The sequence below is a fragment of the Prosopis cineraria genome, unplaced genomic scaffold (genome assembly GCF_029017545.1).
Source record: "Prosopis cineraria cultivar Desert tree isolate PC_DT_omini unplaced genomic scaffold, ASM2901754v1 PC1, whole genome shotgun sequence".
Lineage (NCBI taxonomy): Eukaryota > Viridiplantae > Streptophyta > Magnoliopsida > Fabales > Fabaceae > Prosopis > Prosopis cineraria.
The window spans coordinates 55,656,359-55,728,447 of record NW_026555332.1 but is presented as its reverse complement, the minus strand read 5'-3'; the positions used below and the strand labels follow the sequence as shown (position 1 = coordinate 55,728,447).

Below are 72,089 nucleotides of genomic sequence, written 5' to 3'. Positions count from 1 at the left end.
AGTCAGAGGTGCCGCCGCGAGCGAACTAAAAGATCACCGCCTGTGAAACAATTGAGTTGAAGGAACAGAAGAGTGAGGCTGTTAGGATGTGAGAGGCGAGTGAAAAATGAAGAAGAAAGAAGACTAGAAGAGTATGCGTTCGTACTTGGAAGAAGAAACTAGAAAGAAGAGGACTAGTGAGTTTCTATATCTGAAGGAGAACAATGATCTGAACGAAGCTTGAAGCAGAACAATATAAACGATCTGGAAAAGGGAAGGTAGGGGGAGCAAAAAAGAAGGAAGAACAACGCTTCGAGCTCGGTTCTTTTTTATTTTTTGGGCAGAAAATAACAATAAAATAAATGGGTAATAGGGCTAATTTTTTTCGAGTTTGCTTGAGTAAATATGTTCAAAGTAAAGGATTTTTTTTTTTCTCTTATAAAAAAAGAAGGTAAAGGATTTTTCTTCAATTCCTTGACCTGCTCCTAAAGCCATCGGATTTAGCCTAAACTAGTGGCTCTAACGGCAAGAAGGCATGGGATGGCCTTGGCAGCTGCTTTTTAGGGGCTTAAAGCCGGACGGTGCTTGCTTCTGCCTGCCCATCAGGACCAAAAAAAAGTTGGTCGGCCCACAGAGCTTTCCTATTTATGATTAATGATTCATCCCATGTTCTTTCAAAGGTTCGATTTTAATTAGAGCTCGGGCGGAGCGAGATTATTCATATCAAGCTTAATTTAAATTAAATTTATTTAAAGTCAGGTTAAAATGTCATGCTTTACTTAAAAAGCTCATGTAATAAAGTTTGACCCTGACACTTTCGGACTTTGAATTTATTCAGGTCGATAGGAATATTCAAAATTTTTTTAAAAATATTTTTATTTTTTAAATCAATTATAATTTTTAAATAATCCTATTAAGTATGAGATATTATTTTAAGTTTACAAGAGTAAAAAAATAATAATTTATCAATTTTATCCTTATGTAATTTTGCCATCGTGTTGTCGTATTATATGTAATTTATTCATAAATATTTTTTTACTTGTAAATTAATATTTTAATTGTTTAAATATTGCTCTTATCATAGTCATATATAAATATTTTATATATTTTAATTAAATTAAATTATTTTAATTATGATTAAGTTAATTTCAATTTAATTTTGGTTAGACTACAAATTTAAAATCATTATTTTGAGTAGTTCAAAGTTTTTAATAATTTTTAAGTAAACTATACTTTTTTATTTTTAAGAATATGAAAAAAATAGTCATCATTATATTATATAAAATAATTGCATTTAATTATAAATAAAATATTATATTTTTAAATTATTTTTTCACCTTTTATATTGTTTAACCCCAACATACAAGGAATATTCACTTCAATTTATTATTAATTTTTGACTAAGTCTAACTTAAACAATAACCAAATAATTATTTAAAAATATTATTTTATTCATTATATTTATCTAATAGTATAATTGAGAATTTATAGACGTTTGAAATTTATTTTTAAAATTATTTTTAATTTAATTTTTATTTTAAAATTAATTATCTTATTTTATAAAAATATAAAATATATTTTTTAGATACTCAAATGATGTATAGGACTCAAAACTTTTTTTAACAGATAATTGAGTCTTGAAATATAAAAATAAATATTAAAATATATTTCAAATATTATTTTGATATATTTTATTGATTATGAATAATAAAATATGAAAATATAAAAATTTTTATTTTTTTAAAAAATAACTATAGTACCGCACTCAAATATATAATATTTTAGTGTAAAATGATATAAAATTTAAAAAATTAATTGATATTTGTTATGTTTTATATATTTTTAAAGATTTTTTTTTTGGGTATTTAAGCTAAGCTCTAATCCAATGAGGCTTGGCCCAATTTTTTTGAATTTATTCAAGCTAGCCTAAATGGAATCAATCACTAAAAATTTTATATTTTTGGGGGCTGGCACTGAATTTTTTGAGTGAATCCATTATGCTTGGTATGAATTATCAACTTTAGTTTTAATACAATCTAAAATGATGAATAAAGTGTTTAGATTAAACCTTTATGGGTTTGACTCATTTTTTTAAAAAAATTGAATAAATTATTTTTAAAAATCATCCATAGGTTTGACAACAAAATGTTTTTTCGGTGAATTTCATTATCCCATGTCTTTGATTTTGAAGTTGAGACTTCTTGTTAAGTATCAACTCTTTTAGCAATTGTCCTTGGCACTTGGTGATAATGTTTTTTAATAAATAAAACTGTTTATTTTATGTAGTTGTAATTCTGAATTTTTTATATGGTGGCAATAATTTTAATTTAAAATTATCAGATTTTACACATTTGTGTTGAGTTTTGTTTTTATTTATCTTTTAAAGAATAATAATTTTTACAAAATTTATTTTTTTAAAAAATAAAGACAAGAATGCAGATGCAGTTCTAAGCGCTAATAATGGAAGAGGAGTTCCTCCATTTCTTTTCTCTCATTTTTCCTCCTTTTTTCAATCCCTACCATTCATCAAATTTATAATTAAAATAAATTTATTTAATAAAATGAAATGAAAATAAATGGTGAAGATCAGGATAGGGAGGGAAAAAAAAAAAAAGAAAGGGAGGAACCTCTTTTCACTAATAATATGGGCTGACTTTTCAAAGAAAGATTCTGGCTTCTGTGAAAAATAGGACTTGCAGGCCAGAGCCATTGTGCCCATGACGACTTATCCTCTCATTATTTTTATTTTTTCTTTTTACCAGGGAAAAAGAAAAAGAAAGATAACCAGACCAATTTTCCAACCCCAGCACTCTTCAGGTGATATAAAGGAAAACAGAAATAATGACCAAAGAACAGAAATAGTTGCCAAAAATATTGAAAACAAAGACGAGAACAAAGAAAAATAACGAAACACGTGATATCAATGCCAATACACTGTCGTGGTTATAAAGTTATAATCTGGTTCATCTATCACCTCATTTTGTCTAGAAAATAATGCATTTATTTTTTAAAAAATATAACTATAATGCACCAAAAATACCAAATTAAACGTGTTTGTTTGCGTGAGAGAGAGAGAGAGAGAGAGAGGGAGGGTATACAAGTGCTTCAATGTTCCATTTGTCCGGGATGCAGCAGTAGTATCGTAATCATGTTACATATCCATGAAGTTTGAACCATTTATTATTTTGCTCCGGAAAAATCACTAATTCATAAAACCAGGCATCCTGCTTTTTAGTGTCATGGGTATTTCTAGTTAACTCTTAGCATGGAATATATGGAGTCACCAAATCTTAATTTTTTAATTAAAAGACAATTCTTGCGTATTCAACACGATAAAAACAGTGACGGATCTAGGAATTTTCTGGGGGGATTTTTTTTTTTTTTACCCCCTCCGAAAGGAAATGTAGGTGTGTGCACTGTAACGATGTAGCGCGAGAGGCCGGCGTGTCTCTTTCAGCTGTTGTTCTCCTTCTCGCTCCCTTCGCCTTCATCCTCGTCACCGTTCTCATGCCCTCTCTCACTCTGCTAGCAGCACAGGCACAACCCCGCCCTCATCGCCACCCCGTCACGATCAAGACAGCGTCGGGTGAGCCGCTAGCACTCGCAAAGGTCAGAATTTAAGGGACTCACGCAAGGCTTTTGTATTTGAAATATCGATTAACCAAGTGAATGAGCTGCTAATCAACATATAGAATGACTCCTCAAACTTTAATCTGTACATTGATAATCTTGTTAAAATTTTTAAAATAAATCTCCCGTCTTGTCGTGTTATTTTAACGAAATAAACACACTGACATATAGAGAATTAATTTCAATCATTCATTCACAAAAAAAAAAAAACTAGGATAGATATAAAGTATGATATCACAATTTAAACAATGAACCAACCTCCAGTCTACTCTGTAGTGTGTATTTGCTTAACATTAGAAACTAGTCTCCATCCTAACTTATAAACCAGATAAAAAGTCAAATGTATCTATAAATTTTATTAAACATATTTTATAAGTTTATTTCTTAAAATAAAAATAAAAATCAAAACTTTTCCAAATGTTCTTCGTTAAATATCTTATTTATAAAAAATATTAAAAAAGTAGCATACAATATGATTTTTTTATATTGGAATATAGATTATTAATAAAATATTTTTTAATTAAAAGTATTGAAAAAAATTAATTTTTTAATTCTTAAATCTTCATGAATTGTTGTAACTTAATTCTTCAACTTTTAATTTTGCTATGACTCAATCTCTTAATTTTTATTAGCTCTTATTTTTATGTTAGTTTAGATCTCACGTTAAAGAATAAGAGGATGATATTTTAAAATAAAATATGAATATTTTTTTATCTTCCTGTTTGATAAGGATAGTTTTTAAAAAAATAAAAAAATAAAAAATAAATTATAAATAAATTAAAAGTTAAAAAATTAAATTATAATTAAAAAATTAAATTATTATAAATTATAATTGAGGGAATGAATTATAAATGACTTAAAAATTAATTAATTAAAAAATTAATTTTTTAAAAAAGTGTTTTATATTTTGATGCAAGCAAATCTGGGTTTACTGCGCTTGTTAAGCCTATTCTTTCGGTGTGGGGATTCGTGCACCCGACGGCCTTGTCCTCCTCAGATTGCTCGCATCGTCTAGTGGCTCCTCTATGATTATGCTCGTCTTCTTCATCACCTCCGGTGGCTGTCTAGGACACCTAATCGCTAGAGGAAGATCCAAGCAACAAACAAATTTATCCCTGGAAACAGAGGCTTGTTTCAAAGTTTGCGACGGCTCAGCCAGGGATCGACACACTGGGCAGATGGAGTGAGAACGAAACCACGTATCAATACAGTGAGAGTGAAAGCTGTGGCTGCAATTTGGGAGGGTGCGAACTTCATCTCCTTCTTGCAACTCCGACAAGCAGATGGCACAATCATTCAGTGGAAGGTGAATGGTGGACGAGTAGGTGAATGTGGGAAGGAACTTGAAAAGAGAAGGATCTAGACGACCCTTGCTCTGGGCGGTGGCTGAGATGGTCGAGGAAATATGAAGGGGGAGACGCCGTTGGCCTCCGCCATGACGATGACGGCTCCGACACAAGGAGGAGTAAGCTTGGTGAAGGCAGATGAGGACGATTAGCATCAAGAAGAGAAAGCGACCGCCGGAGGCAAGCGTTTTCATGCCATAGTCGACATCCTCTGCGTGATCGGTGTGGGCTTCCATTTGTCAGGCAACACACAGCCAGTGAAACACTTGGATAGGACTGTGTTATCTTGGGAGAAGATATGGATTATTATAGGAATTGGGAAGGCTTGTTTTATCGAAGGAAACAAATCAACTCAGTTATGGCTCGCTTATAGGTTATTGATGTCTGGATGTCCGGACTTATGCGCAACACCAGTTAAGGCTTCAATATATAATTATATATACGAGAGAATCTAGCATTAATTAACGAAAACATCTGACAAAAATTCTTTGCATGGTCTCCGTTGTGGGTGCGTGCGTGGTCTTATTTTCCTGCCCTATCAGGACTTATTTTCCTCCACACCCTCCACGTTTCAAAGTCCCCAGTTATTTCTTCAATCTCTAATTTCACCAACATTTAATGCTCTCCCCTGTCCTGGATCGATGCAGGAACAATTTAAGAGGTTTATTTTAGTTTTAAAAGTAAAATCTTAATTTATTACAGGGGATTTCCATCAATAACTCCACACGGATGAGGCTCGCTACATTCCACTCAATCTTTATAAACAACCGGTCTTCAATGCATTAATATGTCATAATATAAAATTTATATAGAAATAAAAACCGCCCATTTATAATTATAAATATGGCTCCTCTAAAAATTTATATTATAAATGGCAATGCCATGTTAGGCAACAAATTTAATGAATTTAAAGTTCAAAATGTTGGGCGAGGGGAGAGAAAGGATGTGTTAGTTAAAGGGTTCATATCAGAGAGAGATGATAGCTGAGTACACCGCAGAGTATGTACTTTTTTGTATGGACAAAACTGAGAAATGACCAAGGTCGACATATGAGGCTTGGCATCCTGAAGTTCCCGTCAATTCTGTGGCCGTCAAGAATCATTTCTATTGCCTTCTGACATAAGAGGCATCTAGTGGGATATTTACACATGAACGGACAAGAGGACTTGCTAATTAAGCAGAGATGGCGGATTCAGGGCTTTGATCACGGCTGGATTCAGTTCCAAAACGTTGAATCAGGAATGAGAAGATCGAGATTGCTATAGATTTCAAAACAGTCTTACCTGATTGAGATTGCTATAGATTTCAAAACAGTCTTACCTGTGATCAAGATTGCATTGATGTGGCAAGCGTAGTGATCGGCAACAAAAGTAACTTGGCAGTAGGACTGTTTCTTGAGTGGAGAAAGGCAAGCTAAGCTTGTACAGTAGCTGTACAAGTGTTGATCAAGCTGAACACAAGCCCTCCAGCTATCAGGGGTTTCAGAAAAAATTCTGAGAAAGCTATCCTGACTACGAGCAGTCTTGATCGACATGCCTGCACATTTGATAGTGTTCCTCTCTCATCTCAGTATCTCCACCTTCATAGAGATAGGCACGTTTGGTGGTGTTGAATCTCATTGTTCAGAGGATGAAGCCCTCGGTAATCGCAATTGATGATTAGATACGCACAATAGCATCCTCTGACTTTTGATTAGGGATCCTCCCCAATTTGCATAGCCACATATCAGAGACCACATCGCTGTTGAAACTACTCGTAATTTGTAGATTGTCTGTTTTTCTTGGCTAAAATCAACAATGAGCTTTAATTTTCTTCTTGGTTGGTTTTAGTCTCGATATTCTTTATGTCACCTGGAATTTTAGACGTGTACAATTAGATATACACGCGCATGCACACATTTTTTATTTTTTGTTTATTCAGTCACGATCAATGAGCTGTAAATATCTTGGCAGATTTCGTAAAAGAGTCCCTGACTTTAAGAATAAGAATAAGAATATATATATATATATATATATATATATATAATCTTTAAAATATTTAATTTAATTCAAAATTTAGTTATAGTTATATCGACGTTATAATATATGAGAATATGCATACGAGTAAATCAAGCAGTTTCATTTTTTTTTTATTATTCATGCATAATATAACGTTTACGCTAATTCAGGTGATCCTGGTGTTATAAATTCATTTTATTATATATATATATATATATATATATATAACTGGTTATTGGCTCACCTAGATTCCATGTTTTGGAGATGCTTGGCCACAATTTTGCATCCCATTAACTTAAATCAATACACATGTATCTTTTATATATTACTTATTATATAATTAATTATCTGTCTTTGATATAAGTTAAATTTTGAATTTTTTTTATAGCGTGGGGTTAAAGTATATTTTTATCAATTTTATCCATAATTTATTTGTTGTCATTTAAATTTTTAGATAATAATTTTTTATGACTATTAATTATAAAAAAATAAAATTTAAAAGTTACATACTTTTAACAATTTTATGAGTATAACTAAGCTTTCTTAATAAATATGAAATTGATTTAATTTATTTTATATTAAAATCCAGAGAAAATATGTGATATTCAAATAAGCATTTTTATAAATTATAGGAAAATTAATTTTTTTGGCCCTTAAAGTTCTAACTAACTTAAAATTTGGTTTCTTAATTATAACTCAATACAATTCAACCTTTAAACTTTTAACTTGTATATAACTTAGTTCCTAATTTTTTTATCATTTATGATTTTATCTTTATCATTCATATATAATTCATCACGAGTCAACATTGATTCATCCTCATTGGCAAAAAAAAATATAAATTACACTGTTAAAAAATTGCTTATATGGTTTCCCACAATAAGTATGATCGGGTTCATCAACGTTGGGCGAGAGCTTACCATCGTGGTCAAGAAACCCGACTATTAGCTTTCCTCAGGAGACAACGATGATTTGCTCAAACATATCTAATGCATATGGGTGACGAAGCTGCTAGATCAAACACACGTATTTAGATTCATAAGATGACTTGAGAGATAAAAACGGAGAGAGAGATCAGGAGCTCACAATCCCTGTGTTGTGTGCCTGGGTTTGAAGCCAAGTTGAATGAGTTGGAAACGGCATAGCAGTGAAAGCCAACTTATTCCCTGAATTTCTAGTGTGTCTGTCCTTCGTTTACGTGCTCGTCAAGGGGGAAAAAAACATCTAGCTATACTAGACCATTAAATAATGAGCTCTTTCTCGTGGTATTAACCAAGTTTGGTTGTCAGCGTTATCAAAATTGAATCGTTTAGATGTGCGAGATTCAGTAGTGCAATGATAATGCTTCCACGTGCACTAACAATCCATTAGAAGCAGAGTAACTGAGGACGAGAATGCAATATAGCCAAGCACTGCTTGCAGAAAAAGAGAACTAAAGGCCTCTTAAGCTTCCATGCTTGGCCCCTCGCCTTCTTAGCCTCTTCAGCTTCTGAACTCACCTGTTAGCTTTTCATGCCCTGCTCATTCTTTCATGTCCGATGCCGAACCATATAAGCTTGAAAGTGTTCTTTTACATTTTTTGCGAGGTAGGATGACTAAGTGCTGATAACTTATAATAAATGTTGAGTAATAAAGATAAAATTATAAATAATAAAAAATTTAGGAAATAAATTATATATGAAGTTAAAAATTTAAAGATTAAATTATATTGAATTATAATGGCGGGATCAAATTTTAAAAGTAAAAAATTAATTTTTTTCAAAAATATAAAATAGATAAGTCTCAACTCCCAAGCCCAAACTTCAAACCCTTGCTTTGTCTTTTCTGTGCCACGTGCGTCCATGTGCAACTGTCAACACTACATAGCACCAAACTGTCAACACGGGGTCTACCAGAATCATCCTTGCGGAAACGATGACGTTTGGGTTCATCCGTTGGACAAAACGATGTCAGCTTCCAGCAGTTGCACGACGTTGCAAACCCTTTTTCTTCCTCTTTTCTGCCGTGCAACGCCAAAATAAATAATCTTCGATCAATCGCATCACGCCTAATACGCACCGGAATTGAAGCTTTCAAGTTCTCATGTCTACCACCACCGTTCTCTTCGTCTCCACTTTTCTCTTTCTATCGCCTTTGCTTTCTTCATCGACCGCCACCGGTGATGGGGTTCCCAGTGCCTACGAAGTCCTCGGCGACTATCACTTTCCCGAGGGTATTCTCCCAAAAGGAGTTGTTGGTTACGAATTAGACAGATCTACCGGTAAATTCCGCGCCTATTTGAACGGTTCCTGCAGTTTCTCTCTCGAGGGATCGTACCAGCTTAGTTATAAATCAACCATCAGTGGTTATATTTCCAAAGACAGGCTCGCGAACCTCTCTGGAGTTAGCGTGAAGGTTCTGTTGTTCTGGCTCAATATCGTGGAGGTATCTCGGAGTGGTGACGAGCTTGGCTTCTCGGTCGGCATCACCTCCGCCTCTTTTCCGTTAGATAACTTCTTCGTATGCCCACAGTGTGGCTGTGGATTGGATTGCGATAATCTGCAAGCAAGGAAGCTGAAGTTGAGCCCTTCTGTTTCCTCTATGTAGAACTACTTCACTGTGTATGCATTTAAATTTCCTTTTTATTTTTACCCTTCTTTATCCTTTCTTACTGCCAGTCCACTTTTATTGGCGCGACTTGAATGGTAATTATCATATGAACTGCGTTTCTTGTACATTATCTCGCTTCATCGTTTGAAAAATAGGTTATTAATTTAATCGAGATGCAAATTATGTTGCTATTACGTTGATTTGAGTCTTCTGCGCATATGTTTGTTTGATTCCGCCAAGAGAGGAACGCGGTTCAGGCTGTGGCCTATCTTTCTTCCCGTCTGCAGCGAGGGCTTTCACATGTTTGCTACAATGCTCTTTATATGTTGGGGATAACGGAGTAGAATCTTTCAATCTGGTGAGGGATTTGTGCATTTGGGAGGCTTATTTAAAAGGCTTTTACAAAACCTGGGTAGCTTTTTCTCTCTTTTATAATAGTGCTAGAGGGAGTGAGGATTGATTATATCAAGCTACCTAAAACAGCATATTTCTTTTGCTATGAGATTTTTAAGGATAGCCGACTTCATTGTACATTTTGATGGAGTTCTTTGTAACTTTATTTCGTAGTGCGTGATAGAGAAGGGCCTTTGTGCTTTTATACATCGTATAATGATTCCCTGTCCTTGTTTCTTTCTTTCTTTTTTTGGTAGAACCCTGTCCTGGTTTCTCTTGTTTCTTTTCATTTGCGTCAATTATTCTTCAGGGTGCTTGAGTTAGCCAGGAAAGCATTGTGGAACACTAGTCGCATTTCCAGTTTCCACATCCTACTACTACCTTGTAGAAGAGGCTAAACATGCTGGGAATTCTGATTGCTTTATGAATATTCATTTTGTTTATATGGAATCCAATAGGAGTACGGTACCAATTGCACATGGGATATATACAGAATTTTTGGCCCTAGAGAATCGTCCCCCATGTTGTGCTAAGGAAATGAGGAGGATAGAATAGGATTTTCTATCTTGAGGCATATGTTATGCTGTTGGTGTCTTGTTATCCTGGTAGGATAAGACTCATCGTTGTTGATATTTATCCTGACGCCCCTATTCATTCAACACAAACAGACCTTAAGGAAAGATCTTTATGCACGACTGTACTGGCCATGTACTGATTATCCTGAGAGTCATTTGGTTTTTGGGCTATGATCAATTAGCAATCATGTCTTACCGTTGAGTTGGAATATTGAAGCCGTTTTGAATTATATTGAATTTGAAGCATTGTGGTTGGTCGTATTGGGATTAAAGATCAGGGAGGTATTTAGTTGTGGACTGATGGATTATCATATAACTCTAATCTGCGCGAGATGAATAAATTGGGCGTGTGTGACTAAAACCACCAATAAGCCGCAATACGCCCCACCCCCCTTGGAAAGAATGGCGTGAAAACAGGGAACGGGGCCATGTATTTGTGTCTGCAAATACTGCTAGCTTACGCCTCACAGGAGAGTTAAACTTGGTTTCTTTAGATGGACGTAAATTCTTCATAACCCAGTAACACGTGAGTATACCTGTATTTGCTTGTGCATCTATAGAGTAAAAAAAAAAAACATGGGATTGGAATTATCCCATGAGAACATGCAGCTTCATAGCAAATGTTAGTAGAAGAGAAGATATAGTATTATAGCCAATTTGAATGAAATTTTCTCAAGTGTGTTCATTGTTATAGGGTTATTACTCTCTCCTCAAAAGGCTTGCTTAGTGGGGTGTGTAGTGCACCGGTTTGTATGACCAAGATCCCTTGAAATCCTTCCAATGTGAGACATAACATCTCTCCCGATTAATTTGTGATGCCCATGTCATGGGTAACCCACTGGAAGGCTCACTAACTAGGTGAATTTAACTTTAGCTTAGATATCACTTTGTTTTTGAATCATTATTCTCTCCTCAAAATCTACTAGGGTGTGTAGTGCACTTATTTATATGGGTAGAGACCTTTCCAAAGTTCTTTGGACTTGGGACGTAACACTGCTTCTTTTCACAATTGTAAGAATATGTATTATTGAGAGAAGGGAGGGGTTTGTTGAAAGAAAGTTGAGTCTTTCTTGAGTATGTCAGCCTTGAGGAAGCCTTGGAATGAGGCAAGGTGTGACTTAAAAACTACACTTCGACTGTTTGAGGATGGCTATTTATTTAACTTTAATAAACAATTAGTAAAAGGAATACATGCCATGTAATCCATAGCCGAATCCTGATGATCTGGCAGTGCTTTAAATAAATTATACTTATAAAAAAAATTATACTTGTTGAAGATGAAATTTGTATGCAAATAATGCTCACGAACATGAATGATTGCTTTAAAAGGAATAAAACATGAATTTAAAAGGAATAAAACATGAAAATGGTTGTTGGTTCTCGTCCTCCCAGACCAATCTGATGGAACTAGCATTGATACTATTAAGACTTGGGCTTTAAAAGCACTTGGAGTGCATGCAAGCCAGGCAATTTAGTTGCATTTTTTAAAAAAACTTTGTCTCGTGTGTGTTGTGGGGTGGGGTGCAATGAAAATTGTGGGGACGATTTGCTGCCCTCTGGAAAGTTTGATGGTGTTGTCCCCCTTCCATTCTCTCCAATTTTTTTTTAAATAAAATTTTGCAGTAGTTTCTTACTTTGTCTTCCAAGTTTTTAACACGTGTCCGGGATTTTAGTTTTAGCAAAACGCGGTATTGGATGGTAGAACGCCGACTGCCCAACCCCACGCTATTAATTAATTTGGGAACAATATAATTTTTAATTTATATATTTTGCTCGTGTTTTGTTTTTTATTCTTATATTTTGTTAATATTTTAAATTTTTAAATTTTTATTTTTTATTATTTTAGATCCTTTTATCAATAAAGTGTAGGAATTTAAAACAATAAAAAAAAATATAAAAATCTAGAATATTAAAAAAAGTGTAAGAATAGCAAAACGTAAACAAGTTGCAAAGATTAGAAGTTATATTTTTCTATTAAATTACTCTTTATTTTTAAATATGAGTGAAATTTTTGTATGATTTTTTATTTTTAATAAACAAAAAAATCAAGAGACATTTATGACATTTTTTTCATTGTTCTTCATAAAATGATAATATTATTAAATTAAGAAAAAATGAATGATTAATTACAATAATATTGTAGTCCAGACCTTTCAATATCAGGCATTTATTAAGATTGTCTTTTTTTTTTTTCACTATGCTAGTTGTTAAACTTTTTTTATATTTAGAGAATGACCAGAATGTGCATGAAGATTCCTTGCACATGTGTAAAAGCAAGATCCAAGTGCCGTGCTAGAGATATGTATCTCCGTGGCAGGCCTTTCAAATGTCTTGTCTTGGTTCCTTTCTTCACGATTCAGGCTTGAGAATCATCTTTTTATTGGAATTCCATTTCAGATCAAGCCAACAGGATGGTCGTAGGGTAGGCTAAATCGCGCGCGCGATGTTAAATTTTAATTCACAGCCGCCTAGGTTGAAATTCCCACTTCTTCCTACTTCCTTATTGCTTTTCCCTTCCTCGTGAATTGTCCTTCCCTGCCTGTCACCATCCTTACATGCTTAGCCTTTTTTCCCTCGTTATCCATTTGTTTAAATCCACGCTGAATTTTACTTTGATATTATAACATCCTAATTTTAAATTAAAAAATCAATCGAGATAAATATGTGTGTGATTGAAGATTTATTTGTGAAATTATATTTTATTGAGATTTATAAGTTATTTAGATATTTAATTATGGTGTAATTGAGTTTAAGAACTTGTATGAGGGTTGTTTGGGAATCTAAAATAGATTTTAGGCTGAGCTGGGCCCAACAGAATTTGGGTTTGACTGAGACTTACCAACCCTATTGATGGTCGCACATAGACATGAACTGAACAAGGGTTCTTCACTTGCAGATGCCAATAGAGAAGGTGAGAGTGCCTTAAGTGGCAACAACCGCACGCTGACATACAACGTGAAGGCTCGACCACATACAAGCAAATGTGTCTATAACAATTCTTTGTCTAGAAATCAAATTAGTTTGAGCGAGAGAAACAACACTGCTCTGCTAAGGCACAAAGATCCAGTGGTTTCAAGTCTAGAAATTACTTGATGTAAGTTTCTAGCTCCCTCTTCTGCTATTCCACTTAGCTTTTTGTTTGATTTTGGAAAGTTTCTCATTTGGGGTTTCCTAAGGGAGTGGGAAATCTGAATTTTTCAAGAAGGAAAATGGTCGTTGAGGTTAATGAGAGTGTAACACATGCTCTAGAATATTAGTTGGGGATTGAAATTCGAATTTGATGGTTATAGGCAAAATCCTAGAATGTCATGGTTAAGATTTTGTTAGATTCAAATCTTAAAGGTGACTTTGGAGTGATTAAAAGTTTATTTGAGTTTACAAATGTTTTGGAACAATGAGAGGATGGGATCTAACTCTAGATTTTTGAGATTTAATTAATGAGAAATTTAAGATTTCCAAAGGATTAATTATGGTAATTAAAGGTTAAGTGAATGTATTGAAAGTGGATTCACGATATGAATGATTGAGTTGAAAATTCAAATGTAAGGAAAGGTATTGGATTGATGAAATTAACCTAATTTTAGGACTAGGGTGTGATCAATTTTTTGTCACAAATATTAATTATATCTGGTAATACAGACACACATTGTATATTGAGGTGTTAGTATTATTGGAGGTGAGGGCACACTTGCAAGCTAAAGTTTGCTATCAAGTCATGGTAACATAACATTATGTCATGGTATGTGTGGTGCAGCTGATTATGTAATTTTTGTACAATAATTTGTTGTTGAAAAATATATATACGTATATTGTTCATCAAGAACCGAATTATTGTTCAGAAGTATAATTAAATTGTTAGGATTTGCATTGTTTGAAAGTATAGTATGCATATGCTTGGAAAAATATATAATTATTGCTTGGAAAAAATGTATTATTAGTGGGATGAAAAATTGTATATAATTACATTCAATATGAAATTATGATTATAGTAAAAACATGGTTAATTATTAGCAATTGTATCTTGTTTGGAAATTCTATATGCATGATGCGTAAGGGTTTTGTTAAGAGGGCAGTTATTAATGAGATTTGAACTAGAATCATGTGATATGCCTCCTCATTTAGATAGGAGGGCAGTTATTAATGAGATTTGAACTAGAATCATGTGATATGCCTCCTCATTTAGACATAATAAGTGGTAAGTAGCTTAGGCTAACTTACATTAGCCAAGTAGTTGAACATCAAACATGGACATCGGTCCATGGAGTAAGAAAAGCTAAGTAGCAGCAAGCTTCTATGTGCACATTTTTTGCTGTTTTTTTTGTTTTGGTGAACATCTATCTTTGCTATGCTATCCTCAAAGACAGCAAGGTCCGCACCATCCATGTATTTGCAAGTTTAAAGGGCCAGCCCAAGTGACAATGAAGCAAAAAGAAGCAAAGTGAAGAAAATTTGTGAGGCAAAAGAAAAACAAAAAAGGACAAGAACCCAACCAAATGGAAGGAATCAATCAAAAGAATAAAATGAAGAGCTAGAATGTCAAAATTAATCTTGTTCCACACAAGCAAAATATGGTGGCTTATTGCTTGGCGAAAAATGGTATTTCCAACTCTTTGCTTTTTGCTTTAGTTCCTTTATTTTTGAAACACTTGGGTGCTCTAAGATTATATGGGTTTTAAATGCCCAAACTTTGATTAATTTTGCTGTATATGGGCTTTGCCCTCTTTTTTATAAAAAACAAAAAACAAAATGAATATAAAAAATACGTGAAGAGAATGGAAGGGAATGAACAATTTTTCAAAATAGACTCAAATAAAAAATGAGTGTGTTTGAATTTCAATTGAATATAATTGATTATGAAATAATGAATTAATATAATTAATTTTGATTATAATTGATCATGTCATAACACAATTATGTTTGGATAATATTTTATAAAATTTATTTTGATAAAATTAAAGATGTTTGGATGTTTTTAATCAAAATTAATTTTGAATGTATAAATTACAATAAAGGACATTATCTTTTATAATGTCAATATTGAAAAAGCTACATACAATATTATTAAATTTATTAAATTCTATTCAACAACTAATATTATATATAATAGTATTGAATTTAATAGTGACTCATTAAAATTTACATAATTAGTTAACTCACATATATGCTTATTGATACTAGCAATTTAAATTAAATTATATTGTAATGTTAACAGTTTAATCTATATAAAAATAAATGAATATATCTGAGTATAATTAAATTTCAAAAAGGAGAGAAATAAAATTCTTCATGTTGCTTTGACAGTAATCAAGCCGCGAAGGGCCTCTAAATCACTAGCGTGAACCTGAAGAATGCTTCCTCTAAATCCAAAATGTAATTTTCCCAGTTTTCTTCTTCAGCTGCACCCGACAGATTCTTCATTTGCAAGGATTGATGTGACTACTTTTGTCATGGAAGACACAATAAAATATGATATTCTTATTGTGTGCTTTCTCCAAACCTCAACCCTTTCTCATTTTGATTCTATTGAAGCTAAATAGCTGCCCTCTAAGCCAAATTTCTTTCTTATAGTGAAAAAGCATCCTCACTATTCTTTCTGGATATAGCATGCGTAATTTCTCAAAATGCATTTATCTTAACCTCACAATAATCATAAAAATATAAAATGAGCTAGTACTTTGAAAAATAAATGATCCTGACTACGTTTTGTTCATATAAGTTGCAGCACAATCAAATATAAAAGCCTCGTTGAGCTTTCACTTAAACTGTTAAAGAGACCTCAACCGGCCAATACTTATAAACTTCTGCCAGGATATCATAGGGATCAGAGTTGACCCTATATACATTAGCACTTCAGTGCTTTGACTGGCTTCAAAGCTGGTTGCCATTGACGCACTTTCTCACACACATGGGTGATGGATATCCAGGCTCATAAGCCAGAACCAGGGCGAGAACAACCAATCTGATCAAAGTACGGGTCACACTGCCAAGCTTAAAACATTTCAGATTGTAGGAGGGTGCAAAATCAGGAATGTAAGGCCAAGTTGGAAAGAAAAGTCTTCTATAAAACATTAACATCAGCAATAGAAAAGATCGAAATGAGACGGATCCTCGTATTTCCATTCATAGAATTTTAATACAAACAAGAGAACCGCATCTCATTTACTCGGGATGTGAGTCGTGAAGGGTAGCACATAATTTAAGAAAGATTAAAAAAGTACCCACTAATTTAGCAATAACAATATGATCCAGATTTATTTATATATGTTATCTATATATATATATATATATATATTCACTCAGAGAGGAACTATCAAGGTTAAATGAAGGCTTGTTACCTCTTCAGTGGCAGCGCCCTGGCGAATAAGGTATTGCCATGCATCGAGGGGATAACCTCCATCACAGCCACATCCACACAAAAATCCATAGCACGAGAGAAGGTCATTATTAGAGAGTGATACATTCTGCCAAATGAGCATGTAGGTTATCAATTTTCCTTTCAAGCTCCTAATCTAGGAACCATGGACAGAGACGATATTACAGATTTGTGGGCAATCGTACACCCACACACACACACACACACAAAATAACCAAATTAAAGCTTAATGTTATTTCTGTGATAAGCGTAAGTTACGATGCCCAGCAAGAAACGGTCTGATAATGATTCAACAGTGACAAATGCCCAGCAAGAACCGCAGTGATCCTGAATGATCAGCATCTAATCTGTCCAGAATATTTTAACCTTTGATTCATGAAAAACCGGTTACCACGAGAAAAGTAGATACTTACCTGATCTTTACCTAGTGGATTGTTTAACAATTCCATGTGTTCATCAAAGAAGAAGTGTCAGCAACTTATTGCATATGAATTAATCAGTCAGAGAAACCAAGGAGAAGCAAGTAGGTAACCTAGAATTCCTCCAACTGTGCTACACTGCTTCCAACTTCCTAGCTGTTCTTGCATCAAACTTATATGGCAATTTTAGTGCTTTTGGACGAGTTTTGACAGGAGTACTTCTTAATTCCTTTGTAGGTGTTTGTGTGACCCCTAGAAGGCGCTTAAATTGTCCAATCTGTGCAACAAAACCAAGATCTTAGAATCTCAAATCACAGTACATGTCTAAGCATGTGATTAAAAGTGTATTAGATGGTCAAAAATTATAAACAAAGTTATGCAGATTGATAGCTAACTGTATAATTGGAGAAACGAGGACTCATGGCAGCCTTCCATTAATCTGTTCAACAATGGACTCCTCCAAGGTGATGTTAACAATTCAACACATGGCCTGAACCGAAAAAACACTCAATATTCATATTAAAATTTCTTGTTAGCGCTCTTGGTGATAAAAATATTCAAGACTGCCAGTAGCCTCTTTCTTTCGATTATTTCATAACACTGTCATCCTCAAGCCAAAAGCCCCAGTATTCATTAGTTTTTTTTTTTTTTTAAGAAAAAAAGGTGCAAGGAAAGAACAAAAGGGATCAGGAAGGGCAAGCATTTAAATCACCTCAAGGATACGAGAGTTAAGATTGAGATTACGAAGTTATTCAGCTTCTCCCTCGATGATCTGTAGCGGAAATAAACGTCAATTAAATTCAGGGAATAATCTTACTATAAGGTTATGTTTGGTTGTAGGAAAGGAGAAGAAAATGAAGAGGATGGAAGGGAAGGGAGGTGAGGTGAGGGGGAGATCCCCCTAATATGGGTGGGAGTTTTTGGAAGAAAAATTTTAAAATTTTTTCCCTCCCCTCCACCAAATGGATAGGCTTAATATTAATAAGGATTTGGACCATGAAAAAGAGACTAATGGGTCTGCTACATATAATGAGCTTAGAAAAACACAGGTAGGTTAAAGAAAGAAGTGAAAAAATGAGGATAAATATAGATAGAAAAAAAGTTATTTTTTTTAATACAAGGCCACGGGTTAACTATGCAAAAAAACTAATGTCTAGTCATATTTAAAGTCATAAAGCTTATACAATTAGGGACGGATTGGTAAAGATAAAAATATCAAAATCTTTATAAAAAGCCTTGTGAGCAAGAACGTTAGTGCATTTGTAGACTTTTTCAAAAGTATAGTTAAAAGTAATCATCCAATTTCTCACTACTGGTTCTTTGATGTTCTTGACAATGACAAAGATGGGATAGAATTGCAGCAGTTGTCGTCAATGAGTGATAAAACCTCTAAAAAATTAGTATAAATATAGTCAAAAGTGATCACCTGAGATGGAAAAAGGGTTTTGAGGTATGAAGAATTTTGTGAAGTCTTTCCTCTCTGGGTCGCCTCTTCTACGCTCTGGCCATTGTCGTTGTGACTCTGAAGTTTCTTCATATCTGCAACGCTGTGGCTTTTCCTTCTATCTAATTTCTTCTTTGTATCATTTTATATTCTGTAATTTTCACTTAATCGGATTGAAATAGTGAATTTAGGCTTGGAATTTCTATTAAACAACAGGCTAGTAGTTTTTTTATAATCTGATAAATTCTTGAGTTCATTACAACCGGTTATCTACTGAAAATGAAGCATAACTGAACCATAAGTTCAGCAAAACACGCAAAACCCCATGGCCACGAAAAAGCAAATAAGGATAAAATTCCAGATGGTCTGTCAATCTAACATCTCTCCAAATCTCATTTTTTTAAAATTATCATGATAGAACTGTTTGACCGTGAACATGAATAGAGTAGTTTTGAAACTTATGCCAGTTCCATCATATCATGGCTACCGTAGGCGGAATTTGCAGAGAATGGATTTCCATCCAAAAACCCAAAGGAGTAAACCAATAGAGCAACAAGAATTGAAAACGCTCATTGTCGGCTGAATAATGATCCCATTTTGGAATACATTTTTTTTGTCTAAAAATAATCGCTTTACCCTTGTTGAATGCATCATATTTAATAAATAATTTCTCTTTATATAACTTTTCCTATATTTGTAAAAAATATTAAAGATTATATGGAAAAGTTAAATGTAAAAAATTTTTGTAATAAAATTAACGATATTAGAATTAAAAGGCTAAAAAAATATTTTTAAAAATTATATAATCAAAATAAAATTTTGTATAAATTTAAATGACTAAACATATAATTTAGTCAAAATGTAAATATTGATATGCAAAAATGATAAAAAATGTTAGAAAAAAAAACAGAGTTAAATAAAAATTTTTAAAAAAATGTTTTACCATTCAAATTTTAACTTCTGAGTGAATACCGCATCTTAAAATAATAATAAATTATTCTTTATATTTTTAACTATGCGGAGTAATTGATTATCTATTTCAAAAATACATTTTTTGCATAGAAATTGGATCATCAGTTATATATTTTTTTTTCAATTTTTATTTTTAATATATTTATGAATATAGGTAAAAGTTAAATATAAGAAAGAAATTATCTTTTGAATATGATGCATTTAATAAGTGTAAATTAATTTTTAATCTTTTTTAGACAAAACTAATAATTTAACTATGTGTCCTAAATAAGTGGTTGGATAGGAGGGTTTTACTGTTGAACAACAATTTTTTGAACATTAATATTTTTAAAATTGCTTAGTTTTTTGTACTTTTGTAAAGATGGAAATTTTTTTAGAAAATTGTAAGAATGTGAGGCCTATAATTAAAAAGATAATTGTGGGACTCATGATTAAAAAAAGGTTAAGAATGAAATTAAAATTAAAAAAAATAAACAAATATGAGAGTTGCAATGAAAAGTATAAAAATTAAAATACACTTTTAATTCTTTAATTTTTTATTACAATTAAAATAAGAGAATGATAATTATTTCGATTTCAAATTGAATCTGAAGAGAGAAAGGTGGGGTGAGATTAAAAGACAAGGATAATTAAAAGCTAAGCAGGAGAAAAAAGAAAAAGGAGCAAAGGCCAGAGGGAATAACCGATGTAGGGCGAGAAATTTAAAAATAAACTGTTCTTTTAATTTTAAATGTTAACCTTTCATGTTATGGTAATTTAACATAAAAATTTATCTAATGTTAATTACTGTGGTAAAGTATTGTATGATGTATCTTGTTAATGTAAAGATGGACCTTACACGCGATATCCTGAACCAAATCCAATAGCTCTAGATGTTGATTGCTATGCCAGCAGATAAAGAAGTCTCACTGGTCCTGTCTCAACCTCATTTTAATTTTGATCCAAAACGCTAGTAAAACGCCCACACGCAGCCATGCATCAAACAATAATACAGTATCGTACATCCAACCGAAGCTAGACATGGGGCTTCAAACACAAGGTATAATATTAATCACGCAGCTTGAGCGCTCGGCCTGACCTATCACACCATATTGTTGTTTCTTTATTTATTTCATATTTGCAACATTTGCACTTAAATTTGACTTTCGCGAATTTTTGTCTATTTGCCTTCTAAGCCTTGCTACTGCCATTATTTACAACTCATTTTAACAAAAACAAGCAAATATTACAGCTATTTTGAGGAGGTTGACTTGGATATCATCGTTGTTTTATTTTAATATTTTTGTTTTAATTTATGAAACTCTTTTCAAAAAACATGCATGCCAACCAAATTTACTCCTTCAAATTATAATATAAATCACAATTAACTAATTCATAGTTTGTGAATAATAACGTTAGTCAAAATCTTAAATTTATAAAAATATTTATATCTTTTTATGGGCTAGGGACTTTTAATGTATCATTCTCTAATGCTCCAATATCTCAATTTTGTTTTTTATTTTTCTTTGGATCATTGACTTTTATATAAAATAAGAGACATTTGAATATCTTGATATTCTAAAATAGTGAAGATTTATATTTTTTATATTTTTTAAAAATAAAAGGGTGTATTTGTAATATTTTTCTTTAAAAAATTATAAAAAATATAAATTTTTACTATTTTAAGACATCAAGATATCCAAATGTCTCTTATTTTATGTAGAAGTTAATTTTAAAAAAAATAAAAAATAAAATTGAGAAGTTGGGACATTACAACGGGCATTAGAGAAGGGTACATTAAAGGCTCCTAGTCCATCTTTTTATATGTATTTTTATTAAATGTTTTCTTTAAGAACCTTGATAATAATCATTAAAATTTTAATGCATAATTTTTTCAATAACAATAATAAATGAACTAAGGGTATAATTAAAAAAATAAATATAAAAGTTATTTAATATTTTATATTTTTGGACTTGATAAGATTTTTAAAAGATGTTTTATATTATCATCCAGATGAATATTAAATACAACTATACATGTAAAATTTAGGAAGAAATACTATGGAGTTCCACTGAAGATTTTAATTGCTTAAAGGTCCCATGAATTAACAAAATCACTTTGAAGTCTTGAGAAATTTCAGTGTAAATAAGTTTTACTGTTTAATTACTATATTGCGCTCTGAATTTTCTCTCTCCCTTGTAAAACACATTTCGCACTCAGTTATCAAATTCATCATCTTTCCCACCATTCATCACACAATCTCTAAGTTTGAGCTAGTGTCTTGTCCTCTATAGGATGCCTAAAGCCTCAAATCTCTTAGTTTGTCAGTTAATGTATCACATGCCTATAGGGTATGTGAGGGAGAAGCTTCAATGGCAAAAGCTTTGACAAATTGGAGGAGATTCGTGATCATCATTCGGCAAGGGCGAGGAAGAAGTTTAAAGCTTTGATAGATGGCGTTTGACGAAAGACAACGTTTTCTCTCTCTCTCTCTCTCTCATGTTTTTTCTCCTAACTCACAAACATTTCTCTCCTCTCTAGGCCTTTGATTCAGCTTTGGTTTATGTTCTATGTTTCTAAGGAGTTTTCAAATTTGCAGAATTTGAAGGAAGGAACAAGGAAGATGAAGAGCTACTTTGATGTCGCAGGATTGTGCCATTCCTTGAGAGTTCTAGTAGTTAAGAACATCCTAAAACCTCTCGGGGGAATCAAAGAGGCTTCCGTTGTCATCCCTTCCCGAATCATCATTGTCATCCACAACACTCTTCTCATTTTACAGTTACAGTTTCAGACTGGTATATCCACCTTTGGAATATTGGAAGAGGGAGGAAAGAAGATTAAGAGGGCAATTTAGTAATTAGGCAATAAAACTTATTTACACCAAAGTCCCTTGGGTCTTTAAATTGATTTTTCCATTTCACGGGACAGAAATTTGAATCCTTCTGTGGCACTCGGTAGTTATTTTTCACGCACCCCGCACGGACCCTAACCAGAAGTGGACTCTACTCCAGTATCCACTCCATTCTCCATCACAGAGTCGCAACTCGCAAACCCTAATCCTCTATTCTTTATCTTCGATTTCTGCTCCTCGCCTCCTCCTCCCGTGTTCGTCTTCCTCAGACCTCAAAATCAGTCCTCACCTGACTCACTTCACGGTCTCGACCTCTCACCTCACTCTCAGATCAGAGTCCAGTCGCTCAGTCCGCGCGAGGCTTAGTCTCAGATCTGGGTGTCTCTCTCGCTCCAGGCCCCCGATTTTGCATTTCTGCCTTCTGCGATTTATCTCCCTCGTGTGAGAGTGAGACTGCTCGGTGCTTGTCTCGTCATTCCTCTTGAGTCTTCACCGTCCGCGGCACTGCTCGACCGCCCGCGACTCCGTCTCCCTCTCCGAAGTCCTCCTTGTGTCATACTCTAAGCCTTGAACCGAACCAGAATTCCAGAACCACGGCTACGGCAGCAGCATCTAATTCTGGTCTGAAAAGGCTAAGCTCGAAGTTGAAGCGTCGAATGACAACGTCTCCCAAATCTCCCAGCGTCTCCCTCGCAGCTTTGAGCTCTCGCTCTGGTAGCAGATAGCAATTTCTTATTGGTTCCTCTTAATATTTTGAGTTGGCTGTTGTTAGTTTTGATCTGACTGTGTTTTGACTTTTGAGAATTTGAATTGGTGGAATGAAGCATTTATTTTGATAAGAAAAATTTGAATGGAACAAAGTGAAATCAGGTAAAAGGGTTTGAAGTCCGCAGGCCTGTCCTGTGAGCCCGTGTCTCAATAGGCAAACAAGGCCTTTTATTTTAGGCCCAAGCCTGTAATTTCCCAGCTCTAGTGGCAGGGCCTTGCCGAGATCAAGTAGCATGCGAGTTTGGTTGATTGCCTTTGTATTCAAAGTTCTAACTCATTCACAATAAATTTGCTTTCCCGCTTAACCGTGAACAAAATTACTTGCATGAATCATACTGGGTGTATACTAGTCTGAGGTCGAATTTAATTTATTCTGCTTGTGCTACAGAAAATGATGTTTGGGGACAAAGAACATAATTTTCCATTACCATCGGGTGAAAATGATGTTTCCCAAATGACCGAGGTCCCTGTACCTCTGGAACACCATGCTTCTCGAGCGGAAAAAATTGGAACGAGCACATACTCGGTGGAGGTTAATCCTGTCCCCAAATCACTTGATCTTGATTCCGAAGCTATCTGTGCCAGAATTTTATCCCGTGATAGAAGTGGGGAATGTGGCAAGAATCCTGCCAAAGTATCCTTTCCTGGGAAGCACGATAGGGGGGCCCTTACTACTTTTGTAAACTCTAAAGTAACTGACGCCGATCTTAATGCAGAAGATGTTACAAGCTGTATAAATCTGGGCGAGGCACAGGCTTACAAAGAACACGATCAATTTAAGTCAAACGATATTTCTGAGAGTGGTAGCTGTACAGGGCCTATAAAAGAAAAAGATCCTATGAGAATTTGGAGGGAGATGAAGCGAAATGGTTTTCTTTCATCTTCTCATGGAGGTATCCCGATGCCAAACAAACGAGGTAGAAAAGGTAAAAATGATATCCTCAAGCTAAAGTTAGAGCTTGCAAAAAAAGAGCAAGTTGACAGGTTCTCAAAGATTGCTGCTCCAAGTGGACTGCTGAATGAATTAAACCCAGGGATTATTAATCACGTAAGAAATAAAAAACAGGTTCATTCGATTATAGAGGCTATTGTCTCTGAAAAGCATGAAAATGCCAAGGTCGGATGCAAGCAAGCGACACATTTTACGGGTGAAAGTACAGAAGTTAGCAAAAGGGATTTGGAATGTGTAACAGAAGCAGGAAAGCATCAACATATCTTTCATCGAGAAGAAGGGATCCTTCACAATTCTGCTGGTAATAGGAAAGCCAAAAAGCATCCTATGGCAATGGATGATTCTTGGACTTTGGAGGGTAAGGTTCGGGAAAATGACCCATGCATGGAGGAGGGAGAAAGGTTTAAAAGTTGTGGATCACAATTCACCCATGTTGCCGAAGATGACATTTTAGGTCTGAAGTTGTCCTCTTTAACCAAGGCATCTGTGAGTTCTAGCTCTTTGTCAAATGAGGAATCATCAAACTTCACTAGCGTTTCGTCTCTTTCCCTGAAAGGCTAGTAATCACTTTCCTCATTCTCATGACTTATTATTATTGTTGTTGTTATTTCAAGATTTATATTTATCCACTCTCCTTATGCTTTTTTGGTTCAGACATTCCGGCGGGAGAGATGAAAGAGGGAAAATTTAGTTTTTTGAAAGTTAGCAATCAACTCTATGTGGGGAAAAAAATTTTGCTTTAGAATTTGCTTCTCAGATCATCATGCATTCTGCAGAGCTTTTAATCTACACAATTCTCCTTGTCAATAGTGTTTCTAAGACTAGGCAACTGAAAAAAAGGCTTCGCTTATAAGGATGCTTCTGTTTGTTTCTTCAGCTGCTACTGTTGCATCTCAATGGTTGGAGCTCCTTCATCAAGACATCAAAGGGCGCCTCTTGGGTAATTCCATTTTTATTTTATTTTGTCAGGTAGTGGGCAGTGCAATTGCTTACGTTCAGTATCATATTTTTTCCTGCTTCAGCTTTGCGTCGCAGTAGGAGGAGAGTTCGAGCTGTTATTAATACTGAATTACCTTACCTTATGTCAAAGGAATTTTCAAATACCCAAGAAAATGATTCTTCTGTTATGGAAGCCACTGCTGGACTCCCGTATAATAAAATTGCAGAAATGCATCGGACAAGATGGACTGCCTTGTTTGATATGATGGATGAAGCACTTGCTGAAGAAGAAAAGCAACTTGTAAGTGCACGAAAGATAGATAATCTTTCCTTTTCGCACACTTTTTTGGGCTAATGCTTTAACTTCATGGGAAGAAGTCATCCAGGGGTTTGAAATGTAATAACTCAGTTTATCAATAATGATGGTTCTAGATATGTGGCTGGTGAAATAATATTCTTAGGAGGATAATGAGTTTTATTTTATTTTATTTTTTGGCCCCTGCTTCAGTAATGTATAATACGATTACACAGTAAGGCCTTTGTTTGCTTTTCTTAATCGAAGTCTGCACTATTTCTGTTTCATAATTTCAGGAAAGTTGGTTAAATCAAGTAAAAGAAAAGCGATTGCTATGTGACCAGGGTCTCCAACATGTAAATTGGAACTCAGCTTATGGTTTGCAAATGCTAGGGACTGTAGAATATGACTCCAGGTATATCTTTTACTTGGCTGGTATTAACTATAAGCTAAATTTAGAGATATATATATATATATATGTTGTATTTATTCTTATGTTCCATGTAACTTATCCCACCTAATAGGACAAGGCTTGTTGTTGTTGTTGTTGTTCTTATGTTCTTTGATAAACTTATGACATGTGTAATTTTTTTTTTTTTTTCAAGGATGGAATTACCTGGTGTTTAATGTTCAAACCTGTACATATGTATGCAAGTTTCATACCAAATCATGGAATGTTTAGCTGTAAAAATCCTACACAAAAATTACATAATCATGTGATCTGCAGTTTTAAAAAGCTTATTTTATTGGAGAATTAATAGTACGAATGTAAAGGTTGTACTTTAAGTTTTTTCACCAATTATTAACTATTGATGTTATGGACTTACAATTGGATTTGCACAATTTAAAATTTTAAAGTATGCTTCTTTTGTCTTTTGGCATATTTTATAGCATCAGTATATGATAGAACTAAAAACCATAATCTATTGATGATATTTTGAAAACTCTGGGTTAGGATAGATCGAAACATACAAATTAAAGCACAATTCATCTGATAATAGGCATAACAAGGGTTTCATTTTTTCTTTTATTGTTTTTTTTTTTTTTGGAAATTGGAGAAAAGAGAAAACTGGAATTAAAGAGCCTTCTTAAGAAAACCCAAAAAATCTGATTTGGTTATTTGGGCATTCACATGATAAGAATGCGATGGAATACAGGTAGAGATCAAAAGTCCAAATTTTCCAGTACATCAAAAGTCCAACTTAGGAGTTCAGTTGTGGCTTAACTTTAGGCTTGGTTTGGATGGAAGGAAAAGTGGGAAGAAAATACGGAAAGGGAAAAAAAAAAAAAAAAACTAGGACGGGAAATTTCTAAAAATGGTAATTTTTTTAAACTATTTTTAGGGTTTTTCCTTCCTAGTTTTCCCTTCTCTCTATTTTTCTCTCCATCCATCCAAAGCATGGCTAACCAAGGATTTTACAAATTTAATAATTTTTAATTTAATTTTAATTTTGTTCAACCCACCTCATTTATTAATATTCTTTTTGTAAATCCCTAGAAACTCTTGTTCACTTCATCAAAATTATAGGTTGTACAAAATTGAAGGTCTGGAATGTCTTTGATCAACTTTCGATGTTATAAGATAAATTACAGTACCCAAATGGCATTTTAGTGATCTTTCTACTAAGCGAGTCAATGCCATTAAAGTTTTGTGGAGAAATGTGAATGGATGGGGTTATATTGCACAAAACTGAAAGTTTGAGGATAATTTTTTAAGGTCTTGGTGACTTGAATGAGTGGGGATTTACTGATAAATCCGGTTCTAGTTCTCCGTGGTGAGCTCTAGACGGCTGAACCTCAGGATTCTGAATTTGATTGCTGGTATATATAAAAATGAGCACAATCATATTTCATAGACGTGGATTAGGTCTCTCACGTTTCTCAAATGCACTAAATTTTTTATCTCGTGCTCAGCTAGTCACTGACTGGCAGCTTGGATCTAATCTCAGTGGTTTGTGTCTACTGAACTTCTTGCTTTTTGTTGTGATCTTCTTTGGTGTAATTTTTCAGTTTAGTATTCGTTGAAAGTGAAGCCTAATCTAGCGAGTCTACTGTTTCTAGTTTCTGCCTCTTGGTACATAGTAATTATTAATCTATTTGTTGCTTGGTGACCATCCATTGTAATTTTGTTTTTCAAGCACGAAATTGTGATGATTGATTTTGAAATTTTGGAGAGCGCGAAATTCGCTATGTCAGTGCCTTGACTTGGACGGTCATCTTAACCTTGGACCTGAAAAACTTTTTCCATGGATTTCTAAGCCAGAACTTATTTGTAACTAGTTTCTTTACGAGTGTTTTCTTGTAATAGCAGCAAGCATATTCTCATCCGGGAAAAAAAAAAAAAAACTAAACTTATTCATGTATAGTAGTTCGCACGAATATGATAATAGGTATTTTATATTTTTACAGAACATTGCCAACAGATAGCTCAGAGAAAGAGTTAGCTGTGAATGCAGCTGCAGCTTCTATATACTCAACATGCAGTTTCCTGTTGTCAGAAGCTAATTGATCCCGATTTGACGTTGAGAATTGTAACTTCCATTTAATTATGGTGATTTTTTCGTCTTTCTCCGAACTGAGAAGCAGTGACCTTGGTAATTGTCACTGGCATGTAAAAAAAAAAACTTAGAATTAGAACTCAGTTCTGAGATGAGCAAGCTCTGCGGTTTGTTCAGATTGTAACATTAGCATTTTAGCAAGGGGATTTTTTTTCTTCCCTCTTCTATTTTCACATTTATTTACCTGTGTCAGAGTAATGCTCTGTCTAGATAGTGACTGAACTATTTCTCATTGCGGTTACTTCACATTGTAGCATTAGCAGTGTATCCCCCCCTCCCCCCCCCCCCCAAAAAAAAAACCGAAAAAAAAAAACATTTTTCACCGCATTTGCCTGATTCTGTCAGAGTATTTTGGTCGTAAGTGTGAACCTTTATTAATCGGGGTTCGCTTAGTCATCTCATTGACCATCATTTCTTCAAAATTTGTATAGCTGGGATAGCTTGTAAGCTGATAAATCCAAATATCTGATTAGTAGCTGAATTATTGGAACTAGTAGTTTCTTTATTAACAAGGAGAGTAAATGATTTTCATGTTGGAACAGAGAGAACTTGCTGGAGGCTTGGTGAACTGTTTTTGTGAGGTTAAGCTCTCATGTCAATATTGGATTAAAATATGCTTCTGAGCTAATAGTTTTACTAAATATGAATTTCATAATTTTAGTTTAAAAGTCGGTAATACAGTCGTCAAATTTATTGGTTAATCTCTGCTACTTATATTTGTATTTTCTCCTAACTTGTTTCTTGTGAAATTTTGATATCACTTGATGTTAAAATTATGTAGTGCACAAGATACATGAATAGATGTGAATAAATGTGTTGATCACTTAGCTCACTGAATATTCTGTGAAAATTTTATCATGATCTATGATTCTCTAGCATGATTGTAGAAATTTTTTGGCTTTTGACATAAGTGGATTTTTAATCTTTTTGCATTGTTTTGCTGTGGTCATGTATTAAAAAAAAAATTGTGTAGTGCACAAGATACAATTTTTTTTTCCAATAGTAATAACACCAAGGATTAGGTGGTGGCAATTAAAAGGTGAGAAGCAAGATATTTTCAAGCGAAATCTTTTGGATAAAGGAATTTGGGATTCTCAGGGAAGTGCTAACATCATATGGGAGGATATGGTTAAAAAGATACGGGAGGTTGCAAAAGTAATTTTGGGAGAATCGAAAGGTTCTGGTCCGAGAGATAAGGAGTCTTGGTGGTGGAATAATAGTGTACAGGACAAAATCAAGTATAAGAAAAACTGTTTTAAAGCCATACATTTGCGTAACAATAAGGAAAATTGGGAGAGGTACCGTATGGCTAAGAAGGAAACTAAGAGAGCTGTGGGTGAAGCTCGTTCTAAAGCTTTTGAAGTATTTTATAAGAACCTTGAGACGAAGGAAGGAGAGCAAAATATTTATAAGATTGTCAAGAGTAGGGAAAGAAAATCAAGAGATCTAGAACAGGTAAGATGTATTAAGGATGAAGAGGGAAGAATTTTAGTTACAGATGATGAAATTAAAAATAGATGGGAGACTTATTTTTCTAAACTTTTCAATGATGGAGAGGATTCATCTAGTAACTTGGAGGATTTAGTAACTGGTGAAGGAGAACAAAATTTGTCATTCTATCGAATAATACGTGATAAGGAGGTAAAGGAAGCTCTGAAGAAAATGACAAATGGTAGAGCCAACGGACCGGATTGTATATCTATCGAAGTGTGGAAATGTTTAGGTGAAGAAGAGGTGAGATGGTTAACTAAGCTATTTAATGTGATTTTACGGTCCAAGAAAATGCCTGATGAGTGAAGGAGAAGTACATTAATTCCTATTTATAAAAATAAAGGAGATATTCAGAATTGTACTAACTTTAGAGGGATTAAACTCATGAGCCACACAATGAAACTGTGGGAGAAAGTAATTGAGCACAGGTTGAGATTGAAGACAAGTATTTCTGAGAATCAATTTGGTTTTATGCCAGGTAGATCAACTACAGAGGCGATTTATCTACTAAGGGGATTAATGAAAAAATATTATTATAAAGATAAAGATCTACACATGGTTTTTATTGATTTGGAAAAAGCTTATGACCGTATACCAAGAGAAGTGCTTTGGAAAGCATTGGAAAAAAAGGGAGTACGGATTGCTTATATAAAGCCATACAAGATATGTATGAGGGGGTAAAAACTAGTATAAGAACGCCTAGTGGTCAAACAAAAGATTTTCCTATAAAGATTGGATTACATCAGGGATCATCTCTAAGTCCTTGCTTGTTCAACTTGATTTTAAATGTTTTGACGAAACATATTCAAGAGGAAATCCCGAAATGTATGCTCTTCGCGGATGATATAGTTCTTATAGCAGAGACAAGAGAAGAGGTTAATTGCAAACTTGAGTTATGGAGGAGGACATTGGAGTCGAAAGGTTTTCGCCTGAGTAGAAGTAAGACGGAATATTTATATTGTAAATTTGGTAAAGGACTATTCGACAATAATTTGGAAGTGAAATTGGGAGATCAAATTATACCTCAAGTGAAAAAGTTTAGATATTTAGGAGCCATTATTCAAAATGATGGCGAAATCAGTGGAGATATTTCACATAGAATTCAAGCTGGGTGGTTTAATTGGAGAAAAGCTAAAGGAGTTATTTGTGACCGTAAGGTGCCTAATAAACTTAAAGGAAAGTTTTATCGCACTGCTATTAGACCGGCAATGTTATATAGTAGTGAATGCTGGGCTCTAACGGGACAGCAAGAGCATAAAGTTGGAGTAGCAGAGATGAGAATGTTACGATGGATGTGCGGACATACACGTAAAGATAAAATTCAAAATGAGCACGTACGCGAAAAAGTGAGGGTGGCACCTATTGAGGAAAAAATGGTAGAAAATCGGTTGAGATGGTTTGGGCATGTACAAAGAAGACCAAGGGAGGCACCAGTGAGAAGAGTGGAACATATAACTTTGAGTCCGATTAAGAGAGGTAGAGGAAGGCCTAAGAGAACACTCTTGGAAGTTGTTGAACGCGATCTCTTAATTAATAATATTCCGAAAAGCTTGATAAATGATAGAGCACAATGGCGTCTTGCAATCCATGTAGCCGACCCCACCTAGTGAGATAAAGGCTTGTTGTTGTTGTTGTTGTAGTGTGACTAATTATATACAAAATGCTAGTATCCAATGCCCACGGGACTGAATTAGAGACGAGATCAACAAAAGGTGAGTTCGTATTCTGTTAAATTTCAATTATGTAACTAGTTATACAATGTCTTGGTATTTGAAATATATACTTTTAAACGACAAGTATAAACATAAAAAGTGAAGTTTAAATAATAAGAGAGTATTTGACAAAATATAAACAAAAATAAAATGAAAATGGCTTATTTAACTCTAGGAATTAGAATTTAAACATTAATTTTAAACAATAAAAACCAAATGAAATTTAGTAACATGGAAAAGAAAACTGCACGCACATAAAAAAATTACGTATTGTGCGATGCAAAGTATTTGCATCCAAATTATAAATTTGGAGGTTTAAGCTTAACTCAATTTAATTGGCTTCAAAATAATTTAAAAAAATATTTATAAAACTTTAGCCACCAAGTTAAGATCAGCCGCACTCCACCCATGATGAGTGGCTATGATAGAGGAAGTGCTTCTTAAATTCAAGGAAACTGATGATCATAGGGCTTAGGCATCAAGTCAAGATTATCTATAAATAGAGGAGTTTTTTTTTTTAATCACAGGCATCAACAAACTACGAGTCTCAGATTTTGTGTCCGTTACTTTATTTTACTTTTCCTTTTATCATGTAATTTTAGTATTTATTTTTCATTGTACGGCCGGTATAGCCCGCCACCTCTTTCTTTAATTAATGTATCCCTGCTTTCCTGCACCTACATTAATTTTTTTCTTCTCATTTTTACATCTGGGTAAATTATGGTAAAGGAGCTCAGGTTCCCTGTGTTTAAATAAAAGTCAAGTTCTTTTATCCTTTTGAGACCTCATGTCTTTGACACGTCTTGCGACACCATGCTTTATTTTTTTTTTTTTACGAATAATTGTTAGCATGCTTAGTAGGACATATGTGAAAGGAATGCCTAGGATACGTAAAGATCAATATGTTGTTGGAAAAAATAGACTTGAGTCTTACAATTCAAAGAATGTGGCTGCACGTGCAAAATGTGAAGTACAAGCTAATGAGAGGCAAAGAGCTCTGTTGCAAACTCTGAAAAAGAGGTTAAGGAACATTTCTGCTATGTTATCTAGATCGTCACATGAGCAAGCTTTAATTGACTCGCATCTTCAAAGAATAGATGGACTCGAGAGATAATATCCCAAAGTGCCCTTCGACCAAAAGATCAATAACGAGGACCAGTATAACATCTTTTAAAAGATAAATGGCAAGTCTTATTTAATAGCAAGCCTATTCAACCACAAGGGCCAAAGCCATTGAGGCCAGCACTACAGAGGCCGGAGCCATCAGGGCCACAATCATAGAGGCCAACACCACAGGGCCGGAAGCCACAAGGGCTAGCAGAGTTATAGGGACTAGAGTCACAGGGGCCGACACTATAAGGGCCAACATCAAAGGGGCTAACACTACGGGGGCCAAAGTCAGAAAGGCGAGCTTTATAAGGGCCCTTTCCATAAAAGCTCTCTCCGCAAGAGCCCCACAATAGCTATATTTTACAAAACTAGTCCTTAAAATCCAAAAACTTGAAGGACCAATTCCAAAGTCAACTCTTAAGGTCCCAAACCTTGAGAAGCTTGATTTTAAGTTAGACCACATGGTCTTTAATCCTCAATCACAAGGGTGTCTTTTAAGAAAATTATCAGATCAACCATTAATCAAAATGAAAATGAGCCGATCCTCTAAAACATATCCATACAAAATTGGCCTATAAAGGCTTCGGCCAATTTATATGTAGAGGGCATTGTTTACACCCGAATTGTGAATTTGAAAGTCCAAGCTCAACTCAATTTAGTTGGCTTTAAAATAAAAGAAAATATTTATGAAGTCTTAGCCATTAAATCAAGACCATTTGTACTCCATCCATGATGAATGACCATGATATAGAAAGTACTTCTTAAATTTAAGAAAAGTGACGATTATGGGACTTAGGCACCAAGCCAGAATCATCTATAAATAAAGAAGTTCTCCCTCAATATGGACATCAACAAACTATCAGTCTCAGATTTCGTGTCTACTATTTTATTTTACTTTTTTTTTATCATGTAGTTTTAGTCTTTACTTCCCGTTGTACGGCTAGCATAGCCCAACACCTCTTTCTTTAATTAATGTATCTTTGCTTCCCTGCATCTACATTAATTTTCTTTACTTCTCATTTTTCACATGCAGGTGAATTATGGTAAGGAAGCCCGAGTTCCTCACATTTAAATAGAAGTCAAGTTCTTTCATCCTTTTGAGACCTCACATCTCTAATACACCTAAAGCCAGGAATAAAGACCGAGCTTGTAGGCCTTGTTTAAATAAGGATTCAGACTTTAAAAATTATTTTTTTAAAGAAATCGGGCTTAAGGACCTAACCCTAATAAACCTTATAAAAAAGGGGTTGGGCCCAGGCGACCCTTCAGGCCCTAATAAGCCTGGTTATCTTATATACATATATATGCATATATATATATATATATATTTGATTGATAATGACATAATTTGATTAATATTTATCGTAAGTGATGAAGAAGCTATAAAGATAATTGACATTAAATCTCCACTTCCATCTTCAATAAGTACATTTACATTTGAGGGATTTAATGTTTTATTTATAGACGATGAGGATTTGTGTTTGATTGATGAATGTGTGTTGTTTAGATTTCTAAATATGTTATTTAACTTTTAAAAGATTGTGAGGATTTTAATTTTTTTTAATTTTAGAATATTTTAATTAATTTATAATGTTTAATTTTATTTAAATTTTTTAGAACAGGGTTTTTAGACCCAGCTTTGAACTCTTTATATAAGGATCAGGTCTTAGAAAAAGGATTAAAAATGAAAAACTGGGCTCAAGGGCCTAGGCCTTTAAAGGCCAAGCTTGCCCGTATTTCTAGTTCTAAGTATGCCTTGCGACACCACACCTAATTATTTTTTATGAAAACAAAGTAACACAAGAAATTATTAGAATTTAAATATTGATTTAATAGTTTTATAAAAAAGTTATAATGTTTAGAAAATGTGAAAAAGGAAGAAAGGGAAATCCTCGGGCGTGTGCATGAGTGCCTCTGCACACTTATTTATAGAACTATAATATTTATATATTATGAATATACTAACTCACATCAAACTTCATGCGATGCCCAAACTCATATTGAGATATTGCTGTGATCTACTCTGATATAATTGATAACTTTCAGTCTGTTTGGATTGCCTCATTAATCGATTTTTGAGGCAAAAAATTGATTAATATAAAAAGTTTGCCAAACAGTCCAAAATGGTTAAAAATTGATTATAAGTCAGAACTTGCGTTTTTTTATAAGCTCTCTCCATTAATTTTTGCAAAACGTTTATCAAAAAGCATTGAGTAAAATTATAAAAAAAAGCTCAAAAAAAATTATAAAAAAAGCACATAATTTAATAAAAATAAAATTAAACCCTCTTTTTTTTAATAAAATATAAACTTTATATATTCAAAAAATTAATATTTAGTATTTAAAATTTAAATTATATAGTAATTTATATAGTTAAAAATTAATTCTGATTAACTTATTCAAACATCTTTAATTTTGTTAAAATTAATTTTAAAAAAACAGTATCCAAACGGATTGTGTTATAACATAATTAATTATAATTAAAATCTACTACTTAATCAATTATTTTCATAATTTATTATATCTAACTAAAATTCAAACCGACGCTTTGTAGTTTATACAATCACTTTCCCTTGCAATAAAGCTGTTAATATATAAATAGAACGATGACAAGATCAGTGCATAGATACAATCTCTAGCAGCGCTTCTATGTTAACAGTCTGTCAGCAAATTTTCTTGCTAGTAATATCAATATGACAGTGAGTAAATTTAAGGAGAAGAAGAAACACGTGACGTGGCATCTGCATACATTTACTTCGTGTTTTTTTAAACAGATGTAAATTTAGTCAAGAATTAATTTTTGATGAACATCTAATATGACGTGATACAAAATAAATTATAAATTATTTAAAACGGAGTGTCCTGCATTTCTCGTGAAACAACGCTAGACGACTGTTATCAAAAATGCTTTGACCAAAAATTACCCAATTCATTTGTCCACTTCATCGCCTCTCATCCTTCGCGGCACCGGAGACTCAGAATCATCATCGCCTCCCACGGCACCGACTTCACTAATGTCATCTTTTTTTCAATACCATAAAAGTCACCCTGCCTTCTTCCTTCACAACGGTTCTCATTTCATCAGCGATTCTCTTGTGCAGGCTCTTTGGGCGATTCTTGATTCTTAACACTTCCCACACCACTGAAATTAAAATTTGGTCCCATGTTATCAACCACCCGGGACCCGATCACGGAAACTGTCGGATCTCTAGAAGAAACAAATGCCGCACTCACAAATCACGAACTTCACAACCGCAAGGCTTCGATCGTCGGGCTCTGCTTCTTGCTTATATGAGATGGGGATGTTGGCTCCATTGACCAATAAGCTGAACGTGTTATTGATGGCTCCTGGTTTGGCTAGTATGTTGGAGAAGAAGTCACACATTCACTTTTGAAGCATCCTTGTACACGAACCTGTTTACTTTTACAATTGTATTTTCACAAGCTTTTTCAATATTAGAGTGGCTGAATAGAAAGCAAACTTGAATCATTTTTAGTGCCAATAGAACACTATCCGATAACATGGGGCAATATATTTTAAAAGAAAATTGATTCAAATGAGCCAAATCGGTCACCCGTATTTTAAAAAACTAGTACTTTGAGTTTGACATTATAGCTACATATATTAAAGAGAAAACATATTTGCGGTTCTTATAGTTTGCTTCAATTTCTGATTAGGCCCTTGTAATTTTATTTGTTAAAACTGGGACCTCCTACTTTTACAAGTTAAGCTGTTAGCCCTTGAACAACTAACACTGCCAAAACAAAAGTTGATTTAGCTAACTGAGACAGAACTGGGTCTTTAATCATCTGCTTAAGTGGATTAATTTGGCGACGTAGATTAACTTTGCCCACCGCCATGTCTACTGATCTCTAGTTCCTCCACGATCTCTCCAAACCACAAGTCTCCTCCACCGTCTCTGCCTTCAAGATTGAGCTTCCCCATCTCAATCACATCGATCGCGTAGCCACATCTTTCTTTCTGTCTGCTGTGAGGGCTTTCACATTGTTTACCACGATGTTCTTAATTTGCTCAGGATCATTGAGTAGAATCTTTCAATCTAATAAGGGATTTGTGCAATTGGGAAGCCAACTTAATAGGCTTTTATACAACCTGAGTAGCATTTTTCTCTTTTACAATAGTGCTAGAGGGAGTAAGGATTGATTATATCAAGCTATCTAAAACAACATATTTTCTTTTGCAGTGAGATTTTTTAGGATAGTTGACTTGATTGTACATTTTGGTAGAGTACTTAGTAGTTTTTTTTTTTTTTTTTGGCGTTGTGCATGATATAGAAGGGTCTCTGTGCTTTTATACATTGTATAATGGTTCTCTGTCCTGGTTTCTTTTTCTTTTGCGGTACAGTTTGTCCTGGTTTCTTTTCATTTGCATCAACTGTTCTTCAAGGTGCTTGAGTTGGCTAGGAAAGCATTGTGGAGCACTTGCCGCATTTCCAGTTTCCACACATTGCTACCTTGCAGAGGATGCTAAACATGTTGGGAATTCTGATTGCTATATGAATATTCATTTTGTTCTTAGAGAATCCAATAGGAGTACCATGCTCTCGGTAAGATTGGACATATAGGATATCTACGGAATTGTTGGCCCTAGAGAATTGTCCCTTATGTTGTTCTAAGGAAATGGAAGAGGATGGGTTAGGATTTTCCAACTCGAGGCATATGTAACTCTGTTGGTGTTTTGTTAACGTCCTTCTAATATTTTTTTTTAAAAAAAAAAAAACTCATCGTCCTGATGCCTTTGTTCATTCACCATTAACAGACGTTAAGGAAAGATGTCTATGCGTGTCTGTACAGTCCATTTGCTGATTATCCTGACTCCTGAGAGTCATTTGATTAGTGGGCTATGATCAATTAGCAGTCATGTCTTACCATTAATGGTGTTGAGTTGGAATATTGAAGCCATTTTGAATTGTCTTGAAGCATTGTGGTCTGGTCATACAGGGGTTAAAGATTAGGGAGGTATTTAGTTGTGGGTTAATAGATTATGATATAACTAAGTTGCGTGAGATAAATAAATTGGGCATGTGTGACTAAAAGAAATCAGGGAATGGGGCCATGTATTTATGTTTGCAAATACTACTGGCTTACAGGAGAGGTAGCTTCTTGGTTTCTTAGGATGGATGTAAATTCTTCATGTGCTCTATCTACCCTGTAATGTAACACGTGAGTATACCCCCATTTGGTATTTCCTTGTGCACCTATAGAGTAAAAAAATGTATGTGATTAGAATTACTCCCTAAGAACATGCAGTATGGTAGCAAACATTAAGGGAAAATACATTGTTATAGCCAATCTAAATGAACTTTTCTCATTTGCTAGGGCTTCTCTCCACGGCCAGGGGTGGAGACAGGAGGGGCTAACAAGGAAATTGATTTATTTAACTTCAGTATTATTGAGAGAGGGGAGGGGTCTGCTATTGAAAGAAAGTTGAGTTTTTAGCAAGTATGTCGTGGCCTTGAGAATGAGACGCAGCCTGACTTAAGAATTGCACTTCAACTGCTTATGGACAGCTATTTATTTAACTTAAGCAAACACTTTGTAAGGGGACTAGAGCCATGCAATCACATAACCGGAGCCTAATGATTTGGAAGTGCTTTAAGTAAATTATACTTGTTGAAGATGACATTTGTATGCAAGTAATGCTCATGAATGGGAATATGAGGATTTGGATCCTCTTTATTTCCTCCCTCAATATAATTCCCCATACTTAATTTCATTCGTTCACTTAATTGTTGTTTTGGTTCAAAGGTGCGGGATTGTTGATTATAGTATTAAAATAAATAAGTTATTCACTATCATCACTTAAATCCTTATAAAAATAAGATTATAATGCTTATTCATGATAACTATTAAATGAATACAATATTTATTTCATATCATAATTAACAATCTCATACCTTTAAATCAAAATAACAATTAAATGGTGGATGAAATTGGATATGAAGGGATATATAGAGGAAGAGCATGGAGAGGGTCAAAATACTCTGACTCTGATTGTTTTGGAAATTAGAAGGAACCCAAAAAAAAAAAAAAAATTGGTTCTCAATCCAGATTCATCTGAGGGAACCAGCATTGATATTTGATACTATTAGGGCTTGGGCTTGAAAGCACGAGAGGCCTGACAATTTTTGAATAAACAAGGAAGAGGCCTGACAATGTAACAACAACTTTTGTGCGTGCGTTGGGGGTGGAGGGTTTGAAATGAAAATTGTGGGGACGGTCCGTCTACTTCCCTGTGGAAAGTTTGATTGTGTTGTGCCCCTTTCACCCTGCCTTTTTTTTAAAAAAAAAAAAACTTTTTGCAATAATTTCATATTTGTCTTTCGAGTCTTTAGCATGTGTTTGGGATTTTACTTTTGTCAAACTGCGGTATTGGATGGTAGAACGCCAACCCCACACTATTAATTAATGTGCCAGAGTTATGATGAACGTGGTGGCATAGTGTATATGCGCAGGGCACTTCCGTAAAAGCATCATATGTTGGCTTATTAACAATGAATTATGAATCTATATGTAAAAAATGACCAGAATAAGTATTAAAGTTTCCTTTCACGTGTGGAAAAGTAACATCCAAGTGCCGTGTTAAAGATATGTACCTACCTCGCAGGCCATTCAAATGTCTTGTGTTGGTTCCTTTCCTCGCAATTCAGGTTTGGGATTCGTCTCTTTATTGGATTTCCACTTCAGATCAAGCCGAAAGGATGGTCGTCGCAGGCTCAACGAGTGATCAGAGCCGCCTAGGTTGAACTTTCCACTTCTTGCTCGTTCCTTATTTCCCTTCCCTTCCTACTAGATTCCTCCTCGTGCATTGTCCTTCTCTGTCTGTCACCATCTTTATTGGCTTAACCTTTGTTCCCTACGTCATCCATTTGTTAAACCACACCGAATTTCACTGATATTTCTTGTGCCTTTTTTGGGCCACATAACTTCATGCATTTAGGTTTCTAGCTAATTTTTTGGTAAGTCGATGGCTTCTCGTCGGAGTCATTTTCATTCATGCATTCAGGTTTCATGCTAACCTTTTGGTGAGTTGATAGGTTTTGCCAAATACGAGAACATGCAAATAAAATTTTAATAGGTTATATTATTTATTAAAATTTGCCATTTTAGTATTAGTTATATACAATACTTTTTCAGTCTCAAATTATAAGACAATTTAATTCAAGATTATACAAACCAATGAAATACAATAATGATACTGTAATATTTATTTTTTTAAAATTAAATATGAATCAAATTTCATTCGCGGATGGAGATAATAAAGGAGAACAAGTGGAGGAAAATTAGCGGACTCGTGGAGATGATGCATTTTCAATTTATCATAATTCAACTTTTCGATGGGTGCGTGAAGTCGAAAACGTTTTATGGCGTGCGTCGTTTCCAGCCGAACGTGAATGCTTCGGTCAAGAGAAATTGAAAGCCACAACAACAACAACCAAAAAAAAAAAAAAAATTGTTGGGGGTTGATAGCCGCATGCTTTTGCAATCCATTAGGCTAATCGAAATGCACATGATTATTAATTATCGTTCTACCTTCTTTATGAGAAATTTTTACATTGACCTGATAAATAAAATATTATGTGCTATTATTCTTAATAATTTTATTTTTGAAATTAAATGTCTATTTAATTTTATATATCTTTTGTTTACCATCATTAATGGCAAATGTAATTTATATTTACTAAATGTCATATTTTATTTGAAGGAACATGAATGATATTGTGGATCGGGTTTGTGCAAAAATTTCTCACTTCTTTACCTCCTTGTCACCGCTAATTATCAATCTGCTTGAAAGTTTGTAATGAATCTGCATATCCAGAGATCGCGTTTTACCGATTATCTAAAATAAGTCAAAAGACAACCTTTTTATAGATTTAAAATTTAAAATCCTGATCATGAAACCTTGATTTCTTGTTGAAGATAATTAGAGGACGATGTGGTAGTTGATCTAAAGAAAATTAAATATGTCAAAGTAGTTGAAAAATTCTTGTATAAACCCAGTATATCATGTCACGTATGCTCCAACAATAAAATTATACCAATTTAATTAAATAAAATATTTTATTATTAATTTTAATAACTTTATTTTTATAATGAAATGTTTATTTAATTTCTTATATTTTTTCTATTATTTTTAATAATATAATTAATTTATATTTAATATTATATAAATATCATGTTTATATTAAATGGAGCGTCCACAACATGATACATCCGTCCGTCCAAAAATTTCTAGAAGTAATTATATCTTTCCGGAGGCAAAGGCATCTCAGGGACTTGCTCCTACGCTCCTAAGTCCTGCCTGCCTGCCTTTAGTTCAGGAAAAGGCATCACTTTTTTATTTCCTGAGAAAAATTAATTATTTTATTTTCATGTTTATAATTTAATTATAATTTAAATTCTAAACTTTAATGCCACATAACTCAATCTTTATAGTTTAATTCAATTGTTGCTGGTAATTTCATTTTCAAATTTCAAGTCAATATAATTTAGTCTTTATAATTTTATCTATTTAAAATATTAGTTTTCAAGTTTAGCAGTAATTTTATTCTTTAAAATGCAAGAATCAATACTGTAGATAAATAAATTATAAAGATGTAACTGTAAGGTTAAAAGTTTAGAAATTAAATTTTAATTGAGTTAACATTATAAAGTCTAAACTGTAAGGGACAGACTTTTAATCAAGTAACAAGTATAAAAATACAATAATTAACTTTTTTTCCCTACCAACCCCCATGCCTCTTAACTGGGAAACAGAATTGTCATTTGTCATTACTGATTTTAATTATGTACTTTCTTTAGTTTTCTCACGGAAAAGATTTTTTCACAATAATTTATGAGAGAAATGTCTTTTCATCGAAAAGATAGACACATTGTAGAGTGTCCTGCTCTCTCTTTGCACCAATCCTGAACAAAATTTGGAAGAGATTATCAAGCTGGAAAGAAAAATTCTTGAATATGGCAGGAAAAGCAACACTGATCAAAGCAGTTCTGTCAGCTCTCCCTTCTTATCATGTGCAAATGATGGTTCTCCTAAAAAAACTCTAGAGAGAACTTGAAAAAATTAGTAGGAGTTTTTTGTGAAAAAATTATGAAAAAAAATAAAAACTTTATTTAACATCTTGAGAGATTATCTTAAAAAAAAAAAGAAGAAGGTGGCCTTGGTATCAAGAATTTGAAAAAATAGAATGAAGCCTTTGTCATGAAACTGTGCTGGAATTTAACTACAAATAAAGAAGTCTTGTGGATTATGACCCGAGGAAATAAATATGATTGTGGTTGGAAGGATTTACCTCACATCATAAAGAAAAGAAAGCCTTCTTTTACTTGGCATATCATATATGCTATATGGGATAAATTTAAAGGAGTTGGGAAGGAGATTTGTAATGGAAGAAATACTTCATTCTAGTTTGAAAATTGGTCAGAAATAAATATTTTTCTTGTAGAACTTATACCTGATATGGAAGGTTTAATTGATAAAAATGAATCAATTGCGGATTGTGTTGAAAATAGGGGAGAGTGGAATATTGTCAAATTGGGACAATTGTTTCATCCTAACATCATTGCTTGATTGACTAATGCTTACCCATCCGGTAAGGAGAGAAGAGAGGACAAACACTTTTGCAAACCTTCTACTTATGGTTCTTTTATTATAAAATTTGCTTACAATTTTCTTTTTGCAAGTACTTGAAAGGATGTTGATAGCATTTGGAAGATACTTTGGCATTGGCCTATAGCAGAGAAAATCAAATCATTCATGTGGCTTTTCTCACATGGAAGAACACATATCATGGCGCTACGCAAAAGCAGAGGTCCGAAAGTAGAAAATGAGTGCCTTTTTGGCTGTAACACAATTAAAGATGACATGCACCTATTAAGGGATTACCCTAATGTCATTGAATGATGGAAGGCCATTATTGCTATTGAGCACTAGAGTGCCTTTATCAACCTTCATGGTATTGATTGGGTAAAATAGAATTTGTTACACGATATTAGTAAAGTGTTTACTAGCAAATTATTATGGAATATTCTCTTTTGTTATGTCTATTAGGATATTTGGGTGGTTAGATGTAGGAAATTTTTTGATGAAAATACCCATGAGCAAAACCGTGATATTCTTTCCTCCTTTTTTTGTGCTGCTGCTAACTCTAACATAATTAGGAATGTCCCTTTTTTGAGTTATGAATGCAATTGTAGCAGGGAGAAAGTTATTGAGAAAAAGGGGTATATTAGATTAGAAGTGGATGGGGCTCTTAATGCTTGGGGTAATTCTGACTGTGGTGGTATAATTTGGGATGAGAATGGAAGGTGAAAAAAAGGCTTCACATGTAAATTGTTAATTGTTCCACCAGCCATTGCAGAAATTATTGATATGTTTTAAGGGCTTGATCTATGTTGGAAAGATGACTGCAAAAATGTCCACATCATTTCAAACTGTGTTGGAGGCTATTAATCTAGTCATTAGAGGATGCAACGAGTCCCATCTGTTCAACAATATTATTACTGACACCAAGAAATTGGTTCATAAAGATAGGAAGCTAAAGTTCTCTCACGTAGTAAGGGAAAAGAATGTTTTGGCTGATAAACTAGCCAAGTTTTCTTACAATTGTCATGATAATTTTTGTATTTTTGATCATCCTCCAACATTTCTATAAGGGTTGGAAAAAGATGACAGACCCTCCTTACATGTTGAACTTGATGAGCTTAATGCTCTTTAATTGTTAATATATGTTTTCAATATTATTCTAAAAAAAGAAAAGAAAGGAAAAGACAGACACATAAATGTAACATTCAATTCCTTCTGATATTACCGTTGCAACAAGCATACAGGTAAGATGCCTCCTCCCTCTAGGCTAAAACCATCAACAATCAATCATCACCGACTAATCAATAACAGAGCCAGCGTCTTGCATTTCTTCAAGCGTCCCCATTCAGCGATTACGTGAACTATTTTCAAACATGAATTTGATATATATAACATGCCTCAATATTCAAGCGTTCGCACGCGGTCATCATGAATCAATGAAATGCTCTTACTATTCTTTCATGTAGATAGCCATTAAACTAGAAACCATGAACATAAAATGGCTCGCAGCAGTGCCGTAGAAATTTTTTATTGGTTATTTTCATTTAACTTAGTAATTGAATAGCCAATTGTATCCAGTCTTTTTACTATTTTTCTGTTGCATTAGTTTTTATTCAGATTTTAAATCTGACAAGTTAAATTTTAATTTTTAGAAAGTGCTCTTAATATTCTGTGAAAGTTAAAAATTGTTCACATGTACATAAAAAAAAGAGAGAGAGAGATGAGAGTGCTTTTATAAAGGTACTTTGGAAAAGTTGTTGAATGTGTATTTGCTCAACTTGACCTCTTAACTTTAAAATGACTTTGTTATTCCTGATTTTTATATAAAGAGAAATTGCAGGCATACAAGCGGCAAATTGACGCTTATGCTATAAAAAAAATTATTTACCTAAATACTATACTTTTAAAAGTATTTCCCCACATACTATAAATTTAAAACTTGGTTCATATCAAACTAAATTTTAAATGTTTTTTTAATCTTGCGGTACAGAACACGGTTTATCATGGACCGAGTTCTGTATTTATATATATATATATATATATATATAAAGATAAAATGTAGGTTCAGGCTACTTTGCATCCTACTTTCCTTGTCTTTGCATGTTCTCCAATGATGAACATTAATATGTGGTTGTCTCTTTTGCTTTCAGCATATATTTTTTCTTTCCTTTTTTTTTTCTAGCAAAAGAGGACCAAACAATGTAATTATGTATATATGTATGTATGTATGTATAATATAAATAATATTTCATGTATCAAAAAATAATAAATTATTTTTAATTATAATTATAATAATTATATACTTCAAAAATTATAAAATAACTACATAATCAATAACAACATAAAATTATATAAATTTAAATCATAATAAATAATTTTAGGGTTAGATTATTAAAGATCATTTCTCCCTTCACTGTTTTTCTAGTAACGTCCTATACAGTGGGGCAATATCATATGTAAATACTTTATCTGTTAAAAAATATAAGGCATTTTTAATTTTTCAAAGTATAACTATTATTTCTTACCAAAAGTACCATCATTAAATAAATCACTTTATATTTTTTTAAGAATAAATCACTTCAAAAAATTAAAAATGCCTTATATTTTTTAACAAATAAAGTATTTACATATGATATTGCCCCACTGTATAGGACGTTGCTAGAAAAACAGTGAAGGAAGAAATGATCTTTAACAATTTAACCCTAAAATTATTTATTATGATTTAAATTTATGTAATTTTATATTGTTATTGATTATGTAGTTATTTTATAATTTTTATAATTTTTGAAGTATATAATTATTATAATTATAATTAAAAAATAATATATTATTTTTTGATACATAAAATATTATTTATATTATATATGCATACATAAATATATATAATTACATTGTTGGGTCCTCTTTTGCCAGAAAAAAAAGGAAGGAAAAAACATATGCTGAAAGCAAAAGAGGCAGCCACGTATTAATGTTTATCATTGGAGAATGTGTAGAGACAGGGGAAGTAGGGTACAAAGTAGCCTGAACCTACATTTTATCTTTTATTTTTTTTATATATAAGTACAAAACTCGATTTAGCATGGATCGAGTTCTATATTGCAAGATTAAAAAAATTTTAAATTTTGGTCTGACATGAATCGAGTTTTAAATTTACAGTACGCAGGAAAATATTTTTAAAAGTGCAGTATTTGGGTAAATAATTTTTTTTTGTAGCATAAGCGTCAATTTGCCCATACAAGCTTTTAAAATGTCTTTTGATATTAATATATGTTCCCTCATTTCAAAAAATATAAGGCATTTTTAAGAAGTTGGATGTTAAAAAATATAAGACATTTTAAGTTTTTTAAAGTGTGATCATTGCCTTTTTTAAAAAATACCCTTATTAAATAAATAAATTTATACTTATTTTTAGATGAAACACTCTATTAAATAAGGGGTAGGTTTCTCTCCTTTACTTTTTTTTCTTTACTGCAAATCTTAATCATTCAAATTAAATCTATATTTTTAGAAATTATCAAATATAAATTTTTAAATCCAAATTAATGGTCTAGACCTGTGCTGTTCTCTCCTCAGTTCTTCTCTGTATAGAAAAAAATTTAACTCTATTAAATAAAGGTAAATATAAAAAGATAAAATTAATTTAAAAATAAGTAGTTACTTTATTGAAAGTAATATTTGGTTAAAAATGCCTTACATTTTTAAAGAGAAAAAATATTAAATTATTTATATAATTTTTATTCACATATCAAACTTTATATTTTTCTATCATTTTTACTTTTAAAATTTTTATCACATATATATTTTCAAACATTTATAATTGGAAGAATTTGCATGACAAAAATATACTCCCTCCTTTAAAAGAAGTTGAATGTTAAAAGATATAAGGCATTTTTAATCTTTTGAGGTGTAATCATTGCCTTTTTTTAAAAGTACCGTCATTGATAATAATTTTATATTTATTATAGGGTATTTGATAGAAATAAATATAAAAAAATATGGTTAGTTAAAAAGTAGATAACTACTTTAAATTTTTTAATGAAGGAAGTAAATTGTAATAAAATTAATGTCTCTCTTTGATAATTGTATAGTTAAAATATTCTTTGTTATTATAATTCAAATAATGTTCCATTAATCGAATTAATTGTTAAAAAATATATTCACACATAAATGTTACTGCAACCACTACCGAGTTTTCTAAACTGATTTTTTCGAAGTGATTCTTTTAACAAATTGACTTGAGGGCGAAAAGTAATCAAACGGGCGCTTAACTGACGTTCTACATTACACGGTAACACGGGATAACGATGTGAAAGCAAGGGAACGGTGCCCCGTCACGTCAACCAGGGCTGTTCTCTCTGGCCACACTGCCACAGTTTATCTGTGCATTCCAGTCCAGGCCTTGGATTCATTGGCTGCCATTCATTTTTTTCGGCGTCAGAAACTTTCGGTTGCTTTTACAATAATTATACCCCTTACAAGCGTACAAGGGGCCAAACGGAGTAATCTATACACTATTTTAAACTAAACTAATAGTGAGTTGTTCAAGAGTGATGAAGGAAAGCACGTGGCGTGCATTATAGTTTGAGGGCGAAGGCAGCAATGGTCGAGGCCGATATCATCCACGTTTGTCAAACCACATGCCTCTTATTCTGTCCAGGAGCCGCAAAACCTAACGGACTCTTGATCAGCTGCAGATCGTGCGAGTAACCCTGTATATAATTTATTCCCATATATGTTGAGTTGATGATATTCATTTTTCGCGGGATATGTAACCATTCTTTTTATCAAGACAAGCAAGACACTAATTATTGGATCAACCTAATACATGATCATCAGACCGCACTATTTTTTTTTTTTTTTTGCTGGAAAATTACCACCGTGTTAATCGATTGCCTGATTGGTGAGCGACCTGTCTCGAAACTTTTAGGCTCCAACACACTTGCAACTTGACTTTATCACCCAAGTTGAAGATACACGAGGAAAAATATCTTGAGCCATCATGATTCAAAATAATAAAAATAAGCTTCGCGGCCGAAAGAATTAACAAGTGGCGAACCCATTGACAATTGGCAGAGAGTGGGGATCGTCCCTACTCTCAAGATGATTCCAGACGTCCGTGAATGATCCGCGTCTTCAATCTTCGACGTTTCTCTACCTCATAAAAAATCGCATACACTTGCCACCGCACAATGCAAAGAAGTTGAATTATATAGTATACTCCTTCAATTTTATTTACAAGACACATTTTAAAATATATATTTAATTTTATTTATAAATTAAAATTAAATTTTTTAAAAAGTACTTGAAAAATATTTTTAAAATTATCCTCTATAAAAAAATAATATCGCTTTTTAAAATTTATTATATAAAAATACATTTAAAATTTTATACATTTTTATCTTTTTATATTTTTCTACATGAAGCCTGATAAAAATAATTTATAAAAAAATATTTCTTAAAAATAGGTGGATTGCTCGAAATAAATGTCTTCTTCTATTTGATTTTTTGCCCTCGTGAAACACTCACGGCTCAACCGTAGTCTTTTTTATAATGGCCAGTTCACATTTGATGTTCTAGAACCTTGGCCAACCACAAGTCGAGGCGACGTTATTGGTCGGATGGATTCATGGGTCGAGCCGACGAGGACACGATTTGCTTGTCGCGTTATACAGAATGAAAATCTATTTATTTCAAAAACGAAAAATACATTGAATTAAAATTGAAATACGGAGGGGGAAAAGAAAAAGACAAAACTATTAGACGACATGGTCTCGTTCTCTGTTCTCAAAGAGAACAGAGGAACTCGCCATACGAACCCTATGACAAATAGATTCCAGATCTACGTCCCCGAAGGAGTTGAGTAGCCACATAACCACCAAAGCCCGCTCGGAGTGACACCGATTAAGAACCGCATTTGGTTCCGTTCCAGGCTAGATAGACGAGATGAAAGGGTCAATCCATTGATCTAGACCCTAGAGTTTCATTGGAGCGGTTCCACTTCATTTCCTGCCCAGAAGCGTAGCGCGCAGCTCGGCAACGTCGATCTCCTTGGAATTCTCCGGTCTGTAGTAACCGGTGACAGGGTCCGGCACCCACGACTCCTTTTCGGCGGTCACCCGCTCCTCCCCTGATTTCTTGGCCACCTTGCCGCTCACGGAGGCAGCCCCGGCCCTCGTGGCCGTTGTGGCGAATCCCTGCGACGACGATGCGTACCCACGCCTGTGCACCACCAACAAAGCCAAACTTAAGTAAAATCCCACATAATCAAAATAAATTAACAAATAATTCAATGAACGATGGAGTACCTGGAGATGGCGTTGACGAGGAGAAGAGAGAGAGCGTTGAGGTTAGAGAAAGAGCGAGCCATGGTGAATGGTGGAACTTGTGCGGGGAAGCTGTGGAAAGCTGCTTTTGATGGTTAAGGATGATGAGAACAGGGAAAAGAAACCTTCCACAGCGGCGAGAGGAACCTCTCTTTCTGTTCGGCGCCTCTCCTTCCCAACACTTCTTCCCTGGATTCTATAATAGAGCCTGAGGCCTTTATATACAAGTGAAGCCTGGGCGAGGGTGGGGACGATATTAATCCTCGGATTTTCCTTTTTTTTTTCAAAAAAAAAAGGTGATAAATAGGGGAATTATGGGGCGCGTGCGGGAAAGAACGGGGAAGGAGGAAAATATCAAAAACAGGTATCCATAATTGAAGGGAGGGGAGGAGCCCAGTCAAAATAAAGCACGTAGAGGACCTCTCCCGCTCTGCCACCTGTTCGTTGCTTGCTCCTGTTGAGACCCGCTTGAGGCGGCAATTCCTTCGTAACGTAGCTAACCTCGATCACGTCTGCTCTCCTCTTTTACCTTCTTCTTATGCGTTAAAACGAAGTTGTTAAACTTTGGCCCAAAAAAATAAAATAAGGTTGTTAAACTCACGTATTTAAATAATGTCGTGATATAAATGTAAATTTAAATTATAAATTCAGATAATAAATTTTAAAAATTTATCTCTAATAATGAATAGTTACAAAAATTTTATCATTAAATAATTAAAATATAAAATATAATTATAATTCAATTTACATATATTTAAAATATAAATTATTAAAATTAAACTCATATACATTGATAAATTATCATAAAAAACTTACAAATTTTAAAATAGAGAAATTTATTTTTGATATTTTTTTTTCTATTTTTATTAATATCAGCTTTTGCTATTTAAGTTTTCTTCCTCTAAACGAAAATCCTATAACTCTTATGAATCAAATTTTTTATAGTATATATTTAATGTGTTGGACTTGAAAAAAAAAAAGTGCAAGCTTAACAAACTTGTATTTAATTTAAGTATATGAATTAAGTGACACGATTTTATAAGTTAAAAACATAAAAATGATAAACTTATAAATATAATCAAGTTTGTTTTTAATCTAATTTTATGAGTGAATTGACGTGATTTTGTAAGTTATAAATATAAAAATATTAAATTTAAAAAATTAATTCAAGAGTTTAACAATTGTGTATTAAAATATGCCGTGTGTATTTTATTTTTAACATAAAATGGAGATGCCAATGTCCTCATCGTCAGCAAGAAGAATTTGACAGGAAGGGTTTTTGAAAGAGTACCAAGATACGGATCAAATAAATTAATTATTATTTATGATTTTTTTTTTTTGCATTTCTGTCAGTTTTTTTATTCTTCTGGTTTTTCGTTCCTCGTTTGATTTAAAATTAAAGATTATTTATAGAGATCGGTTTGGGAGGGTTGGCGGCGAAATGCAAGTGGAGACTAGTGTCGGACACGGTCAGTGACCCACCCGCGGTCAATGCTGGGTGGAACCTAGAAAGTGACATGGGGAATGCGTTGAATTTGGCCTTTGTTTGCTCGCCCTGCATAATTAGCTATCGTGACTGTGACCATGATTATCATGCGCAGTGTTTAAATTTTCCGTTCGGTTTATTTGACCTCTTCTTGCTGCTTTTCCCAACTTGCCCGTGGAATAGCGTCCCTCATTGTTTGCCCCACTTTGGATGGGTCGCCCAGCTCCTAGAACTTTCGAAGAGCCACAGTCGGTGCGCAACCTCAATTTTTATGCCAATCCAACTCTACATTTCTTCAGAATCACAGTGTACTATATCGTCGCTGAAACTATTATTTTTAATTAAGGCTCGATTCATTTTAAAGGCTACTCTCTTCTTGTAAACTGTTAAGGGCTCGGAACCAAGACACTTAATTTAAAAAAAAAAAAAACGGCCCTTGACTGTGACTGCTAGTTCTTAGAAGTTCCTTGCGAGCTGGTTTTTGAGAGCAGCCCAGCTTTAAATACTTACAGGATCATGGTATGTACTATCAATAAATATTTTGTTTTGTTTGGATTTAATTGATCTCGATCAAGGCTGCTTTCATCTTATAAAAGCTCGGTACAAAACATGACACGGAAGAAAAGTCGGCGATTCATCAAAGCGTGTCTCAATTATTGTTTGCTGAATTGTGCCCTTTAATTCATAAATCATAACTCCCGTCCCGCTCCGTGTTAATTTCGAACCTGTCAATGACGCGTGGGAGGTTTTTAATTTTTAGCTCGCTCATCTGGCTGCGAGGTCACTAATAGATTACTGCGTCATCATTGATCTAGAACATACTGGACGAGAGCGTGTCCAGGATACTAAACATCATCTTTTTGAAAGTCAACCAACAATAGAATTTCCGGAGAACATGCTGCTCCTCCATTTAAAATTATCATCCCACTTTTAATATATAAAAAATTACTATCCCACTTATATTAATCACGAGAAAAAGTTAACTAGTTGTACGATTTTGAAGAAGTGATAACTGATCTCGTGAAATTATAAAAAACTTGTAACATTTTAAATTAAAACGATACCAACAACTTGTGGCAATTAAGGAGGAATAAGATCGAAAAGGTACTATAATTACCATTTTTTTTTGCTATCCTGAGACCAAACATGATTTAAAATTTGCCATGTAATGGAATCAAATAAAGTAACAGAGATAAATATAAAAAGGATGCATAATTTTAAATGCCATTAACTAACTTGTCAGAACATAAATAAATTAAAAAGTATCTTTTAATGCCAAATAGGGGAGTAAGACATTTGAGGATTTTAAAGTATATCTAATAAGATTTTTCTTTGAAAATGCCCTTGATGACAATCAAAAATTAAGAACCAGACATTAAATTAAATATAAAAAAATAGTTAGAAAATTGAATAAAAAAATGATAATTATTAACAACTTTAGCTGATTTATTACAAATACAAATCAGTTTAAAATTTCTTATATAGAGTAGTAATTTCAAGAGGCGGAAGTACTCAGTGCTAACACCAGGTTCGCATCAAAAGCGTCAAGCAGAGGAAGGATGAGTCGGGATTCACAATTCACAAATCGAAGGTCAGGTTTTTGTCGCCAGCTATTAGCATAACTCGGAGAGCGCTTCACGGGATCGATGCCGGGAAGCAGAACCCCAGCAGTCCAAGCAGTGTATTCACGCTGAACAGGTGGCAATCAATTTTCATTCTATCATGCTGCCTGGCAATCATCACATAACATTGAAGATCCTTTTATTTGAATGGCTGTCAAGTTGATTGCATTTTAATGGATACAAACATTATTAAGGGTGGAGGTGCATGATAATTTAATTTAAAAATTATTAAATTTTCAAAAAATGATAGCTATACTATGACTAAAATTATAACACCATAAGTAAATTGATTATCATTTTTTTAAAAAAAATTATTAACCTAGTTGATAGGATTTTTCTCTTTTGGTGTAAATATACTCCAACATAAACTAAGGCATTATATATTTATTATTCTTTTGACAAAAGTAAACATGTAATTTTTTAAATCCGGTCGCTTCACTGCTACATCAAGTATGTGTATTGATTGAGTTGAATTTTTATGTAATATATATATATATATATATATGATACACAAATATTCTTTATAATTTTTATTTATAAGTCATTTTTAATATATTTTATTAAAATTAAAAAACCTTAATTATTATTAATTTATTTCTACCCATAAAAAAGGTAAAAAAATTATTTTAATATTCAGTAAGAGTAAAAAAATAAATATAAATATAAAAAATATAAAAAATACTTTATAAATAAAATCAAAATTAATCACCTATCTCATTCAAAAAGTAAAAGAACACGTGTATGACACGCGTTCTTTGGTGCCAGCCTCGAACTTGTGTGGGGTCGTGCCGTTGCGAAAGGAGCCAATTCGCTGCATCCTCGTCCTCATGATGACTCGCGGCTTCGCCGCTTTGATTAATTTTCGAATTCCCAGCTTCGTCTTTATTCACCTCCAGCGAAGCTCGGTGACTATCTGAGTGCGCTAGCGCCGCTTCTAAAATTATTCTTCCTCCAGTTCCTTAGCCACTTGTCCCCACAAACACAAACTCAAAATTTGAACGCAAAAAAATGGCTGTCAACAACGCTTCAACGGCAGCCTCTTTTTTATTGGCAAATTAAAATGTTACACACATCCCACCGTGACCTCATTTGGGTCCTGACTTGAACATAGAAATTTTTTCCCCCACGAGCACCCCATGAAGAATATGATAGTGATGGACATCTCTGTCCAGGAAACAAGCGGTACTGATATGGACTAGCCCAACCTTGCTAACAGGAGAAGAAAATTATTGGGCCTTCCAAATGGGCCCAATCGATAAGCCATTTTTGGGCTAAAACCCCTCGAGGCCCGATATCTTAAAAAATGATCGTGCCTTTGGTGTGGATGGTTTCCGGCACCGTCTTGGGGATAAACCCTACATCGTCAGCGTGGAAGTCGCTCCGTTCCCTTCCCTCGGAGTCAAGAGACCGATTTGAAAGCGATTCGGCCATCTGAAGCTTCATTACAGGAAGATTGGAGCTTAAAGATGTCGGAAGTCAGTGCGGGCTCTGAAATACCAGCCAATGTGACCATCTACATCAACAACCTTAATGAGAAGATTAAGCTTGATGGTGCCCACCTTCGACCTCCATTAACTACAATTCCTCTCATTTTCACCACTTCTTTGTCCTAAAATTCGCTTTACTGCTTTCTTTTTAATTTTTTTCCCTTAAAATCGAATGTAGAGCTGAAGAAGTCGTTGCACGCTGTTTTCTCCCAGTTCGGCAAGATACTGGAGGTGTTAGCTTTCAAGACTCTCAAGCACAAAGGTCAAGCCTGGGTTGTGTTTGAGGACGTATCCTCTGCTTCCAATGCGCTTAGGCAAATGCAAGGTTTCCCCTTTTATGATAAGCCCATGGTTTGTTCCTTCGCTTTCTAGGTTTCTAATTTTTCTTCGGTTAGTGCTTGTGCATGATTTGCTGTTATTATTTTATTTTTCCTTTTCTTTCTGGGTTTATTTTATTTCTCGTAGTCATATAGGTGATTCACACTTGTAGGTTTATTCTTGATGTTGAGAAACTTGGAATTGGGTTCATCTTGATATTGAGAGACTTGGAATGGCTTGTTTTTGTTCACAGACCTCCACCGTAATGCAATGTCCTTGAAGTCCTTCACAATTTCTTGAAATGTCCGTAATGCTCATTAAGAGCTATACTAAATTTGACTTATTTATGGAAGGGGGCTAACTAGAAGAAAACTTTCTCTAGACAGGTTTACGGATCTATTTAAATTTAGAGATATAAAATAACAGGCTTTGTTTACAAGTTCATAGATCAATTTAGACTGTAGGTTCAGTGTTATATGGCCTGATTGCATGAGTTGCCTCCTTTTATTTTGTCAGTATGTTAAAAGTCTTTAATTCACTCAATTTATTCTACGCCACATAGATTTCTTACTATTGCTAGAAATTAAATTTTGTGTTGCAATTTGCAGAGAATACAGTATGCAAAGACTAAATCAGATATAATAGCAAAAGCAGATGGCACTTTTGTTCCCAGAGAGAAACGCAAGAGGCATGATGACAAAGGTATTCTAAATTGTTTGTACTTTGTAGCGCGCTACTCTTTGACAATGGAAATCAAACCCAAAAGTGACGAAAATGTGACAAATTGTTGGGTTGAACGGTACTCTCTCCTTTTTAGAAAATCATAAGTTGGGTGATTGAGCTTGGGCTTCAAGGGTTGATGTCAATTGATGCTTCCTGATGCTCGTGAATTTGAATTTTGAAAAAAAGAAAAACTCTCCCAAGAGTGGATTCTAACTGCAGCCTTTTTTGCAGTTACTATTATAGTCTATTTGGGCTGGGGAGATATCCTAAGCATTTAGGATGGGTTACATCTCTCATGATACATAGCTAATGTTATGGTAAACATATGTCATGCATGTGATATTCAATGTGCAATATATTTATTGAAGGATGACTATGAAAAGGAAAAGGAAAATGATAAAGAAATGGTCAAATTGGACGGAGTTGACCTGGTTATAATTTGTCTCAGGCAAAAAAAGGAAGGACCAACATGATGCAAATCAAGCAGGAATGGGAATCAATCCTGCATATGGTGGTACATATGGTGCAACGCCTCCTGTGAGTAACATCTGCAACTTAATTTGTTCACCATGTCATACTTTTGTCATTAATGATGTTAAAAATGATTTTCTAGTAGCTTGTCTCAGTTTAATTTGATGTGTCACCGGCATCATTCTCCTTTCTGTGGTATAGTAAATGGCACTTGAAACTTTGGCTCATGGACTTATACTGAAATTCCATCCAAGATTAGCCTAGATAAGCATGTAGGAGTTCATACTAGAAACTTCTGGGAGTGGAGGGGGGACTTCAAAATTTTCTTGCAAGTTGATTGGTTTGTCTACAGAAAAGAATGCAAACTTTATTTGAGAAAAGTGAGATACATGGCATTATGGTATGTGTATTTGTTTTAAAAGGAAGATGACGAATGAACTCTTTTGAACAAAATTTATATTCAAATGCGCAGTAGCATGGTCGATTTGTTCCTTTTTCTCTTTATTGTGACTGTAAGTACGTAGTTACCTCTGCAATTGCTGCTGTACACTAATGTTGCTGCTATACCAGATATCTTATCCAGGTGGTGCAAAATCTATGGCTCCTGAAGCTCCTGCACCGCCAAATAATATTCTCTTCGTTCAGAACCTTCCCACTGAGACAACTCCCATGATGTTGCAAATGCTCTTTCTTCAATATCCTGGTTTCAAGGAAGTTAGAATGGTGGAAACAAAACCAGGGATTGCCTTTGTTGAGTATGGGGACGAGATGCAATCCACGGTGGCAATGCAGGCTCTACAAGGCTTCAAGATAACCCCGCAGAACCCTATGTTGATAACTTACGCCAAAAAATAAGATTTTGTGCGTTCGGATTTTGCTAGAGAAAGGCCACCGCCATAGGTCTAATCTACAACTTGAACTCAGTTACCCGCCGAATGCAAGTCTGTATCTTTGCTGTATCCCTAAAAATGTCGTGGTTCCTGTATGAATGTTGTTAAGAGTAATTTGATCATTTTTGCGGTTATCTTCAAACTAGCGGCGGTTACAAGGTCATTCTTGAAAAGTTGATCTCTGTCTGCGACGTTCTACTCATACTGGCTTGCTTCTCTGGAAGAATATATTGGGTTTTTAAAACCACCAGTATATCTATATACAGTGTAAATGCTTTAAGAAACCTTGTTATTTTGAAGTTATAATACATTAGCAGTCTACGCTAGTTTAATGTCAGGCTCAAGGTTTTTGTTTTTGTTTTTTAAATTTATTTTTTATATATAAAAAGATAAACACACAAACTATAACCTGGCTGAAGTAAATGTTTTATTTCACTTATCATATGGGAGAAGGGCTGATCACTCTGGTTTGTTAGTGTTGGCGGAATTCTACTCGTCAAAAAAATGAACTTGCTTTAAGCTTCTTCTAGACTAGAATATAGAGTATTAATAATTAATTTATGATTTTAAAAAAATGTTAGTAAAATTTTAGTTTCTTGAAAAAATGTATCTTTTTAATTATACTCTTATTAAATATTTTGTATAAGTGTTATTATGATGATAATTAAAATTTTAATAGATCATTTTTTTTAGAGAGTAATAGATGAAGTGGATGTATAGTTAGAAAAACAATTATAAAAGTCACTCAATACCTTATATTTTAAATTAAGCAATGCTTTTAAAATATGCTTTACATTATGGTTTAGAAGGAGTAATGTTTAAAGTTAACTTTTGGTTTGGATCGGAAGAAGCATTAAAGAATATAAAATATTATGAAAAAAAATTCAAAACCCCTTGACTTGGATGAAAAGAAAACTAAGGAAAAAAAAACTTTCCATACTAATTCATCTCTCGGGAACTGATTACCTTAAGTATGAAGCCAATGAAAGTGAGATTCAGGTTTTTGGCAGATTAGCCCAAGCCATGAGTAATCCCTTCCATTTATCTGAGACATAGTATTAGCCTTTCCACTGCCTTGATCTATGTTCGCAAGTGGAAGGTAGTTGCGTTTCCTTGCTGCATTGTTTAAATCATGCGTCTCTGGATTCATATTCAAGCGCATAAGTTGGAATGGAAGATTTCACGAGTTCCCAGATTTAATTGCACTGGTAAGCAAGTACTTTTTTGTTGTTGTGTTGCTGTTCTTTTCTCTGGATCAGAGTCAAAAGCATACGTGAGTGTATGATTTCACAAATACTACATCAAGTGCTGTAGAATTCTAGCAATTTGGGACCATGATTGAATTTCAAAAGCCTTTGAAAAAGATGAGTGTATGACCAAACAAAGCATTTACTACATATCGAGTTACATGATGCACACGCCAATGCTTAAAGTCTCTGGATTTGATAGTGACCTCATCCAGAATCTATGTTCTTCTTGCACAAGATAAAGCATGTCATTTCAAAACAACAACGGTTCCCATTCGTATCAAATGGAGATGTGAAAAGTTCACCCTTCCAACATAGACCTCTATCTCTCAACGCAGAAGACATCAGTGCTAGTGCTTTGTAAAAAACTAGGCATTGATTACTTGCAAGAAGCTCCGTTTCGCCTTTAAACCTTCATACTTGTTAAGGTCAAGGACACAGCAAATAGTAGTGATTCTCTGCGTCAGTGTGACGACCTATATGAAAACTCTAAATTAAGATTTGAATCATCGTGACACGGCACAAGTTCCCGCATGCTTTCCGTCAGAAACTCATCATGCTTCATCCCAAACAGAGGAAACCTCAACAGGGCATACAACAAGGATTATGGAACTCTATTCACCATAAAGAAACTGGGCGTGGGAGAGACATGCAAGTCCAAAACTGATCTGACCAGAAGACAAAGTTACATGCTTGTTTGCCTTGGCATTGAATTGAAGTAGCTGAAGTTTATTTATGACTGCCAGAATACCAAGTTTTCTCAGCCACTTTCTCTTCTGCCGGGAATTAATTAATGACAGTGTTTGAAATTCTGGAAGTCTCCCATCTGTTAAACCACCAAAAACTTTGGGGGAAAAGGTAAGGCCTAGTGCTTATAGGGAATCATATCCAAGTAGGGAGTTTCCTAACTTTCTCAAAAACTCACACATGCCATGCTCAAGAACTTGCACCCAACACGCAAAGCCTACGTGCACTCATATATTATTCTTCTACCCTTCTTGCACCATCCATTTCTTCGCAAATGAAAAGGGCAAAACCAATAAAAATACAGCAGCACAGTGGCAATATGGCCTTTAGAGAGAGGACTCGTGCTTCTCTCTCTGCGCACCGAACCTTAAATCAACAAAAGGGTTGTTGGCTTTTTAATGAAATTGAGGCAGACAAGTCTCGATTTGGATTTCCTTCGATAGCCCTACTTTGAATTTCTGCGCGTACCAGCATTATGGCATGACCAGGTTTGCCAGAGCCTTATTATTATTTTTTGAGAAAATTAGTTCAATGGTTTTAAAAAATACAACTCTCATAAATTATAGATAAAATTTTTGAATATTCTAGAATATGACCCATTCATAAAATTAATTAGATATATTTTAATTTTTTATCTTCAAATTAAATTTATTATTAAAATACAATATATCTATTGTAATTAATTTTTAACTGACTGAATCTTCCCTTTTTCTCTCTTGATATAAAATTGCCAATGTCTTCTTTCATTGCATAACTTTTTTTCTCTCCCTCTCTGTTTTTCCCAAGAGCACTATGAAAAGGACAATAAGGGTCAAACTTGAAAGCCATATTTAAATAAAAGTTTAAATTTTGAAAATTAAATTTTTTTAAAGTAACCGGGCTTGAGGACCTGACCTTGATAAGCTTTGTAAAAAAGAGCTTGGATTTAAACGGCCCTTCAAGTCCTATTATATTATTATTATTATTATTATTTTGGTGGAACACACGTTTAAAGCCAAGAAGGACCTGCTCACCTAAAGTCTTAATCCTATACATATTATATTATTATTAATTTTAATTTATTTTAAAATTAATTTAATATAATTTAATAAATATCAGTGTATAGTATAAAATTTTTAATATTTTTTATTTTTCTATAATCATCACGTTGTGTGTTTATAAAAAAGAAATTTCTTTTTGACTAAGATTTAAATTTTCTTACTAGACTTCTAAATATATGTTATTTAACTTCTAAAATTTTATGAAAATTTTTATTTTTAAAAAATTTTAGAATTTTAGAATTAATTTATAATGCTTAATTTTATTTTAATTGTTTTCAAAACACGAATTACGGGCTCAACCCTGAACCTTTTAAATAAGGGTTGAGTTTTAAAAAAAGGCTGAAAAATGAACAATCAGGCTTAAAAGCTCAAGCTCTTATCAGCTCAGCTCATAAGAGTCAAACCCGCCTGTATTTCTAGCTCCCGAGGTTGTAGAAAGCAAGGGGGAGGCTTTTTTAGGTCCATATATGTGATTTCTTCGTTTTATGTTTAACCAAAAATAAAAATAAAACTAATAAATCGAAGGGGTTTTCCTTTTTCTCCCAAGAAGAACTTAAATGAGAATCGATTTTTATTTGCAAAGTCTTCAGGGTTCTTTGAAATTTTTTGGGAAAAACAAATTTAAAGAATTTTAATATAGATTTCGTAACAACATTTTAATATTTGTATAAAAAAATATTTAACGTTTAGAAGAAAATCCTGGCCCAAAAAAAAGGTATAGAAGGAAATCACACCCTTAAATTACTTATAAAAAGTTTTTTATAAGTAGTAGTAATATCTACACAAAAATCAACTCTCTCAAAATCACTTTTTGCAAAATATTTCAAACAAAAATTGCAATCCACCAAAATCATCTTTTTATCCTGCAGGAACCAAGAAAAGCTGTCCTTTTGGTCGGCGCTCAGCTTCATTATCGCTTTAGCCTTCAGTAAGATTTGAAGAAGCTTGAATGAGTTGAATTTTAGAAACTGCAGATCAGTAATTTATATATCTCAGCATGAAAAGCCATTGCTGCTTTGCTTCACTCTGTTTCTTGAAAAACGACGGCATCCGAACAACATGACGTCGAAAGTGAAAAGAAAAGGCACTTCCTGTCACGGAGCCAGACACACATAGGGAAGGCAAGAGAGACACAAGGGTGAGAGGCCCGTGTTGGAGAAGGGGAGCACGTGCAAAGGGTCGGTGGCATTGGAGAGCCAAGAGATCTGCACGTGCCCTGCTTCTCCAACAAGGAGTTTCTCACTCGGTCAAGATCAGACAGAGTTTTAGAGCAGTGGTGGAAGTTGAACTGCATGGAGGAAAAGGCTGGGTATATATAGCTGCAACTTTAGATAGTAGAGATGAGATGAAACTTGGGTGAAGCTGTGAGTGAATTGAATGACTCTTTGTGAGATGGGGGAAAAAAAAGGAGACTTTTACACACATAGCTCATATTATAAGATCAAATAAAAAGAATCGTCTATTTTTTCTTAAATTTTAAAAATAACCTTTTTAATATTTAGTTTATAATTCATTTACAAAACTATCCTTTTAATATTTACTTTTTACAAATACCAAAAGATTCAAAATGCAAAAATTTTTTGGAACTGAGTGCAATGAATGCGAGATATATAATATAAAATGGCCTTTTTTAGAGATGAATGCGAGAGAGAAGACAGAATTGGACGCGAGAGAGACAAACACGAGACAACAGAATAGTGTGACTAAGCCACAGTCACGATCGTGAGATACAAACATGAGGTGAGATACATTGACGATACTCCACGGAACAGAGCATGTCAATAGGGAAATGAAATTACAAATTCATGATTTTTTTATTTTATTAGTTTAGATATTTGACTCTCTGTGATAAACTAAGAGTTCAAAAATTTTTGTAAACTATGCTTGAACCGTTTTGAACAAATAATTATGTATTTTTTGTGTTACTAATTCGTGATACTATATCATTGATATACTGCTATATATCACTGATATACTATCATAAATCAACATAACTAGATTGTAAACACTGTATTTTGCTTGGGCTTTCAAGTGTAAATTAAAACTTAATAAAAACATGATTAATCAAATAAAGGAATAAAAAAGGAAGGGCTTTTGTGATAATAATAACAATAATATTTTTTACCCTAAATTCCCTTAATTATGATTCCATTGAAGTTGACTTTTTTAAAAATAAAAATTTAGAATATTTGAAATCTGATTTGAGGAAATTGTGCCTTGACTGGGATTTTTTTAATTAATTAAGAAAAAATTGAAATCTAAAATAATGAAAAAGAGTCAAAATAAAAAATTACCTTTTTTGTTTGATTCTATCATTAAGTGAGTGAACCCCAGTTAGTACCTATAAAAGGAGATTGAGAAGAGATTTGAGGGGAGGACAAAAGGAGAGGAAAACTGGGAGGAAACAAAACATATCAGGCAAAGCTTTGAAAGGTAACCGATCACATTTTGATTCCATGTTTTCCTAATTCCGTGTGCTTAGTTGGCAAAATCTCTTCGAAATAAAAGCTTCTTAGGTTTAGATTATACACTCTTGTGTAATAATAATATGAAGCTTTGTACGTTGGGTTTGAGGCCATGTATTCTTGTGCTTGGTTTGGTTTGATTATCACATGACATCCTGTAACCTCATCCACAATTTTTTTTTTACATGGTTGATCTTTATGTGTTACAAGTGATCCTGTACTTGCTTGAGACTATAGGAGACACATGTTTTTTTTATTTGTGATAAGATTCACTCTTACGACTTTATTACATAATGGAGTGAGTTTCTTGTTTTGATTAATGAATCATTAGATTTTTCTCATTAGCAAAAGGCAGAGGTCACAATGACAAAAAAAAATAATTCTTATAGCTTTTTGTTTTTTTAAATAAAAAATAAAAAAGTTCATGAGTAATATCAGATCACTATGGCATAACCTTTTTTCTTTTTTTAGCATATTTTAGGTTATGTCATAAGTAGTACTGAATTATCATGGATCCCTAAAATATCAAATGAGATACCATAAATGACCTTAAGTCGTTACAGGTATCAATTTTTGCAATTAAAAAAATTTTCATAATTAAATTAGTTCATTGAAAATTCATTTTGAAAATTTCTTTAAGGTTTGTTATGGGTGATATTAAATCACTGTGAGCGTCAACTAATGGACCGCGAGTGATACTAAATCACTGCAAGTTCCACCTTTCTTATGCATTATTACAAAATAATAAAAATAATAAAAAATTTTAGCATATTTTAGGTTGCCTCATGAGTGATGCTAAATCATCCTGGATTCTAAAAAAATTCAATGAGATACCATGAATGACACTAAGTCATCGCAGGTATTAAATTTTATATTTAAAATCTTAAAATTAAATTATTCTATAAAAAAATCACTTTGAAGATTCTTTAAGGTTTGTCATGAGTAATACTAAATTACCGTGTACACATAAAAGTATCGACTAGTAGACTGCGAGTGATACTAAATCACCGCAGGTTTTAATATTTGTTAAATTTTCCTCTCTCATGTATTATTAATAAAATAATAGAATAATGAAAATTTTAGCATATTTTAGGTTATCCTATGAGTGATATCAAATCACCGTGAAAAAGTATCAAATGAGATACCATGAATAACACTAAGTCATCGCAAGTATCTAATTTTATATTTAAAGTTTCAAAATTAATTTATTCACTTTGAAAGTTCCTTTAGGATTTGCCATGGGCGATATTAAATTGTCGTGTGCGCTTAGAATGTCAACCTGTGAACTGTGAGTGATGCTAAATCACCGCAAGTTTCAATACTGGCTATTTTTCTTTCATCCAAAGGTACATCCTTATGTCTTTTTTTATTTGAAAATAAATATAATTATATAATACAAAATAATCTTCTCTTCATAAAATAAATTAAAAAAATTAAAAGAAAACCTAAATAATAATAATTCAAACTACATGGACTTTGATATCCATTACAGGGTACGTAGGCCCTAGGCTTTAATCTTAGGTCAAGTCCTTCCATGTAAATAAATAATTTATTTTCTTTTATTTCTTACCTTTATTTTTCATGTGCAATAAAGAATAACTAAGATATTGTTAAAAGACCAATTAATTTACACAATCAACTTAGGGTAACAATTTTTATGAATGGGTGTCATGGGGTGCCTAATACCTTCCTCATGCACAACTGACTCTCGAACCCTATTTTGGTTGTTATGGACCATTTTATTTTTTAAAAGGTTTTCAAAATTATCTTTTTAAATTTTAGTGGCGACTCTTACGTTTATTGATCCTTCCTTTTCGAGGAGATCACGATCCGGGCGTGACATAGATAATCAGACATAAATTTATTTATCATTGATAGATATACGTATATCAATGATGTAATATCACAGATAAGCAACACGAAAAATACATAATAATTTGCCCAAAATGAATTAAACACAATCCGTAAAAAATTTGCTGCTATCGAGAGATATAAAGATGGTGAAAATATGATGATTAATAAAAGACTCCAGCCTAGTCTTCTGTTTTTAAAAATAAATATTCCTTTTTAATGTCTAATGTCCTAACTTCTCGCTTGAAGTCAGTGTCCCAGAGTGAGTGAGAAAGAAGAAGGAAAATCAGAGAAAAGGAAGGATGGACAAAAGAAGATCAAGAGAGGGAGAGAGAGAGAGAGAGTTTGGGAAAAGAGACCATGGGATTCAAGAAGAAAGGTTCAATGATTATTATGTTTCTCTTTTTTTTAGAAAATGTGATGTTTAGTCCCTATATTTTCACGGTGTTTTGCGTTTACTCCCTGTAGTTTCTGCTGTTTATAATGTTAGTCCCTTCGGTCATTAATGGTGTTAAATTTGTTGAGCTGTCATTAACACCATAAAGTCTTATAGTGAGTCAGCATATACTGTCTATTTGAGTTGCCCATTTGGCACATGAGTCCAGTTAGTGTACGATTTAAAAAATAAAAAAGCATAAAATAAAGGGAAGCTAGAATAAAAATAGGAACTTAATTAATCACCTCTCATTCATAATTAGGGCTCTCTACCAATAGACCTTATGGTCAAGAAGTTGAGTCAAATGCTAAAGATGTCATCAGACGTTGACATAATCTCGTCAAATCCCAATCGACAATGAATGTATGTCTTCCAGCCTTTTCCATCTATGAGTAGTCCTTTTTTGTGTTTCTTTTGGTGTTTCTATCTGCATTGTCGTTTGCATTTTCTTAATCATCAACGAATACTCTATTTTATGTGGGTGCTATCTAAAATTCATGTCTACAATTTTGTTTACATTCTCCCATTTCACATTTCTTTTCGCATACTCAATTTTTGGTGTATTTCATTTGTGCTTTTTGAGTCATTGTTGTCATTTTCTTAACCCTTGCTCTATTCTTGTGGTTGGTAATTTTTATATCTTTATTTTTTAAAATGTCTTGCTTGTTTGAGTTTAAATATTGAGGTTTCATAATTTGTTGTAAGGTGCGGTATGGATATGGAGAATGATATTAATAATAGACCTGATAGGGATGATCTTAATGGAAGTAGTTTAAAGGATTCTTTGTCAAACTTAGAAAATAGCGATGAAGAACATATGTATAATGATTATTTTCATCAATATGTTGATGTTAGCATAGGTGACATTTTAAATGAAGTTGTAGGTAGTTCACAATTAATGAAAGGAATGTTTATAGAGTGAGATGTGAAAAGAAACAAAACCAATTGAAAAACATAGTATCATTCTTCAAACATATTCTAGAATAGTCAAGAACACTTCAATTAAATGTACAAAGTAGACTCTTTCATAATAGGTCTTATATATCATAATAAGCTTACGTAGACGGTGATCTATAGAGTTTTATTTAGAAATAAGAAAAGTTATTCTCAAATAAGAGGTATATATATCCTTAAAGAAAGATGACATATTTCAAAATAAGATATTTTGTTAATGAATAGGTCCATTATTATGAAATAATGAAAATGAAAGAGACTCTAAGAGACAACGACTATTTGAAATAAACAGACCTGTTTTAGAATATGAAGGGCATGAATGAACAAGCTATTATAGAAAAAAGGTGTTATTCTGAAATAAGGACCTTATGAATGAAAAACACATAGAAACTTTCAAAATTTGAATATTTTGATTCTAAGAGCATCTAAAATACTTTAGATATTAGAAACGGTTCTTACGAGATTAAACTCAAGTTAAATACTTAATCATTATAAAAAAACTCTATTAGATCAAATACATATTAAGCTTATGAGTTTTTTCACAATTTGGGAAAAAAATTAAGAGTTTAATCCTAGTCAAAGTTGTGTTTAAAAGGATGTTAGAAAGATCATAAGGTTGACGCAACTTAGAGAGAGAGAGAGAGAGGAATTGATATTAGATGAGTTTCAAAAAATACAAAATCAAACATGAAGAACAGAGTATAAAAACTAAAACTTATATCAGAATAAGTGAGCTTATTCCCAAATAAGATTGGCTATTTTGAAATAAGACACTTGTTTTGAAATAAGGACACTGTTTCGTAATAGAGCATAGGTCAACTTCTAATAGTTATAACTCTTTCATTTCAAATCTAAATCAAGCAAATAACCTATGGTTTGGAAAGCTCTTGATATTTAGTTTCTAACGAAACATGACCCATTTGAAAATTGAAAGTAGTTTGAGAGATATGGTCAAAACGATGAGCAAATATTAGTAGCATCTTTCTGATGTGCTGGAAGCTTCAAAAGCCAACTTTGAAAAGCCATAACAATTTCATAAAATCCATTGTGAATAAAATATATGCATTTGAAAATATTTACAAGTTCATTTTTAAATGAAAGAAGTTTTATATTAAATTGATTTGTATATTAAGAGACGTGTAGAAAATACTGATTAAAGGTCAAAACCAAATATCTTTAAACCTTCAAGTGTTAATGATAACATAACTCTACTTTGAGTAGATGTATTATAAATATCTAAGTTATGAAAATTTGAATGCTCTTTGATGTCTAATCATTTTTCCAAATTTCAAATAATATGGAACTTTATCATCAATTGGGATCTAGCAAGATTGTGTTGATGTTCAATGACATCTCTGAAATTTGACCTAGCTTCTCAATTGTGGGGGTCTATTGGTAGAGCGCCCTAGTCGTGAATGAGAGATGATTAACCAGGTTTCTATTGTTATTCTCGATTCCCTTTATTTTATGTTTTTTTTTTCTTTTCTAAATCATATGCTGACAAGATTTGTGTGCCAAGTGGACAACTCAAATGGACAATAAATGCTAACTCATCATAACAGTGTCAATAACAGCTCAGCAAAGTTAAAATCATTAATAACCAGAGGGACTGACATTATGGATGGCAAAAACTATAGGGAGTGATAATAACAAAAATAAAGTATAAGGACTAAAAGTAAAACACAACGAAACTGTAGGGACTAAACTTGAAAGATTATTAAATGTTATAGTATTTTTTGTAAAAGTATTATTAAAGCATTGAATATTATTAAATGTTAGAGTATTTTATTGTTGTAGAATATATATTTAATGAGAGTAAAGTTAAAAATTTGTTGAATTCTTAAATACAATTAATAAGATTTAAGATTTTTTTTATTATCATAAAAATACAATAAGTGATTTATAAATATAATTATAGAGAGTATATGGGCTTGTTTAAAACTATTTTTATTTTATTGTTTTAAGAACTGGTATTTAATAAAACATATTTTAAGAATAAAGAACAATGAAAACACGTGTTTTTTGCATTTTCTCTTATTTTTTAGAATAATTATCCTAAAACACCTAGAAAATGTTTCTATTTTTTTATTCTAAAAAAATTTAATTTTTTTATTTTTTAAAATACTTTTAAAATTTGTTTTCTATTTAAAAAACAGAAAAAATGTTTGAAGTTGCCAAGCAAGCTTTCTTCCTCAAGTTTAGGGGTAAAAATAGGTTAGATCGAGATAAGCTTTGGCTAAATAAGTCTAAGTTTATATAGCAAATCAGAGGCCTAAACTTAACCTAAAGCCTAGATAAGACTTTTTTTATGGCTCAGGTTTGAGTTTATCTAAAGCCTGTCTTGTATGTCTATTTAAAATCTCACTTAAAAGTAATTCTTTTAAATATGTTCATATTTTACTTTTAAATATGTCAAATATATTTTAAGTCTATTATGGCATACGATATATAACTTGTTTTATTAATTATAATATATAATAATTGAAAAGACTTATCAATTACAACACGGTATAACAATATAGTAACAATATTAAAATTAATATATAATTCTAATATGATTGAAAATAACAATAGAAATAAAAAAAATAGATTGATTAAAAATTAAATGATAAAACTGACGTGTTTGTAACATATATTACATAATATGAATAGCTTGATTAGAAATTAAATGGTGAAATTGATGTGTTTGTAAGATATATTACAATATATATATATATATAGACCACCTTGTTGGGCCTATAGACTAGATTTTAAAAAAATAGACTTGACCTATTTAATTAAATAGATCTAATTAAAAGTTTAAATTTAACTTAAATCTATTTACTAAACAAGTTAGGTGAGGTTTAAAGTAAGTCAGGCTATAAGTTTATATTAAAAGCCCTGTAAGCTCCGAGTAAAACCCCAACCTATTTTACCTTTACTCGCGTTGCTCTTCTTTCATTTGAGGTGACCATGGAAGGACGAGCAGAATGCTGGAAAGAATGAATGGTCATATTTCTAAATGAAAATGCAACAATTTTCCACTTCTATCAAACATAACTGATAGACCAAAATCGCGGCTCACATTGCAACGTAAACGTAGTATATCCAACCTCGCAAACATCTATTACTTTTTATAAATTGAAAAAAATTAAGGGTTTGAAAAAATAACATTTAAGTTTAAAAAAATCAATAACATTTTTAATATATTTTTAACAAATAAGTTATAAATATTAATTCAAACAATTATAAATTTAAGAAATTTAACTATAAATATAATATTTAAATTTTAAATATAATAATTAATTTATAATTTAAATTTTTATTTATATTTATTTACATTGACATTCATAATTTATTTTATAAAAAAAATTATTAAAAATTTAATTATCATTAATTTATTATTTTGATATTTTGTTGCCATCCTCTTATTTTTGGTCAACTTGTCGCTTTGCCACATCATTCAAATTGCTGGGGCGACCCCGAAGCCCTAACTGCCGCTCTGAATGAACACCAAATACTCGAATAGAAATCTCTACTCTGTTGAGGACGTCTTCCAATCCAACACTCATTCGCGAGCTCCTCTGGAAAAAGTTTGTCTCGCGTGCAGCCGCAACGATGGCTGACACGAAGAGAAAACGCAGGGACGATGGCAACAGGGGAAGAGAGAAGTCGAGGAAGAATAGTAAGAAGCAAAAGTCGCCTGATTCCAGAGCTCAGTTGAAGAACGGTGGCCGACGGAAGAAGAGCGGCCCCCGCTTACCCTCATCATTGCAAAAAGAGATTGAACGCTTAAATCCAACCGCTGCTCTGAATAGCGATGAGGATATTTCTTCTGATGATTACAATGAAGAGGGGGAAATTTACGGCAAGGATGTTTACGAGTTTGATGAAGAACGAGCTGAAGAGGAGTCTCAGAAAAACAAGCGCTATGACCAGGTTGGGGTGGATAAATTCGAGTATGAGCTGCCGGATGACCTGTCTGATGACTTAAAGGTTTGGAATTGGAACCCCCCCCCCCCGCCTTTTATTTGTATGCGATAGGGAATACCTCAGTGGATTCAGGCACCGAGATTTAAAAGTTTGTTCTATTTATAGGAAGAGTTAGGATTGGGACTGAACTGCCATTGTTCTGAATTGAGTACTTTTGTCATGGAACTTAATAACTTGTAAAACGAGCGAATCATTCGAAAGATAAGCAGATTCAAGCATTCCTCCACAGAAAAGCTGAACTAAAAATCAGTGGAGTTTGTTTTCCCCATCACACTCCTAGTTGAGCCTACTTCTTTCAGGACTTCTAGTTGAGCCTTCACTTTTTACATGTCATTATTAATCTGGCTCTTAGAAAAGCTGGGTCATCTTCGCTGCATGAATTGAATTGACATTTTATTGCTGGACTTCCTTTAGGACTTTTATCTTGGATTTAATTAGCGAACTTAGCTCTGAAATGAACATTACTTGTCATGTGTGTGTGTGTGTGAGATAATTTGCCACCTGAGCTCGAATTCTACCCCTTTTCCGTGTTCTATATATTAATACCTTGTTTTCATAACTCTATTTTCCGCCGACTCGCCTCGTTATTTCTACCAGATATTGATGAAAATCACTAGGTCTTGTTAATTTTGATGTGAAATCTTTGTATTATGTCACAATATTTTTATGCTCAGAAGAAACAGTCTGGGAGAGACCAAGCGATAAAATAGGATGGTACAAGGGGAAGAGTGATACTAATGAAACCATGGCATTGGAAATTAACATCTAAGCCTTGTGTCACTCAGGACATTATACTAAAAATAAACTATTCTTTATGTCCTTAACCTAAATGCTTTCTAAGTGTCTACCTTAGTTTGCATTTCTTCTTCTTCTTGTTGATGGGTAAGTTTTGAAGGTAGCTTATTCACCATATATTTAGAATTCATTGCCACTTAACTTTTTTCTTTCTTTATCTAGGATGAGGATCTGGAATCTGATGATGAGAACGTGGATGATGATGACAACTGGAGAACCAAGGATGAAAAGGCCACGAGTGATGATTCTGAAGAAGAAGATGATGGAAGGCATACAAGAATGTTGCAGGGAATTACTGGGATGCCAAGTGAGGCTTTTGAAGGTGCGACAGTTGGTCTTAACTTTTCTGTTACACAAGCATACAGCCACTTGGCGTTTTTTTAAATATAATTTGGAAAATGGAAATGGAAACAATTATCGGGGATGCAAATCATAGAAGTTTATTGAACATGTGTTATAGAAGAACTGTAGAAGCCATTTATGTGAACCTTAAAATTTCTCAACACATTTCTGACTAATTATTTAGGAATTATTTTATCTTTGAAGCTCTTCTTGGATTAGAGGCATATATACATTACATAACAATTACTTTGATTTTCAGATATATGCTTTGAAGCTTCTGAATTCTGTTATTATTTTCGGAATTAACATGCACTTTTGAATTTAACCACAATACAGAAAAGAGGAAGAAGAAAAAGGATGATGTCATACCAGAGTTATATCCTGAGTCTGAATTTAATCCTAGTCGTGATATTATTGAGGGTGATGGACGCATCAGCATTGATGACCTTCTGGATCCTCTTCGTGGAAAATCTGGTTATAGCAAACTTAGAAAGAGAATGCAACAAATGGAGAAAAATGCTAGGCCTATTCATGCTCCGCTTCCAAAGGCAGATCAAGCAAAGGTTGAGAGGAAGGTAGCATATGAATTGTCAAAGAAAGACATCACAAAGTGGGAGCCCCTCATCAAGAGAAACAGGGAGGCACCTACTATTTTATTTGATGAAAAAACAGATTTGGGGTTTTCAACTGTGGGAGCAATAGCTTCTGAATTTGAGCCAAGGACTGAGTTCGAGAGGAAAATAGCTGCACTCGTTGGTGACAATGAACTCATGGAAGCTCATAAAAAGGATGGTTCAAGGCTTCTGGAATTAAATGAGGTATAGATGTTGTAAATTGTAGATAATTGGGTATGATTAGCTGATCATTGAATCTTTCTTTGGTTAAATGACCTATAATTTTGTGAATCAAGATATCAGTGCTTGTGAACATTCTAATTGTATTATGCATCTTGTGATGCCTGGTAGATCTCTATTGAAGATGAAAAGGAAAGGCAAAATCGGATTGCTAAAATGCGTAGCCTTCTATTTCGTCATGAAATGAAAGCAAAGCATGTCAAAAAGATCAAGTCTAAAACATACCATCGTTTGTTGAAGAAAGATAGACTGAAGGCAACATCTGCTCAGATTGAAGTGGACCCTGGAGCTGCTAAAGAATTTGCCCTGAAACAGGAGCGTCAGAGGGCGGAGGTATTCCATTGTTTCCTAAAATTAAAAATCCTAATATTCTTGGTGGATAAACAATAAAGGATCTTTGCTTGATCGGTGTCATTTCTCAATATTTTTTTAATGAAAATAAGAAAAAAAGCATCTGATAATATTTATCACCTTCCATCTTATTTCAGGAACGCATGACTCTGAAACATAAAAACCGAAACCGCTGGGCTAAGCGCATTCTAGCACGTGGTTTAAATAATCAAGATGAAGGAACTCGTGCTGCCATTGCTGAACAACTCCGAAGGCACACTGAATTGACTAGAAAAATGAACTCTATGAAGGATAGCAGCAGCAGCAGTGATGATACTAGTGATGCAGATGAGAACTTAGATGGCTCTGATGGGGACAGGGCCTCCAAGCTGTTGGAGAAAGCAAAAGATAAAACAATGAAAGTATTAGAAGAAGAAGATGAAGTTCCTAAATCAGGATTGCTTTCACTACCTTTTATGGTAATTGTTGTAATTTCCTTCTAATTTTTCTGAAAGAATTTCTTATTGCCCTCCTTTGTGTTAAGAATAATCACCAACTCCCCCTCTTACTTTCTAGATTTTTCTCATTAATTTCCCTGTATAATTTTCAGGATCTTGTACTCAATTAATTTGGTTAGTATCTAGAAGTTTAGGATATTTAATGTTTTTTTGGTGATATATTTAATGTTAATAATGTGAGAGTGGTCTATATTCAAGATAATGTTCGTATTGATATATTAAAATATATATATATATATATATATATATACAAGTGAAAAAAAAATATTAGAGGCGGTGAATAATTCACGTTTGTGTAGTGAAGTATGTGTGTTGTGGAGTGCTATACAATGAGAGTGTGCGTCCTTTAAAGTTAAAGGAACTGGGAGGATGGTGTGTGTGAGAGGTGAGAGATGTGGGAATTGGGAGAAGAAAAGTCAAATTAGTCTATTGAAATTTGTAATTTGAGTGAATAGTAAAGATATTTTAATGAGGTCTTTGTAGCTTCCCTCAAGTTCTCGAGTGTTTGAAGCCTTCACAATTTAAATTTCAACTTTTTTTAGCTAAGGCTATGGGCAAAATTCTCTGTACATTTGATCTTATTTTTATTTCTTGACTAGAAGAAGCATATGCTTCAGGTTTCTAATTGGTCTTGTTAAATTCTGTGTATTAAATCTAGAATCTACTATTTGTTACTTAGTAAATTCTTATTCTTATTGCATATTTATGGTCTCCCTATAATTTGTTCTGATGTAGAGGCGTGGGTTGGCCAAAAGAAAAGAGGCAGCTGCTGAAGAAGCCAAACTTGCTCTTCAGGAATATGATAATTCTTTGAAGAATTTGGAGAATCCTAGTGGCTCAGAAGATCAAAAAGCTGCTTCCGTCAGAGGTAGAAGGGTTTTTGGCACAGCTAAATCCCAGACTCCTGATGCAAGTAATAAGATCAAATCTGATAATTTTTATGGTAGCAGTGATAGTGAAGATGGCTTAGAGGCCGGAGAAAATGGTGATATGTTGACTGATAGAAGTAATAATTCGCTAAATGTTGTAACAAGTGATCCTGTCTTAATTCAGGAAGACACTGATATTCGTGAGGAATCTGTCCTTAAGGTGATGGAAATCCCTGTTTCTTCTAACTTCTTAGGTGTAGGTTTGTGCTTGATAGATATAACATAATTAACAATCTAACATGTTATCAATTTTTTTTTTCACAGAACTTCAATGAGATTATTAAAGATCCTGGGCCAAAAACCACATAT

General features: G+C 33.4%; 6 protein-coding genes and 1 pseudogene across 7 annotated transcripts in view; 4 read left to right on the top strand and 3 right to left on the bottom strand.

The window, feature by feature from the left end:
- Positions 1–3,252: 3,252 nt before the first annotated feature.
- LOC129288941 (RING-H2 finger protein ATL2-like) lies at positions 3,253–5,244 on the bottom strand. Its single transcript, XM_054925759.1, has one exon. The coding sequence runs from the start codon at positions 5,189–5,191 to the stop codon at positions 4,556–4,558; it is 636 nt and encodes a 211-aa protein (XP_054781734.1). The 5' UTR covers positions 5,192–5,244; the 3' UTR covers positions 3,253–4,555.
- Positions 5,245–8,878: 3,634 nt separating this feature from the next.
- LOC129285710 (uncharacterized) lies at positions 8,879–9,666 on the top strand. The gene has a single exon (XM_054921526.1). The coding sequence runs from the start codon at positions 9,035–9,037 to the stop codon at positions 9,536–9,538; it is 504 nt and encodes a 167-aa protein (XP_054777501.1). The 5' UTR covers positions 8,879–9,034; the 3' UTR covers positions 9,539–9,666.
- A 6,145-nt stretch (positions 9,667–15,811) lies between these two features.
- Positions 15,812–18,838, bottom strand: LOC129302719 (cathepsin B-like protease 3; annotated as a pseudogene).
- Positions 18,839–22,533: 3,695 nt separating this feature from the next.
- LOC129321092 (uncharacterized) lies at positions 22,534–28,316 on the top strand. Its single transcript, XM_054966831.1, has 6 exons — positions 22,534–23,262; positions 23,705–24,824; positions 25,146–25,208; positions 25,291–25,508; positions 25,799–25,917; positions 27,912–28,316. Exons 2-6 carry the CDS (start codon positions 23,708–23,710, stop codon positions 28,009–28,011), a joined length of 1,617 nt encoding a protein of 538 aa, XP_054822806.1. The 5' UTR covers positions 22,534–23,262; positions 23,705–23,707; the 3' UTR covers positions 28,012–28,316.
- Positions 28,317–47,644: 19,328 nt separating this feature from the next.
- On the bottom strand, positions 47,645–48,506 carry LOC129308477 (indole-3-acetic acid-induced protein ARG2-like). The gene is made up of 2 exons (XM_054949597.1): positions 48,286–48,506; positions 47,645–48,199 (listed from the first exon to the last, which is right to left on the bottom strand). Exons 1-2 carry the CDS (start codon positions 48,345–48,347, stop codon positions 47,980–47,982), a joined length of 282 nt encoding a protein of 93 aa, XP_054805572.1. The 5' UTR covers positions 48,348–48,506; the 3' UTR covers positions 47,645–47,979.
- Positions 48,507–52,725: 4,219 nt separating this feature from the next.
- LOC129320985 (U1 small nuclear ribonucleoprotein A) lies at positions 52,726–55,434 on the top strand. Its single transcript, XM_054966703.1, has 5 exons — positions 52,726–52,962; positions 53,077–53,249; positions 53,825–53,918; positions 54,388–54,476; positions 54,981–55,434. Exons 1-5 carry the CDS (start codon positions 52,878–52,880, stop codon positions 55,263–55,265), a joined length of 726 nt encoding a protein of 241 aa, XP_054822678.1. The 5' UTR covers positions 52,726–52,877; the 3' UTR covers positions 55,266–55,434.
- A 12,053-nt stretch (positions 55,435–67,487) lies between these two features.
- LOC129321389 (uncharacterized protein C57A7.06) overlaps positions 67,488–72,089 on the top strand; it is a 7,039-nt gene continuing 2,437 nt past the window's right edge. For both annotated transcript variants that reach the window (XR_008595990.1, XM_054967132.1), the window contains exons 1-7: positions 67,488–68,015; positions 68,970–69,129; positions 69,486–69,967; positions 70,115–70,336; positions 70,492–70,812; positions 71,587–71,940; positions 72,045–72,089. The exon at positions 72,045–72,089 is cut by the window's right edge and continues 36 nt beyond it. Coding sequence is in view for 1 of the 2 variants with exons in the window: in XM_054967132.1 (XP_054823107.1) it covers positions 67,638–68,015; positions 68,970–69,129; positions 69,486–69,967; positions 70,115–70,336; positions 70,492–70,812; positions 71,587–71,940; positions 72,045–72,089 (1,962 nt within the window). In the remaining variant the exon portion in view is untranslated. The remainder of the gene's footprint in view (positions 68,016–68,969; positions 69,130–69,485; positions 69,968–70,114; positions 70,337–70,491; positions 70,813–71,586; positions 71,941–72,044) is intronic.

Excerpts from the sequence above, each read along its gene's own strand:
- LOC129285710 (XM_054921526.1), top strand. The coding sequence starts at position 9,035 with ATGTCTACCACCACCGTTCTCTTCGTCTCCACTTTTCTCTTTCTATCG.
- LOC129288941 (XM_054925759.1), bottom strand. The coding sequence starts at position 5,191 with ATGGAAGCCCACACCGATCACGCAGAGGATGTCGACTATGGCATGAAA.
- LOC129308477 (XM_054949597.1), bottom strand. The coding sequence starts at position 48,347 with ATGGCTCGCTCTTTCTCTAACCTCAACGCTCTCTCTCTTCTCCTCGTC. Across the intron at positions 48,200-48,285 it reads CTCGTCAACGCCATCTCCAG|GCGTGGGTACGCATCGTCGT; the intron begins GTACTCCATCGT and ends GGTGGTGCACAG.
- LOC129321092 (XM_054966831.1), top strand. The coding sequence starts at position 23,708 with ATGATGTTTGGGGACAAAGAACATAATTTTCCATTACCATCGGGTGAA. Across the intron at positions 25,209-25,290 it reads CATCAAAGGGCGCCTCTTGG|CTTTGCGTCGCAGTAGGAGG; the intron begins GTAATTCCATTT and ends TTCCTGCTTCAG. Across the intron at positions 25,918-27,911 it reads ACTGTAGAATATGACTCCAG|AACATTGCCAACAGATAGCT; the intron begins GTATATCTTTTA and ends ATATTTTTACAG.
- LOC129320985 (XM_054966703.1), top strand. The coding sequence starts at position 52,878 with ATGTCGGAAGTCAGTGCGGGCTCTGAAATACCAGCCAATGTGACCATC. Across the intron at positions 52,963-53,076 it reads TGAGAAGATTAAGCTTGATG|AGCTGAAGAAGTCGTTGCAC; the intron begins GTGCCCACCTTC and ends AATCGAATGTAG. Across the intron at positions 53,919-54,387 it reads CAAGAGGCATGATGACAAAG|GCAAAAAAAGGAAGGACCAA; the intron begins GTATTCTAAATT and ends AATTTGTCTCAG.